Raw genomic sequence first — 72,089 nt, forward strand, 5'->3', positions numbered from 1 at the left:
TGCACGTCCGCATGTATCCCGTGCCACCCAACGTGCTCTAGAAGGTGTAAGTCAACTACCCTGGCCAGCAAGATCTCCGGATCTGTCCCCCATTAAGCATGTTTGGGACTGGATGAAGCGTCGTCTCACGCGGTCTGCACGTCCAGCACGAACACTGGTACATCTGAGGCGCCAGGTGGAAATGGCATGGCAAGCCGTTCCACAGGACTACATCCAGCATCTGTACGATCGTCTCCATGGGAGAATAGCAGCCTGCATTGCTGCGAAAGGTGGATATACACTGTACTAGTGCCGACATTGTGCATGCTCTGTTGCCTGTGTCTATGTGCCTGTGGTTCTGTCAGTGTGATCATGTGATGTATCTGACCGCAGGAATGTGTCAATAAAGTTTCCCCTTCCTGGGACAATGAATTCACGGTGTTCTTATTTCAATTTCCAGGAGTGTAATTAACTACTCACCCGAAATTGATGAAACTGGCGTTACTTCTCGACGTAATCGCCCTGCAGACGTACACATTTTTCACAACGCTGACGCCATGATTCCATGGCAGCGGCGAAGGCTTCTTTAGGAGTCTGTTTTGACCACTGGAAAATCGCTGAGGCAATAGCAGCACGGCTGGTGAATGTGCAGCCACGGAGAGTGTCTTTCATTGTTGGAGAAAGCCAAAAGTCACTAGGAGCCAGGTCAGGTGAGTAGGGAGCATGAGGAATCACTTCAAAGTTGTTATCACGAAGAAACTGTTGCGTAACGTTAGCTCGATGTGCGGGTGCGTTGTCTTGGTGAAACAGCACACGCGCAGCCCTTTCCGGACGTTTTTGTTGCAGTGCAGGAAGGAATTTGTTCTTCCAAACATTTTCGTAGGATGCACCTGTTACCGTAGTGCCCTTTGGAACGCAATGGGTAAGGATTACGCCCTCGCTGTCCCAGAACATGGACACCATCATTTTTTCAGCACTGGCGGTTACCCAAAATTTTTTTGGTGGCGGTGAATCTGTGTGCTTCCATTGATCTGATTGGCGCTTTCTTTCTGGATTGAAAAATGGCATCCACGTCTCATCCATTGTCACAACCGACGAAAAGAAAGTCCCATTCATGCTGTCGTTGCGCGTCAACATTGCTTGGCAACATGCCACACGGGCAGCCATTTGGTCGTCCGTCAGAATTCATGGCACCCACGTGGATGACACTTTTCGCATTTTGAGGTCGTCATGCAGGATTGCGTGCACAGAACCCACAGAAATGCCAACTCTGGAGGCGATCTGTTCAACAGTCATTCGGCGATCCCCCAAAACAATTCTCTCCACTTTCTCGATCATATCGTCAGACTGGCTTGTGCGAGCCCGAGGTTGTTTCGGTTTGTTGTCACACGATGGTCTGCCTTCATTAAACTGTCGCACCTACGAACGCACTTTCGACACATCCATAACTCCATCACCACATGTCTCCTTCAACTGTCGATGAATTTAAATTGGTTTCACACCACGCAAATTGAGAAAACGAATGATTGCACGCTGTTCAAGTAAGGAAAACGTCGCCATTTTAGTATTTAAAACAGTTCTCATTCTCGCCGCTGGCGGTAAAATTCCATCTGCCGTACAGTGCTGCCATCTTTGGGACGTATTGACAATGAATGCGGCCTCATTTTAAAACAATGCGCATGTTTCTATCTCTTTCCAGTCCGGAGAAAAAAAATCGGAGGCCTTATAACTTGAATGCACCTCGTATATATTATGACTTTTGAACACTATTAAGGTAAATACATTGTTTGCTCTCTATCAAAATCTTTCATTTGCTTACTATGCCTATCAGTAGTTAGTGCCTTCAGTAGTTTGAATCTTTTATTTAGCTGGAAGTAGTGGCGCTCGCTGTATTGCAGTAGTTCGAGTAACGAAGATTTTTGGTGAGGTAAGTGATTTGTGAAAGGGATAGGTTAATGTTAGTCAGGGCCATTCTTTTGTAGGGATTTTTGAAAGTCAGATTGCGTTGCGCTAAAAATATTGTGTCAGTTTAGTGTTGATCGGAATAGGTAAAGAGCGAAATGTCTGAGTGCGTTCAGTTCAGCTCAGCTGTTTGAAAATCAAATAAAGTAAGGGATTTACCAGCACAGTAATTCAATAATTTTTCTAAGGGGACGTTTCAACTTAACATCAAAACTGAGTGCTATATAAAGGTTGTAGAGGGACTAAGTTCCCAGACTATTTCGAGAAATGAAATGCAACTTATGGCAAGAAAAAAGGAATAAAAGTGAGATAGTGTTAATACTTTCATCCTCCTTTACCTCGTCTGCATTACTGCAGATAATGTGTCACTGAGCACATTTGTACTGTGCATGCAGTACACGTGAGGTGCCTAGTTGTTTCCACTGCCCTGTGTGGAATACATAAGTTCTTGTACACTTCACTAACCTGCTGTCTTTATGATGATGATGCCCCCAGCGCAGAAAACAGCACGCAGGTCGTGGATTCTTTTTCTTGAGGCTGAAATTAACTTCGCAAGGAACTGCTGCTACGAATAAACTATAACTCATTTGGGATGCCACTCGCGTTTTTATTGATATAGACACGAGAAACTATTCTTGATCACAACGTATTGAACATATCTTTCCACAGTCATTATATCTGGCTAAAATAACATGAAATACATCCTGCCACAGACAATGTGTCTGTCTACTGGAACCGTCAGAACTGGAGAATAAAATTACATGAATGAAATACTACTATTACAGACAACATGTCCGTACCTAGCGACGGTCGGAAATGTAGTAAATAAGATTTCATGAAAGAAATACTGCTATAACAGACAACTTGTCTGTCTACTGGAACGATCAGAACTGGAGAGCCAAGCCAGCAAGGCGTGACCCGAACGCCACCGAAGTGCATCGGCAGTAATATCGTCAGTCTTTTGTTTTAGTAATACTTTGATTTTAATAATTTTGAAATGACTGATTGATAGCTGGCTGTTGAGAGATGTTTATTTAAAAAATGAAGTAATTTGGATGACAGGTTTAATTAATAATAGCAACTAAATTTTAACGTTTTGGCGCCCTACCTCCGAACACAGCAGCCAATCACAGAGCAGCAGCGTCATGCAGGCGGTCCTTCTCACGGGAATGGTACCGAATCTGACATCTGTCACCGGTACCTCATCCCACATTGCGTCATCTCTATGCTTCTTGCATCTCCACTGCCCTGGGAATAGCTTCCTGGATCCTAATATGATGGCTGAATAAGCCAGCAATGTTACAAACTACACAGTCCAGTCACATTAACGTGACTACCGTCTTTATTCGACGTCAACATGCAGTATCCATTCACATTCGTCTAATGGTAGCACTAGCAATGGAGGCTTTATAAGCGTGTTGGGCGACACGGAAAACAGTGCAGTCGGCGTAATGCGGAATCGGAGCGATTTGTCATACGTCCAAAGGGCATGATCATTGGATTTCGGGCCAGTGGGGGAAGCAGTTCCGAAATGGCAAGTTTTTAAACAGTTCTCAAGGATGAACGACGGTGCAACAGTTGAGCAACTGTCGCCGTAAATGAACTAAAGGACTACCTATCTTCTCAACGAGCGTTCGGCGAGCGATGCTGCGTATGGGCTTCCACATCAGGCGCCTGGTTCGTGCGCCCATGCTAACTGCTATTCATCGCCGACGAAAGCTGTAATTTGCACACCAGAGCCGCCCCTGCGCGTTCAGTGGGTGGCGACAGGCGGCCTTTTCAGATGAATCACGTTTTATGCTCCATCGGATAGATGGCTGTTGCCGTGTACGGCGTGAAACGTCTGAAAGCAAGTACCACGCGAGAAGGGAGGGAGAGTTATGTTCTGGGGAATATTTCGTGACAATCCCTGTGTGATCTGAGCATTCTGGAAGACACAATGGATCAACACAAGTATACACCTATTGTTGGGGACCATGTACACCCCTACATGCAGCTTCTTTGTTCCTTGGCACGATGGAATCTACCAGCACGACAATGCAACTTGTCACACTGCTGTCAGAGTACGTGTGTCGTTCGGAGAGCACCAGGCTGAGTTTACCGTACTTCTCTGGCCACCAAGCTCCTCGGATTCAAACCCAGTCTAGAATCTGTGGGACCACCTTGATTGGGTTTTTGTGCCCTCGATCCTCAGCTCAGAAACCTAGTGTAGCTCGTCACGACACTGGAGTCGTCATGGTTCCAAAACGCTATTAGTACTTTTTAGAATCTCATCCAGTCACTCACTGATCAGTCTGGCCTGGCAACGGAAGAAAGCAAAACGAAAGCTGAAATTTTAAATTTAGCATTTGAGAAATCTTTCACGCAGGAGGATCGAGCAAACATACCGCCGTTTGAGTCTCGTACAGATTCCCGTATGGAGGACATAGTGATAGACATCCCTGGGGTTGTGAAGCAGCTGAATTGATTGAAAATAAATATATCGCCAGGCCCTGATGGGATTACAATTCGGTTTTACAGAGAGTACTCTACTGCATTGGCTCCTTACTTAGGTTGCGTTTATCGCGAATCTCTTGCCCAACGCAAAGTCTCGAGCGACTGGAAAAAAGCGCAGGTGGCGCCTGTATATAAGAATGGTAGAAGGACGGATCCTCAAAATTACAGACCAATATCCTTAACATCTGTTTGTTGCAGGATTCTCGAACATATTCTCAGTTCGAATATAATGCATTTCCTTGAGACAGAGAAGTTGGTGTCCATGCATCAGCACGGCTTTAGAAAGCATCGCTCCTGCGAAACGCAACTCGGCCTTTTTTCACATGATATCTTGCGCACCATGGATGAAGGGTATCAGACGGATGCCATATTCCTTGACTTCCGGAAAGCGTTTGACTCGGTGTCCCACTGCAGACTCCTAACAAAGGTACGAGCATATGGGATTGGTTCCCAAGTATGTGAGTGGCTCGAAGACTTTTTAAGTAATAGAACCCAGTATGTTGTCCTCGATGGTGAGTGTTCATCTGCGGTGAGGGTGTCATATGGAGTGCCCCAGGGAAGTGTGGTACGTCCGCTGTTGTTTTCTATCTACATAAATGATCTTTTGGATAGGGTGGATAGCAATGTGCGGCTGTTTGCTGATGATGCTGTACGGGAAGGTGTCGTCGTTGAGTGACTATAGGAGGATACAAGATGACTTGGACAGGATTTGTGACTGGTGTACAGAATGGCAGCTAACTCTAAATATAGATAAATGTAAATTAATGCAGATGAATAGGAAAAAAAATCCGTAATGTTTGAATACTCCATTAGTAGTGTAGCGCTTGACACAGTCACATCGATTAAATATTTGGGCGTAACACTGTAGAGCGATATGAAGTGGGATAACCATGTAATGGCAGTTGTGGGGAAGGCGGATAGTCGTCTTCGGTTCATTGGTAGAATTTTGGTAAGATGCGGTTCATCTGTAAAGGAGACCGCTTGTAAAACACTAATACGACCCATTCTTCAGTACTGCTCGAGCGTTTGGGATCCCTATCAGGTCGGATTGAGGGAGGACATAGAAGCAATTCAGAGGCGGGCTGCTAGATTTGTTACTGGTAGGTTTGATCATCAGGCGAGTGTTACGGAAATGCTTCAGGGACTCGGGTGGGAGTCTCTAGAGGAAAGGAGGGTTTCTTTTCGTGAATCGCTACTGAGGAAATTTGGACAATCAGCATTTGAGGTTGACTGCAGTACAATATTACTGCCGCCAACTTACATTTTGCGGAAAGACCACAAAGATAAAATAAGAGTGATTAGGGCTTGTACAGAGGCATATAGGCAGTCATTTTTCCCTCGTTCTATTTGGGAGTGGAACGGGAAGAGAAGATGCTAGTTGTGGTACGAGGTACCCTCCACCACGCACCGTATGGTGGATTGCGGAGAATGTATGTAGAAGTAGATGTAGACACTGCGCCGCAAAAGCTGGTTATTCAGGCTTTTGACAAATGGTCACATTAATGTGACTGGACAGTGTAGCTCTACGATAGTTAATATTCGTTTTGTAAATAAAAACGACCTTTTCCTTGTTGGAATGTATTTTATTTATTCCAAATGCGTTTCTCCTTTCGCCTTTTTACTTTAAGACATTTTCGGTGGAATCTAGTAAGATACAGTTTTATTTTGATATGCGATATAAAACAGTTCATATCTTATTTTTTACGGAAATATTTGGTTACTTACAGTTCTTCCCGGTTTTGGCTGACATCTGCGTTTCGTCTCATCTGGTCACATGCTGGAGGTCACTTATAAGACATAAGTACATTTTCAAGCTAAGAACTTTTTTCTTCACGTTATTCATATTCTTTGCCTTAAATTCATAACCTGAATATGTGGTTAGGTTCCGTAAGTGAAATTCTAGTGCGACCTCCAGCATGGCCAGGTGAGAGGAAACGTAGATGCCAGACAAAAACTCGAATAACTAATCACGTATTTACATAAAACATAAGACTTGAACCGTTTTATAATCTGCAAATATCGTATGTCAAAACAAAACTGTCTCATTTTAGATTCCACTGATGGTGCTTTAAAATAAATGGTTAAACGCGTCTGGAATAAATAAAATACATTGCAGCAAGAACAAGGAGATTTTCATTTACAAAACGAATATTTCTGTGCTTGCTTCGGACGATGGCCACGCCAACAAACTTGTTGTTCGCTACGAATACATCTGCAGAAGATTTATGTAATACAGCGTTAACTCTGCTTGGAAATACGTACACTTTCGACAATGCGTTTATTGTACAGTCTAGAAAACAAGGTTATTGTTGGAATATCCACACACGTCGTCCTTCTCGATATCGATAAACGTTGTAACACGCAGCTGCGAAAGCAAATCAAGTAAGTTCAATGACTCGTATGTTGCCGAACATGGGTTCAGAGAGAGGAGCAGCGTGACCAATTTATCTAAAATGAGTGGCTCAGGTAAGAGTTAAAAACTGTTGGGACATTTCACCACAGAAACATTAACGTTGATATAAAGCCAGTGAGCTATGTACATCGTGAATATTCTCTGAAAGTACGACTCCATGTAGAGGTGGACGTTAGTACTGCAATCAGATGATGTAATGCATCCAGTGCAAAGGTCAAGTTTGCCTCTAGTAACTGTTTTTTTTTTCTCCTCCTTTGGCATTCAGCATTTCGCTGTCCTTCGTGTGAAATCATTTATTATTCCAAGAACAGCGGATTGGAACTGGGAAACCCCGGGGCGTTGTGAGTGTTGAGTCCTAAGTGTATCCCTTCGTTGTAAGTGACTGTGGCGATTGCGTGTGGGGTTTAGTGTCATGACTGTATTGCTGATGGGGATGAAAGAGAAAGATAAAGTAGAGAATGAAACCCAGTGCAGACACATGGCCTAGTCTCTTAACGCCCCCACGTGACGCGACCGGTGGATGACGACCAGCAGTGTCACATCATCTCATTCCATTGAGGCATTGCAGAAGAGGAATTTTGAATTTAACCCAGGGCTGCAGCACAAATTTCGGTGATCAGGAACTGTACGCCACCAACTCTGCGCCCCTTGCAGGCGAATCAGCATGGGTTTAGAAAAAGACGATCGTGTGAAACCCAGCTCGCGCTATTCGTCCACGAGACTGAGAGGGCCGTAGACACGGGTAGATGCCGTGTTTCTTGACTTCCGCAAGGCGTTCGATACAGTTCCCCACAGTCGTTTAATGAACAAAGTAAGAGCATATGAACTATCAGACCAATTGTATGATTGGATTGAAGAGTTCCTAGATAACAAAACGCAACATGTCATTCTCAATGGAGATAAGTCTTCCGAAGTAAGAGTGATTTCAGGTGTGCCGCAGGGGAGTGTCGTAGGACCGTTGCTATTCACAATATACATAAATGACCTTGTGGATGACATCGGAAGTTCACTGAGGATTTTTGCGGATGATGCTGTGGTATATCGAGAGGTTGTAACAATGGAAAATTGTACTGAAATGCAGGAGGATCTGCAGCGAAGTGACGCATGGTGCAGGGACTGGCAATTGAATCTCAATGTAGCCAAGTGTAATGTGTTGCAAATCCATAGAAAGAAAGATCCCATATCATTTCGCTACAATATATGAGGTCAGCAACTGGAAGCAGTTAATTCCATAAATTATCTGGGAGTACGCATCAGGAGTGATTTAAAATGGAATGATCATATAAAGTTGATGCAGTAAAGCAGATGCCAGACAGATTCATTGGAAGAATCCTAAGGAAATGCAATCCGAAAACAAAGGAAGTAGGTTACAGTACGCTTGTTCGCCCACTGCTTGAATACTGCTCAGCAGTGTGGGATCCGTAGCAGATAGGGTTGATAGAAGAGATAGAGAAGATCCAACGGAGAGCAGCGCGCTTCGTTACAGGATCATTTAGTAATCGCGAAAGCGTTACGGAGATGATAGATAAACCCCAGTGGAAGACTGCAGGAGTGAGGCTCAGTAGCTCGGTACGGGCTTCTGTTGAAGTTTCGGGAACATACCTTCACCGAGGAGTCAAGCAGTATATTGTTCCCTCCTACGTATATATCGCGAAGAGACCATGAGGATAAAATCAGAGAGATTAGAGCCCACACAGAGGCATACCGACAATCCTTCTTTCCACGAACACTACGAGACTGCAATAGAAGGGAGAACCGATACAGGTGCTCAAGGTACCCTCCGCCACACATCATCAGGTGGCTTGCGGAGTATGGATTAGATGTAGAAATTATGGTGATGAAGCTATTTTCCATCGCCAGATGCGGACTGGCTACTTCTGAGTTGAACGCCACTGCACGAGCGTAAGTTAACGACCGTGGTGGGTCTATTAGTAACATGGAATCCACTAAAGCTCGATATCAAAACTTTAACGTCAGCTTCGGCTGCCGTCTCTAAGACGTGAGGTTACATTTGGCTTGGTCTACTTCATTCGAGCGATTCAGTGCATTCACAACAGAAAAAATATTTAGATAGAAGTGAGTTTTTAGAAGAGTAGGAAGTGTTGGTCACAGCAGAAACAACGATGAAGTAGACCAAGCGAAATGTAAAAATTCTGAAACATTTTTGCCCAAAGAACGACGACCGACCAAGCAGCAACTTCATTACAAATTATTTTTGAAATGAAATGTACGTATAGCTCAAAACAGAGAATAGAGAAAGTGAGATGGGAAAAGAGGTGAAATGGTGGTGGTGTGGGCACAGGAGGAAGGAGATAAATATTTTCCGCTTTTACGTGTACTCCATTACTGTAAAAATAATATAAAATTATAACATTTAACTGCAGTTTAATACCTTTTCAAGTCTAGTCTGTGGCACGTGTCGTTTATAACTACTAGCCCCAACAGTAATTCACCTCTTTCCATTGTTATATAAGATGGTCGTAACCGAGCTCAGTGGATGATTCCTTTCATCAGAGTAAGAGCAAACCTGCCATTAGTATTAGCACGTAAACACTGTGAGAAACAGTCAGAAGATAATGTTTGTGAGGCAGCACTATTCACCGGGTCCTGACGTTAAGTGTACTGTAGTGTATTTAAGTTTAAAGATACCGTGGAAAGACACGGCCGCCACTGCCTTCTACAACGATCTGTTTGACGCGGATTATTTTTATACGCAGATGTTTTGGCTGCGATTCAAGACGTCCCGTGAAATTCTGCCAAGCAGTCTGATTTACGTTCTGCTGGCAGAAGTTCTATTTTTGTGCGTCCTTTATGATCTTTCGTGGAAATGCTGTTGCGCCCCGTGATGGACGGCGAGATATTGAGGAGTACTGCGGAACCTGACCTACTTTATTTCCACTCCATATCGACCCGCTCAACTTAGCTGAATACGCCCCTCCTCAGCGCCAAGAAATGTTGGCGGATTGCTAACAACCCTGCGGGCCCGTACTTTTCCAAAGAACAAGATTGGCTCTGACGTAGATCGCATCTTGATGCTAATAATTTGTATCTCATTATCTGATAACTTGTGAGTCTGCAGGCTTAATATAGATGCTTCTAACCGACGCATTTACATTAGCAAAAATTTCGGCAGCACACCTGTGAGACATTTTCAGAAAAACTCACAACTGTTTTCATTAAATTAGCTTCCGGCCTCTCGTGTACCCTCAAAATGAGATTTAATGAAGTTTTTAAATCGAAACTTTCAGACGTCGCATTTTGTGTTTCGCTTCTTCATGAGAAAATATAAATGCAAAAGACAGGATTTTGAAGGATGAGAGATCAGAACGTAATAGCCTGAAGGTGTCGAGTTAACTACTGTTGACAGAAAATGAAACATGTTTATTGTTAGAACCATTATGTTCAAATGGGTGTGAGTGAATGTAAATTTGTGGAAATTTGGTGACAAAAGTGATGACACTGATCATTATTTAATCTGCAGTGAAATTGGGATTGTGAGGCCGAAAGTGCAGGAGGTCAGGTCCATATGTAGGAGGATAAGAGTGGAGAAACTTCAGGATAAGGAAATCAGGCACAAGTACATAACAGCGATCTCAGAAAGGTACCAGTTAGTTGAATGTAGTCAATTACAGTCATTGGAAAAGGAATGGACAAGGTACAGGGACACAGTACTAGAAGTGGCTAAAGAATGTCTTGGAACAGTAGTGTGTAAAAGTAAGATGAAGCAAACAGCTTGGTGGAATGATACAGTCAAGGCAGCCTGTAAAAGGAAAAAGAAGGCGTATCAAAAATGGCTACATACCAGAACCCAGGTAGACAGAGAAAGTTATGTTGAAGAAAGAAACAAAGCCAAACAGATAATTGCAGCATCCAAGAAGAAATCGTGGGAAGACTTTGGAAACAGGTTGGAGACTATGGGTCAAGCTGCTGGAAAACCATTCTGGAGTGTAAATAGCAGTCTTCGAAAGGGAGGTAAGAAGGAAATGACAAGTATTTTGGACAGGTCAGGAAAACTGCTGGTGAATCCTGTGGATGCCTTGGGCAGATGGAGGGAATATTTTGAAGAGTTGCTCAATATAGGTGAAAATGCGATCAGTAATGTTTCAGATTTCGAGGTAGAATGGGATAGGAATGATGATGGAAATAGGATCACATTTGAGGAAGTGGAAAAAATGGTCAATAGATTGCAGTGCAATAAAGCGGCTGGGGTGGATGAAATTAAGTCGGAACTCATCAAATACAGTGGAATGTCAGGACTTAAATGGCTACACAGGATAATTAAAATGGCCTGGGAGTCGGGACAGGTTCCATCAGACTGGACAAAAGCAGTAATCACACCAATCTTTAAACATGGAAACAGAAAAGATTGTAACAACTACAGAGGTATCTCTTTAATCAGCGTTGTGGGTAAAATCTTCTCAGGTATTGCTGAAAGGAAAGTGCGAGTATTAGTTGAGGACCAATTGGATGAAAATCAGTGTGGGTTTAGGCCTCTTAGAGGTTGTCAGGACCAGATATTTAGCTTACGGCAAATAATGGAGAAGTGTTATGAGTGGAACAGGGAATTGTATCTATGCTTTATAGATCTAGAAAAGGCATATGACCGGGTTCCTAGGAGGAAGTTATTGTCTGTTCTACAAGATTATGGAATAGGAGGCAAACTTTTGCAAGCAATTAAAGGTCTTTACATGGATAGTCAGGCAGCAGTTAGAGTTGACGGTAAATTGAGTTCATGGTTCAGAGTAGCTTCAGGGGTAAGACAAGGCTGCAACCTGTCTCCACTGTTGTTCATATTATTTATGGATCATATGTTGAAAACAATAGACTGGGTGGGTGAGATTAAGATATGTGAACACAAAATAAGCAGTCTTGCATATGCGGATGACTTAGTTGTGATGGCAGATTCGATTAAAAGTTTGCAAAGTAATATTTCAGAGCTAGATCAGAAATGTAAGGACTATGGTATGAAGATTAGCATCTCCAAAACGAAAGTAATGTCAGTGGGAAAGAAATATAAACGGATTGAGTGCCAAATAGGATGAACAAAGTTAGAACAGGTGGACGGTTTCAAGTACTTAGGATGCATATTCTCACAGGATGGCAACATAGTGAAAGAACTGGAAGCAAGGTGCAGCAAAGCTAATGCAGTGAGCGCTCAGCTACGATCTACTCTCTTCTGCAAGAAGGAAGTCAGTACCAAGACTAAGTTATCTGTGCACCGTTCAATCTTTCGACCAACTTTGTTGTATGGGAGCGACAGCTGGGTGGATTCAGGTTACCTTATCAACAAGGTTGAGGTTACGGATATGAAAGTAGCTAGGATGATTGCAGGTACTAGTAGATGGGAACAATGGCAGGAGGGTGTCCACAATGAGGAAATCAAAGAAAAACTGGGAATGAACTCTATAGATGTAGCAGTCAGGGCGAACAGGCTTAGATGGTGGGGTCATGTTACACGCATGGGAGATGCAAGGTTACCCAAGAGACTCATGGATTCAGCAGTAGAGGGTAGGAGGAGTCGGGGCAGACCGAGGAGAAGGTACCTGGATTCGGTTAAGAATGATTTTGAAGTAATAGGTTTAACATCAGAAGAGGCACCAATGTTAGCACTGAATAGGGGATCATGGAGGAACTGTATAAGGGGGGCTATGCTCCAGACTGAACGCTGAAAGGCATAATCAGTCTTAAATGATGATGATGATGATGAAGTGGAACGATGCATACTGAGTGAGTTCATCACTGAGATCACGAGAAGGACAGAGAGCACTTACAGCTTCCACCAATGCTACCATGTAGCTAAACGTATAACGTACACTATTGACAGTAAAGTTGAAAGGGAGCTGTCCTATTTGACATGACGATTTTCGGGAGTAAGTCAGAGAGTAGTAGCACTCTTGTTGGACAGTCTGGCAATGTACGTAGTTGGAATCTGGCCTGCTGTGTAGTGGAGGCCGCATTATTTAAAACAGGATTTGGCCGCCTTGGATTAGCCAAGCGGTCTGAGGCGCTGCAGTGCTGGACTGTGCGGCTGGTCTCGGCGGAGGTTCGAGTCCTCCCTTGGGCATGGGTGTGTGTGTTTGTCCTTAGGATAATTTAGGTTAAGTTGTGTGTAAGCTTAGGGACTGATGACCTTAGCAGTTAAGTCGCATAAGATTTCACACACACACACAAAAAGGATTTTGTAATAATATGTTTTGAGGAAAGATAGTGAGCAAATAAGGTTATATTCATGGAGAATGACGACAGCCAACTTACCGTAATTCAGTTTTTTATGTTTATAGCTGTATAGCTTGTTATTGTTAGAACATTGCGTATGGATGAAGTTGCTGTACAAATTTTATAAGACGGCGTACGGTCTTGTCTTATAGTTGAAACAAGTGTCAAGGAAGGCAATTGTGTATGGGAGAGTTATTAAGAAATATTTTGGTAACTTGTGTAGATATGAGAACTTTATTATGAAAAGGCGAATTGTTATCATTAGTTAAACTTACAATCTTTGTTCTCATTTAAGCTTAGTTTCCTATTTTCAATTTACATTCATGACTCTGTTTGCACACTCGCACTGCACGTAGCGGTTTGAGTACTGAGAAGCATTTTACGAAAATTAGTAAGATACGTCTTGTATTGCATATCGTATGTACAGCAAATGATATTTGATTTTTGACAGTCACACCATTATTCCTAATAACGTCAGGTTGCGTAGCAGACGAGCGTTACGTGTGGACATAGGTCAACAAATTTAATTACCATCAAAGTTAATGTCCAATGTAAGGTACAGTGATGGCCAGAGTGTATTTATGAAAATAATATTATACCAGTTCAGAGATTTAATACCTGTAGAAGATTTCAGTAAAGTGCTCAGCTCAGAGACTTAACACTAGTAGAAGATTTCGGTAAAGTGCTATCTTGTGAATTTTCTAGCAGTTTTATCAGGAGTCAGGATCGTTAATTTTTATGTTCATTTGCTGTGTAATTACAATGAGACTTTTGGTACAGTGATTGTTTGCTAGACTAAGGGTAAAGATTACCAATATTCAGTATCAACATTTTAATCTGAGTCATTTTGTTTAGCAGTCAAATGGCATATGTAAATTTCATTGAAAACGGATTACATTCTCGCAGACAATTTGTTTGATGCACCGGCTAGTATAGATTTCCCGTCATAAGTTTTCTGGTAATTCTGTTGCACTACACTGAGATTTACATATTTAGATATCAAATAAAGTTTCACACATTTCTCAGTTACCAACTTGACACTTACAAACACGAGTTTAAAAATATATGGACATATAAGAAACTTTCAAAGAATAAAGATTTTACTTGTTATTATTTTCCAGTTTTGGAGAGTACTCTGGAATCATAAACTGTTACATGTTGTACACATTCCTGTATTTTGACTAAAACTACACCTACCCCATAGCCACTGGCGTCAGTGAGAAGTTCTGTCTTGACATTCTCATCATACAATTCTAGGACTGGCATAGGTGTTAGCAGTTTCTTAAGAACAAGGAAAGATCTTTCTTGCACCTCGTAGCCAGAAAAATTTGCGCCTCTGTGCTGTATTTCTTGGAAGGGACGTGTCTAGCTATATTTTTGTTGTTCTTGTTGTGGTCTTCAGTCCAGAGACTGGTTTGATGCAGCTCTCCATGCTACTCTATCCTGTACAAGCTTCTTCATCTCCGAGTAACTACTACAACCTACACCCTTCTGAATCTACTTTATGTATTCATCTCTTGGTCTCCCTCCACGATTTTTACCCTCCACGCTTCCCTCCAGTGTTAAATTGGTGATCCCTTGATGCTTCAGAACGTGTCATATCAACAAATCCCTTCTTCTAGTCAAGTCGTGCCACAAATTCCTCTTCTCCCAAACTCTGTTCAGTACCTCCTCATTAGTTACATGATATACCCATCTAATTTTGAGCATTCTCCTGTAGCACCACATTTCGAAAGCTTCTATTCTCTTCTTGTATACACTATTCATGTTAAACTTCCATGCATGGCTACACTCCATACAAATACTTTCAGAAAGGTCTTCCTGACACGTAAATCTATACTCGATGTTAACAAATTTCTCTTCTTCAGAAACACTTTCCTTGCCATAGTCAGTCTACATTTTATATCCTCTCTATTTCCACCATCATCAGTTATTTTGCTCCCCAAATAGCAAAACTCATTTACTACTTTAAGCGTCTCATTTCCTAATCTAATTCCCTCAGCATCACCTGATTTAATTCGACTACATTCCATTATCCTGGTTTTACTTGATGTTCATCTCATATCCTCCGTTCAAGACACTGTCCATTCTGTTTAACTGCTCTTCTAAGTCCTTTACTGTCTCTGACAGAGTTACAATGTCATCGGCAAACCTCAAAGTTTTTATTTCTTCTCCATAGATTTTAATTCCTATTCCGAATTTTTCTTTTGTTTCCTTTATTGCTTGCTCAATATACAGATTGAATAACATTGGGAATAGGCTGCAACCCTGTCTCACTCCCTACTCAACCACCGCTTCCCTTCATGCACTTCAACTCGTACAACTGCCATCTGGTTTCTGTACAAATTGGAAATAGCCTTACGCTCCCTGTATTTACCCGTGCCACCTTCAAAATTTGAAAGAGAGTATTACAGTCGATGTTGTCAAAAGTTTTCTCTAGGTCTATAACTGCTAGAAACGTAGCTTTGCTTTTCCTTAATCTATCTTCTAAGGTAGGTGGTAGGGTCAGTATAGCCTCATGGGTTCCTACATTTACAGGGAATCCAAACTGCTCTTCCCCGAGATCGGCTTCTACCAGTTTTTCCATTCGTCTGTGAAGAATTCGTGTTAGTATTTTGCAGCCTTGGCTTATTAAACTGATAGTTCGGTAATTTTCACTTCTGCCAACACCTGCTTCCTTTAGTATTGGAATTATTATATTCTTCTTGAGGTATGAGGGTATTTAACTTGTTTCATATATCTTGCTCACCAGATGGTACAGTTTAGTCATGACTGGCTCTCCCAAGGCTATCAGTAGTTCTAATGGAATGTTGTCAACTCTCGGGGACTTGTTTCGACTTACGTCTTTCAGTGTTCTGTCAAATTCTTCACGCAGCATCATATCCCCCATTTCGTCTCCTTGTAGGTCCTCTTCAATTTCTATAATATTGGCCTCAAGTACAATGATCGTCTATACACTCTTTCCACGTTCCTGCTTTCCCTTTTTTGCTTAGGACTGGTTTCCCATCTGAGCTCTTGATATTTGTACAGGTGGTTCTCTGTTCTCCAAAGGTCTCTTAAATTTGCTGTAGGCAGTATCTATCTTACCCTTAGCGATATGTGCCTCTACATACTTGCATTTGTCCTCTAGCCCTCCTTGCTTACCGATTTTGCACCTCCAGTCGATTTCGTTTTTGAGACGTTTGTATTCCTTTTTGCCTGCTCCATTTACTGCATTTTTATATTTTCTCCTTTCATCAATTAAATTCAACATCTCTTCTGTTACCCAAGGATTTCTACAAGCCGTCGCCTTTTTACCTACTTGATCCTTTGCTGCCTTCACAGTTTCATCTCTCAAAGATACCCACTCTACTATTTTCCTTTCCCCTGTTCTTGTCAATCATTCCTTGCTGGTTCTTTCAGTTTATTCAGGTCCCACCTTCTTAAATTACTACTATTTTTGCAGTTACTTCAGTTTTAATCTACAGTTCATAACCAATAAATTGTGGTCGGAGTCTAAATCTGCTCCTGGAAATGTCTTACAAATTAGAACCTGGTTCCTAAATCTTTGTTTTACCATTATATAATCTACCCGAAATCTTCCAGTGTCTCCACGCCTCTTTCACATATACAAATTTCTTTCATGGCTCTTAAACCAAGTGTTACCTATGATTAGGTTATGCACTGTGCAAAATTCTACCAATCAGCTTCCTCTTTCGTTCCTTACCCCCAGTCCATATTCACCTACTACTTTTCCTTCTCTTCCTTTTCCTACTATAGAATTCCTGTCCCCCATGACTATTAAATTTTCGCATCTCTTAGCTATCTGAATAATTTCTTTCTTCATCATATGTTTCTTCAGTCTCTTCATTTATAATACTGTGGTAGGCGTGGGCTTCGTGTCTATCTTGGCTACAGTAATTCATTCACTATGCTGTTCGTAGTAGTTTATCCGCGTTCCTGTTTTTTATTCATAATTAAACCAACTCTTGCATTACTCCTTTTTGTTTTTGCATTTATAAATCTGCGGGGGCATAGAAATCCTTTATGACTGTGTAGAGGATTGAGAATATACACTCCTGGAAATTGAAATAAGAACACCGTGAATTCATCGTCCCAGGAAGGGGAAACTTTATTGACACATTCCTGGGGTCAGATACATCACATGATCACACTGACAGAACCACAGGCACATAGACACAGGCAACAGAGCATGCACAATGGCGGCACTAGTACAGTGTATATCCACCTTTCGCAGCAATGCAGGCTGCTATTCTCCCATGGAGACGATCGTAGAGATGCTGGATGTAGTCTTGTGGAACGGCTTGCCATGCCATTTCCACCTGGCGCCTCAGTTGGACCAGCGTTCGAGCTGGACGTGCAGACCGCGTGAGACGACGCTTCATCCAGTCCCAAACATGCTCAATGGGGGACAGATCCGGAGATCTTGCTGGCCAGGGTAGTTGACTTACACCTTCTAGAGCACGTTGGGTGGCACGGGATACATGCGGACGTGCATTGTCCTGTTGGAACAGCAAGTTCCCTTGCCGGTCTAGGAATGGTAGAACGATGGGTTCGATGACGGTTTGGATGTACCGTGCACTATTCAGTGTCCCCTCGACGATCACCGGTGGTGTACGGCCAGTGTAGGAGATCGCTCCCCACACCATGATGCCGGGTGTTGGCCCTGTGTGCCTCAGTCGTATGCAGTCCTGATTGTGGCGCTCACCTGCACGGCGCCAAACACGCATACGACCATCATTGGCACCAAGGCAGAAGCGACTCTCATCGCTGAAGACGACACGTCTCCATTCGTCCCTCCATTCACGCCTGTCGCGACACCACTGGAGGCGGGCTGCACGATGTTGGGGCGTGAGCGGAAGACGGCCTAACGGTGTGCGGGACCGTAGCCCAGCTTCATGGAGACGGTTGCGAATGCTCCTCGCCGATACCCCAGGAGCAACAGTGTCCCTAATTTGCTGGGAAGTGGCGGTGCGGTCCCCTACAGCACTGCGTAGGATCCTACGGTCTTGGCGTGCATCCGTGCGTCGCTGCGGTCCGGTCCCAGGTCAACGGGCACGTGCACCTTCCGCCGACCACTGGCGACAACATCGATGTACTGTGGAGACCTCACGCCCCACGTGTTGAGCAATTCGGCGGTACGTCCGCCCGGCCTCCCGCATGCCCACTATACGCCCTCGCTCAAAGTCCGTCAACTGCACATACGGTTCACGTCCACGCTGTCGCGGCATGCTACCAGTGTTAAAGACTGCGATGGAGCTCCGTATGCCACGGCAAACTGGCTGACACTGACGGCGGCGGTGCACAAATGCTGCGCAGCTAGCGCCATTCGACGGCCAACACCGCGGTTCCTGGTGTGTCCGCTGTGCCGTGCGTGTGATCATTGCTTGTACAGCCCTCTCGCAGTGTCCGGAGCAAGTATGGTGGGTCTGACACACCGGTGTCAATGTGTTCTTTTTTCCATTTCCAGGAGTGTATGTCACTGCTCTTATTGTCTCTGGATTGGTGCATTAACTGGATTGGGACATTGCCTGGATTGGGATATTAACTAGGTGTCCAAGATTTTTGTTTCTTGGCCAATAAAAAGGCTTTTTTCGGGTTAGGTGGAGGTTTGCAGTCTGAATGCACTTCAACACGATTCTCAAGTAGGTTAGATGTTCTTCAAACGCCTCTTAAAGTGTCATCCATATAGCAAAGACATGTCATCCATTTAAGATCTCGAAGCAGGTTGTCCACCATATGTTCCAAGGCAATTGGAGCGTTATGTAGTCCAAACAACATAACTTTGAATTCATAGACGCCTCCAAGAGTTATGACTACAGTCTTTTTCCAATCAGCATTGTCAATCTTGATTTGATAGTAGCCTGTCTGCACGCTCATACCTGAGAAATACGTTATTCCTTTGAAGCAGTTTAAGACATCTTTAATGAGCAACACTGGGTAGACATTTTCGTGATTTCGTTCAATCGTCGGTAGTCGACTCTGAGACTCTTTGTGCCATTCATCTTCTTCAAAAGCACTACAGGAAGTGGCGACCGACATCTTGCCAGCCACCTACGCTAAACACTGCGCCACATTAAATGCACAGTAGCTAGTCGCAATGTATTAATAAACATTAGCTTTATTCCTTTACCTGACTTATATTCACAATGATGTAATCAAAGTAATTACGACTGACTGCAGTGCCTACTGCAGCACATTATTATGTAAATGTTAACACTAGTGGAAAGTTATACGCCTTGAAACACCATTCCGATTGTAAGACGTCGTGGTCTCCTGACCTTCATTTCTTACATATTCCGCCCTCACAATCATATTCCGCACATCAAGACGCTTCATTCGAACTGAAACTCGATAAGATGAAGTTAATGTTGTATGAATTCATATAAACAATATGCAAATAACAAGAAAGTGTACCGGGGTTGAAATACTCGAGGCTGGCGTACACACATACATTCCAGACACGACGGTCACAGGAGCTTTTAATTCGGGAGAGAAACCGCACAACGGGACGCCGGTCCCATCAGAAGACGACTTAGCATATATATGTCTGTGACCGCCTGTATAGAAGACAGGGATGACCCCTTGTTTGGCTTAAAAGCAAATTCCGCTACATTGTGTGGGAGCGGCAGGTTACGCATTCTTTACACACAGGGAGACAGCAAACGCCAAACGCCAATGCTACGGATTTCCAGATTGGTCGCCTTAAACGAAACGTCATTCTCCCGTTTTAGAAGAGCAATGGTGATTGGCAGACGATATTTCTGACGCCTTGAGCTGAAGGAGCAACGGAAGAGATTGAAAGATATACCCCTTCACGTCTGGCGTGGAAAGGGGCCGTTCCGTTGTCGCTCTTGGAGTGAGAACACGTAACGAGAGCGTGTGCGCTCGTATGTGTACTCAAAGAGCGAGGAACAAGTCTCTCCTCAGTACTTCACTGGGAGAGCACCTCTGTTGAGAGCGAATCGAAGTGCGACTCTATATTGAGTCCTTGCGATTAAGCGTTGTTCACTGTTTGACCGACACACTTATTGTGCGGTGTGAACAGACAGAGTTATAGTTAAATGCCTGCAAGCGAATTTTTCAGTGGCATCGCGGTGGACTGGTTATCTGACTGGTGTACCATGCCAATAGTTAGACTAGGGGCGAATAGGAGTCCTTGACTTCATCAAGGTGTAGGGAGAGTTTGATTGGCGAAGGTCAATCCAGATAGAACGAGAGTTATCTTATTTGTCAACAGCGAGCGGTGCAGACAGCAGTCATCACAGCTTACGGTATTGTGTGCTACAGCTATTGTGAGCCCCATATTTCCTTCACAACAGTACCCTTCACTGCATTTTACATGTGACAGCCTCGACCGTACCTAGCAACATTCTAATGGATAATTATTCAAGTTGAGTGGGTGCGGCTCTCAGCCATTCTGCCAAGTCAATAACAATCGTAAACTTTGCATAGAAATTTCATTAGCGAATCCTATCCTTGAGAGGTAACTTCACATTCCGAAAAGAACCAGGATATAACTTGTTCAAATCATAACTAAAAGTTCCATTGTGATTTCTCAGAATTTTTGCAAAATAAATAGTAATTTTCGTTAGTTTCATGTTTTTCTTACACTAAATAGCACTACTCCAGTACCCAAGTATCCCACTAGTTACATAAGGAATTTGTGAATTTTTGTGTCATTTCCTTACAGCGGACAACTCCAGAAGATATTTATTGCTGAAAGTTGTTCAGACATTACTCTTTAGAACGTTAGGAGCGTCTGTCTGACTTCTGTAGTAGTGTGGAGGTGGAAATTGCATCTTGCAGGAGCCACAGGGTAAAGGGTACATCTCAGATTAATCCGTTGCGCAGAATGACAGAATAGCAACCCCACACGCTCACAGAAAATGGCGACCCTGCCAGGATAGGTAAAACAGGTAAGCTACCAGGATATGTAAGTGTCAGGATAGTTAGGTACGGCAGGTCGCAGCAGTAGCACATTGAAGAACTTTCTTTCATGTATTAAATATCTATTTGCGATGATTGGGATCAGAATAGACACAAGTAGTGAAGAAAACAGAATTGTAGGGAAAAAGGGCGTGTCTTATCGTGTTGGAAAATTTTGCATTTTTTTACGATTTTTGTGTAGCTGTTAGGGCATAGGATTTTCAGGTGATAGGCACAGACACAAAGAGTGACGCAGAGACGCAGTGTGGCGCAGTATCATATTATAAGTTAGAATTAAGAAATAACATTTTTCTCCCTTTGCAAGCGCACAGGTGGAGATTGGAGACTGTAGCAGAGCAGACAGAACATTAGCTGAGAAATCGCGACGTTGTTGTTGTTGTTGGTTCAACCAACTGGTAAGTGGTCGTACAGTTTTTTAGATGGGGTTGTGATGTGTTGAAAGAATTTCCATGTTAACGAGAGCACAAGCCAAAAGGTTACGTGGGAGACAGCAAGTAGACAAGATGGGGGAGAATCAACCAGATAGACAGCAAATAAACAAGCTTATTGAGAATAGGACAGAAGGTGAACCTGAGAATAGGACAGACGATGAATCAGAGAATAGGACAGTCGGAGAGCTGCAGAATCAGCAGGCTCGATTAGACTGGGATGAAATTGAGACAGATCAAACACATGATAATCGAAGGGACGAGAACATCGAATTTCCGGAATATGAAATTACAGGTAGGGCACATTCTGAGCCAGAAATAGACAGCCCACGTAGGAAATGGCAAAGATTAGAAGCGAAATGAGCTCAGGAAACGCGTTTGTTTACCGCATATTCAGGGTTAGAATATGCGTCAAAACAGTCAGTGAACCGGCAGTTAGCTAACGTTCAAAGATAAGTAGACAGTGAGGAAGAGGGGTAACATTTAGAATACGTCAAACCTATTGTACACATTCTAAATATGCCCCAACAGCAGACACAGAATTTTGCGGAGTTACGAGCGCCACGAAAAGGTTCCGTAACAAACGCAACTGTACCTGCAAGCACAAGACATACACAACAGAGAGGGCAGAATGCGGAGTTGTTTGCACCACGTAATGGTTCAATGACAAACGCAACTAGTCCTCAACACAGACAGCACGGGTTATTGCAGTTATCAAACTTAGAAACGCCACAGCATAGCCCAGTAAACGACGTAACTGACCGAGTGGAAAACAGTAGATAAGAGTACATAGTTCAGCAGAAGGTAGAAGGACGCGATCATGGAGATGTTACAAAAAATGAACGCTAGTATGACGAAACAGAATCAGGATATTAATACACAGATAACGAAACAGAATACACAGATGACAAAACAGTATCAGGAATTGAAACAGAATAATCAGAACTTGAGACAAGAGATTAAGACACAGATCCAACAGGTTAAAATCCAGATGGAAGAAGGGATCGCCAGAATTGATAGTCAGATCACTCAGATAAACAAAGACGCGAAAGAATCTAGAGAAAGAATTCAGGTACTGACACAAGGTCAGCACCAATTACGCACTGACGTGGACAAGGTCCAATTGGACATCGTAAACGTTGACAGAAAGGTGGAACGTTTTACGAAAAAAGCCACTCGAACAGCAATACAAATTTCGGAAGAACAAGCAATTCAAAGCAAGGTCGCAAAGGTTGCACTGAAAAAATATGATCAGCGGATCAATAAAATAGAACTTAAAAACAAAGATCAGTTTGAAAAGCTTCGAAAAGAGTTGATACAAACTATCGAAGACAAGATCGAGACCGGTTACACCTGTAGCGAAACACGTCAAGCATTAATTCAGTACACGAACACGCGCCGTCTAAGAAAGTTCAAGTAGAACCAAGGCTAGCCGTAACACTCGCGCAGAAATTTAAACAAAAAACCCCGATTAAAGTAATACACGACATGCCACAGGACCAGGCACAGTATCTAGAAAAACGGTACACATACATTCAGCCGATACCAATCGAAAGAGAGGCAACTGAACCAGTAAATCCAGTGACACAACATAATAGCAGCACAGGTACTATACCGCGAACGACGAGAGTAGAAACACACGAACAACACTTTAGTTCACCAATGATACGATATGACGCGGATATGAGTCGGGAAATTGAGAATAGGCAGACAGGCAGTAGATTACCAGAGAATAAACACGACGACACAAGCAGTGACAGATTATTTAGACTAATGAATCAGCCACAAACCGGATTTATGAGTAGATATGATACAGACCACTTCCTTACAGTTAGAAAATTTCAGCATTTCAAGGAAAAAGGCGGTAGCTTGCATGCACGCACATTCATCGATCAGTTTCAAGTAGGCTTACCAAACCACTGGAGCGTAGCTCAAAAACTTGACTTCATTTGTGCACACATGTCAGGGACAGTAGCACAGGTGATGCAAAAGATCGTGGCTACCTGTACGTCTTACCTACAGTTCAGAACAGCATTTCTCGAAAGATATTGGTCTAAGGAAGCGCAAAATAAAATTAAATACAAGTTACTTCAGATGACACCATATGAAAACTCAGGAGAGAAAAGCGTGGTAAAATTCTTTGACACAATGGACAAAAAGAATCAATGCCTAGACAAACCATACAGTAACGGAGATCTGATACGTCTGTGTAGAATGAAATTACCGGTAAAGTATCAACAGGCAACACTAGGAAAAAATGAAAATACCGAAGAATTCAAAGAGGTTTTAAGGGAACTAGAATTTGTGTTTAAAGAAGACGAGGCGAAAGAAAAAAGAAAGGAAAGGGAACAGCAAAAGGAGAGGACTAGGAACGAATATTCCAATAATAATAATAACAATAATAATAACAATAATAATAATAATCGTGTGTGTGTGTGTTGGGGCTTATGGGCGCTCAACATCGAGGTCATCAGCGCCCTAATAATCGTAATCCTAACACCAATAATTTCAGGCAATGTAACAGACAAGGACAGTGGCACAACGGAGACAATTGGCATAGAAGCGTTAACCAGAATAATTGGTACCGAAATAGGAACGGTAATGGACACTCATACAGTGGCGGATATGGGTTTAGGAATCAAAATGCCAACGGTCAAGGGTACTTTGAAAGAGGTCACGACGTTAGAAACAGCAACTGGCGAGACCAGGGCGCGAATAACTACAGAGGAAATTACGGTCCACAGAGACAAGAACAACACAGCAAAGAGAAACCAGATGTAGAAGTTAGGCCACCGAACACTGCAAAACGTAAAGACTGAATTGAAAAATGCGGAAGAGTTAGACAAACTAACGTCCATCCCATCTTAAACTAACCACTAAATAAAAGTTAAATTAATAGATCAACAAAAAACACATTAATTAAAAGTAAAAGAGAGACAATACACACTAACAATCACTTGCAGTATCAAATACACTACAACATGCACACAAACAATAAATGATACACAACAATTAAAAGAATGAAGAAGTGGTAGGACATAATTAGAATAATGAAAAGAAATCATATATATACAATAATTTTTGCCACTATCAGAAAAAAATTTTGCATTATATAAAGTCAGAGTTTTTTTTGTAAACATCAAATATATGTGAAATAAAAATTGTAAATATTTTTACTCGTCAGAGGGAAATCGCCACCAACACCAATCACCAGCTCCCTTAACACCAGATGCTCCGAGACAGCGACGGAGAGGGTACAGACATGTTGAGAAAGCACTTAGGGCAATAAGAACAACATGAAGACCAACGCCACACTGGAAATGCAGGTTGCAACCGGGCTGGACTTCAGAAGGACAACGTGCAGCACGAACATTTTATATGTCACGACACTGCTGCACAACGGAAGAGTGTGGGAAGAATCATAATACGACGAGACGACAATGAAGGTACAAAAAATTACTAAGATCTACAAACTCAACAAGTAACATTTGGAAAGGCAGTCAGATCCTACAAATTCTATATCACTCCTGTACTAAAATTCACTTATTCCTAGCCCAAGAAGAACCGAAGAATGCCAGAAAGAAGAGAAGAACAGAAGATGCAAGATGAAGAAGGGCAGAAGACAGCAAGATACCTTTCTCTGCCATCCTACAAAGCAAATTGCTACAAACGTCTTTCCATGAACTTTGAGGCATAGCAACTAGCACAACCACCTATCCAAAAAATAAACCTTGAATCGTCAAACAAATACAAGCAAACGGCAAACGGAATATTAAGTGGTACCAACTAATATTATCTAGAAATAGATTCTGCAAAATAAACAATATTCTCCCTACCACATCATCAAATTGCCATATCGAACCAGGTGTGAAGTACCAAGACGTCACAGTGAAACGTCCCCTTAGAAAAATTATACAAGACTGTGCTTAAACTGACACACAATATTTTTAGCGCAACGCAATCTGACTTTCAGAAATCCATACAAAAGAATGGCCCTGACTAACATTAACCTATACCTTTCACAAATCACTTACCTCACAAAAATCTTCATTACTCGAACTACTGCAATACAGCGAGCGCCACTACTGCCAGCTAAACCGCCATTTCTCTCCCCACATCCACCACTGCTGGCGGCTCACCTCCAACTGCCAACGCTACGCGCTGTTCACATCCAGCTGCCGCTGCCCAACACTACAATGGCAGACAACAATGCAAACTAGCCACAGACTGCACACAGCACAACCAGTTATTTTCATATAGAGCGCTACGTAACGTTGCCAATAAGAAAACATAAACAGCCTACTTACATAAGAAAACATAAACAGCCTACTTACATAAAGAAAACATAAACAGCCTACTTACATAGCACCCATGCTCCCCACAAAAAATTTTACAAATTGTTTTGGGCAGTGGCCAATAATGATTTGAAAAAATTTTTCCTAATTACAATAACAAAGATATCAAATGCACACACTTATTTATACAATGTTGGTCAAAAGTTAAAATTTTCTCACAGTCCATAAAGATAGTCCTGATCATTCATCATAATAGGAATTACAGTTTTTTTTCACAAAGTCTCATTAGTAAAAGAAATTGCACACAGAAGTAGTGGATTTCCATGCAGTCTTGAAGAAGTAGTGTTGTCCTTCCAACGGAAAGACAGTGCTGACTCTTGACATGCAGAGAGGTAATGGGCCACAACAGAGCAAACCCACAGCAGAGTCATTCGACGTTTTGAAGAAGATTGGTAGGTAGGTCATCACAGAGTAGACCCACTGTAGTCCTGGTAGAGATTATGGTATTTGTGGGCCACCAGAGGTGCAGACTCACTGTAGTCCTGGTAGAGATTGTGGTACTGGTGAGTCAGCAAAGGTGTAGACCCACTGTAGTCCTTGTAGAAATAATGGTAGTCCTTGTAGAGATGGCCAGCAGCCATGTGCGGGTGCACAATCACCATTGAAGAGTCTTGCAGTTAATATAGCAAGTCCATAACCACCACTTGTGCACTCACAAAGTTTTTGGAATTGTCCTTAGAACCAGCAATGCTGTTATCCAGTCCCTTGCTGAATTATCAACACACGTGCAAACACTAACAATCCCTACTTCTCACATATTGTCCATATACTTTGACCAACAGAAAGGTGTGCAGTGAAATGTAACTAACAAGTTAATAATATGATGAACTGGTGTCAATTACAATTTTATAACATAAGAATACAATTACAAGGTACAAAATACATCATTAAAAACATAACAATACAGATAACATTTGTAGTACAAACTTTACAAAAGAATCGAAATAACATATACATCAGTGTTACAGGAATTATGACATGAGTACATACATAAAAGATCAGAATAACTTTTGAAACATCAACTTCACACATGAGCATTAAAACAAAACAGAATAAATAATGTCTAAACATATTTACAAAGAAAATAACATATTATCAGAAAAATTCTACAACATAGCTCTCATCAGCTAAACACATAAAGACAGGAAAAAGACAAATAAACAAGGGTACATAAACACATAGTGGGATAACACAAGGAAAGGACAGGTTTTGTTTTATTGCAGTATTTTGCAAACAAAACTTTCTTTGCTTCTTGGAGATCTCCCTTCATTCATCATTATTCCCAAAAAGTCCTACCTATACCTCCTTCCTGTATTCTATTCCTATTTCCTTCAAAATAATTATTTCTGATTGTACAATACTCATTTTGGCCCAAATCTTTTTCATATAACTTCGCAATGCATTCTTTACCTATTCTCCATAGTCAGTTTCTTATATAGTCTACCCCTCTTAAGCTAACTTAAATCTACTGAGCTCAGATGCTAAACTAAGGGACGAGGCAATGCAGCAGCACAAAACAATTAACACAAACAGCAAAGACAAATAAATTCAAATTGGCAAAGTAGGCAACAATATTACAACTAATATACAATGAGCAGCAAACAAGAAAAATAAATCAGTAATAAACTGGCTTAGCAGAGTAACACAAAGTCAAATTCAGTATCACTATGCCTGGCAAACAGCAGCAGCAAATATAAAAAATATAAAAAACATAAAACTTGTATCTATACATGACAAAGCTCAAGCAGAAAAAATATTACAGTAAAAATGGCCATGTTTAATACCTATGTCACATCTTAATACTACAGTGATGCATCACAATTTATTCTACAAAAGAAATTACCAAGTACTTGAAAAGAAAATTCTGTACGCAATTCCTGTGAAGGGAAATGTGTTTTTGTGCTCCTTCGTTTTTTTGAAGTACATCAAAGTTATTCTTTACTGGGTCTGTAGGCATAAAATATTTATATTATTACATCTATAAAATTTTATTTTAACCAATGCTGCAGGGCAGCTAGAAACTAGATATTAAACAAAATGAGTAAATAAATACATAAAGTAAGCCATATGGCATTTCTCTCAACTAGAAAGACAGTAGTCATAATCAGGTGTATAGACATAAAAATATTTCTCGTCATTTCATTAGGCATTGCAGTAAATATCATAAATTAAGAGCTCCATAGTGTTATCATGTTTTCAAGTATGAGGGTGTCGTATTTACGATGCTTTCTACAAAGGAATGTCAATAGCGAGGATAATGGCCTCCATTTTTTTTTTTACCTGTGCCTCTGAGAGGCACTAATGGCTTTTTTCCAGGCGACGCTCAGCTGGCCGCTCAAGACGCATTACGTCAAGGTCACTTGGCTTTCTTACCGAAATATTTACGACACCAGTTTGCAATACAGTGACAGTCTCATATAAAAATATTTCACAGGTCAAGAATTTGCGTTACAAAGCTGTAGAAACAAAATCCTATTGATATAACAGTGTCCAAAAAATTTTCTCCGGCATTGTGATACATTCACGCATTTACACACATTTCATAACTCTTAAAGTACGATTCTTGGTTTCCAACAACCTTTTTCAGAAATCAGCGTCCCTAACCACTACTCATTATTCCTTACCTTATTACACATATATATATTCGTCGACACTTCTTCAATATTTCATCATAACAGATACGTAGCATAATCAAATAACTCATATAGCATCAGCTTATTAATCATAAACATACCTCAGCAGCATAATACACATCGTCGTCGTAATAGTAACATCATAACACCTCAGTCAAACCTCAAAAACGTCGTAGCTTTCTGCAATAATTTCAAAACCTAAAGAAAATTCTCTGCTCATTTCAATAGTGTCATCTGCCTCAAACGTACTTTAAAAATCATGATCTCATACCAAATACATCATTCAAAGCTCTCATAGTATCACAATGGTTCCAAAAAATTATGAAGAGTTCACACAGTACAGACAAAATACAATTTCGTAAGTGTGAAGTTATCCAACGGTGTAATTGCGTAAACATGTGTCACTGATGTAATAAAAAAGTTTGTCTCTCTCAGTTAAATGATCAGATAGCTGTGTAATTTGTGTTAGAGAAATATGGTACCGATGTGTAAAGTTGTATAAGCAAATACCATATTAGCTAGGGCTCCTTGTGCTTGCCAAACACATGGTACACAAAGTAGGCGTGTAACCCCCTGAGGATTAATGTAATTATACCCTCAGGTGTTACAGATTACAGCAATGGAACCTTTGTATCATTGTTCTTCAAATATCTTTAAAAATAAATGATTTAAGTACAAAATTAATCACGCAAATACGTGTCCTGTAGCGCTAAATGTGCGTCTTGCTGTAAGATAATCTCTGTGGAAGTGTCGTAGTTATCGTCCTCCGAAAGCTAAGTTATGCAGAAGTCAATGTACTTACCTCATGATAAACAAAAGTGAAATGCTTTGCGTATAGATATCTTAGTTATTACGCTTATTGTTGTGATGAAGAACGTACTGTGCTGTAACGTATTGTTCTGCTATGAAAGAGGCTGTCTCATTGTAGCTATACCACAAAAGTTACTACTAAAACATGTTTTACTTTCCAGAACAATACAGAAAATCTGTGAAGATATGAAACAGAAACACCACAGGCAGATTCTAAGTCTGACAAAGCCTACTAGTAATGTAAAGTGAAAAGTTATATGGCAAAGACAAAGTTAAAAGGCAGATTATCTTTCAATAAACGGTTTTACATGTGAAATGTGGTGTAAACCTTTACTCTTCCTAGTACGCAGAGTTTCAACTTCAACGCAATTATCATGTGGTATACGTCGGATTCTGTAAGGTCCATTGTAAACTAGAAAGAATTTGTGACTCAAGTATTTCTTCTTATATGACAATGAATGAGCTTTAATGAGAATTTTCTGACCAATATACAATTTCTTTGCATTTGCTTTACCGTGTAGTTTTCTCCTTTTGTCTGCTGCAGATTTTATATTTTTAAGAGCCAAATCAATTATGTCTTTGTGTCGAAGCTCTCTGATTCTGTTCAGTGGTTCTTCATTCTTTAGTACACGAGTAGGTGGTAAAGCAGTGGAATCATGAGGCATTTCATTCAGCACATTTTGAAATAAGTGTAAATATCTGTCCCAATGCTAAAGCTTTCTGTGACAATAAAGTCTGCAAAGCTTATTGATTTCTTTCATAATCCGTTAAGACGGGTTAGAATGTGGTGAGTACAATGAAATAAAAACAGGTTTGATTTTATGATTCCGAAGCATGCGTGACCAAACAGCAGATCTGAATTGCGGTCCGTTATCTGAAATGACTTTAGCAACATGGCCAATTTCACGTAAGAAATTTTTAACAAAGGCGTTGGATACAGACCGTCCAGTGGCTTTATGTAACGGAGTGAAAGAAACAAATTTTGAAGTAAGTTCAACAGCGACTAGAACGTACGCAAATCCATTAGATGTTCTGACAAGCGGTCCCAAGAGATCAACAGCAGCAAATTCTTTTAATTTAGAAGGAATGATAGGAAACAGCGGAGCACGATGGGAGATGGTTTCGCCTTTTGACAAAGTTTACAAATAGACAAGACTCTTCGAATTCTCTTTTCCATATTGTTAAAATAACAAGTCGTTCGAAGAATATGATAACATTTTCGTGGGCCAAAATGTGCGTAGCTGAAATGAATGTACCAAATGAGCTTATTAACAAAATCGTCAGGAATGCAAAGTACCCATAACTTGTCTTCAACACTGCAGCGTTTGAACAGTATGTTGTTTCTAACCAGATAATAATGCCGAATCTGTGTGTGTGTCTTTTCATGCCATTTGCTCTTGATGTCTTTCCAAATCGGATCTTTATCTTGTTCATGAGCAATGTCCTTTAAAGATGTGTTGATGAAGTTTTCAAAGGCGACTTTCTGAATGTAAAGAATACTGAAATTTTTCTCAAGGTTGCCTTCTGTGTTACTTTTCTCAAGCCCAGCCGGTGCGCGTGACAGCGCATCCGCAACAATGTTCTCCTTGCCGGGAATGTAGACTATTGTGAAGCGGAATTCTTGCAGAAACAATGCCCAACGTTTTAACCTATCATGATTTAATTTTGAAGATATAAGAAATTGTAATGCACGATGATCACTGTGTACTTTTACATGCTTACCAGAAAGAAAGAAACGGAATTTGTTAAATGCCCAAACGATAGCTAAAGCTTCTAATTCAGTAACGGAATAATTTTTTTCAGATTTTGTTAGCACTCGGCTAGCAAAAGCAATGGTTTTCTGAATGGTAGTGTCATTTTCTATGGCTACTTGAAATAAATGGGCACCAAGACCGACTTTAGAAGAATCCGTGCTAAGGCAGAAATCTTGTGACAGATCTGGATGAGCTAGTATTGGCGCGTTAAGTAGCGATTCTTTCAAAGAATTGAATTCCAACTGTGCTTGTTCGTCCCAGTTCCAAATAGTACTTTTTCCAGTGAGAGAACAAAGTTTTGGTGTAACAAGAATTTGCATATTCAGAAAACGACGGTAAAATTTTACGAGACCTAGAAAACTGTGGACTTGTTTTTTTGTGGATGGAACTGGAATGGCTCTGATTGCTTCTAACTTTTCAGGATCCGGCTAAATGCCTTCAGAAGAAATAATATGTCCCAAAAACCTCACCTTTGACCTACCGAATTCAGACTTTTCCAAGTTAACTGTAATTCCAGATTCTGCAAAAATACGTAACAAACTGTTGAGGATGTGATTATGTTGTTCCCATGATGCTTCTGCTATTAGAATATCGTCCACATATAAGGTGATGTGACGTTTTAAGAACTCAGGTAATATGGAATTTAGCCCGCGAATGAATGCTGCTGAAGAAATGTTCAAACCAAAAGGAAGTTTCCGAAACTGATAACAAACGCCGAAACAAAGGAAAGCTGTGTATTTTCTACATTCTGGATGAAGTTCGATTTGATAGAAGCTGGATCTGAGATCAATGGAAGACAACACTTTTACACCATTAAAATTTTGAAGAAGTTCTTCCAACGTTTGCGGCCTGTCTGTTTCAGGAATGATGATAGTATTGATTTGTCTCGAATCTAAGACAAGCCTGATCGATCCATTTTTCTTCTCAACAACATGTAATGGATTGTTGTATGAGTTTACTGCAGGCTCAATAATGCCCTCGTCAAGCATAGATTGTATTTCTGTTCTAACACGGTCCCTATAATGTGCTGGAATTACGTATGGTCTAACACAAAATTTAGTATGCTCACGAACGAAATTGGTATTGAAATCCCTTGATTGTTCCTGTTTTGTGAGTAAAAACTGTGGAATGTGCTTGTAAAATCTCAAAAAGGTCCTGCCTATCAGTGTCATTACAGTTCTCAATGGTTTGAATTTTATTCTGAATTAGCTCATTAGTTTCAAATATGCCGTCGATATCATCTCTGTCAGTACTTGCAGAGTGATTGTTAGTGTCAAGTTCCGTCGAAAATTCCGAACTGTTGTCTAACAGGAGGTAAAGCCGATTAATGTCTTTGTCATGGTTTCAGAGCCAATCGTCAAATTTCAAAGCTACTGACTTACCTTCTTTCTCTAAACTTATTTCAGCATCGTGAAAGCTTAAGACTGCTTTGTATTCATTCAAAAAGTCTACTCCCAGTATAATTTCCGTCGACAATAATGGAACAATAAGAAAGTTCATAGAGAAGCTGTGGCTTTGACAAAAGAATTCTCAGTTGGTTTGTTGGCATACATCTACACTTTTTCCAATGTGGGGCAACCATTCGACTTGATGCATTTGCTAAAAGCTGTTTCACTAATTACTGAAATGGGACTGCTGGAGTCAAGTACTGCCATAAATTTTACGTCATTTACAGTAATGTGAATCACGGGATATGCAATGTTGTTAAGTTTTACGTCGTGTTGCTGGAGTAAGATGTCCCTAATGTCTTCCATTTTTACGTAATTACTAGCTACGGCAGCTGCGTCGTCAGTTTCATAAGTACGTTTTGTGGCTGCCAGCGGTGTGAGTCATTGCCTATTGTCTCTTTGTTGGCGCGCGTCGTTATTGGGATTTGGAGACCTAACTTCTACAAATTCACCATGACGAGAGGGCCCTGCCCTGTTTAAATCCCGCCAGTTCTGATGCAATTCAGGTCTGTCGTTACGATCACATCGTCTGTCGTCATGTCGGTAGTTACTGTAGTTTCTTTCTTGTCGGTTAAGTGGTGGAGAATTTCTCCCTGAGTCGTAACTGCGCGCTGGACCGTTGTGTCTAAAGTTATTCTGTCTCCCTTGATAATAATTATTTTGGTTCCCATATTGTCTGTTTCTCTGATTGTCTCTGTGATAGTCATTACTGCGGAGAGGTGATCTTTGCCTGTAATTATTACTACTCTGCCAACGGTTGTCATACGGGTGGTGTCTGTTTTGGTCACGATCTACGTTATAAGAATAGCCTTGTCGTGTATTATTTCTGTCATCGCAGAATTGTGACAGATGTGACCTGTAATTGTTGTGCTCCTCTTTTCGCGTTACGCGATTGTCAGTGTCAATTTCCAGTTCTTGTAACAGTCCCTGAAAAGCTTCAATGTCGTCTTTGCAACGTCCTTTTACAATAATATGTCGTAAATGTTCAGGCAGTTTGATTAACCAAATACGGATGAGTTCTGAGGGGCTGTATGGGTTTGAAAGATACTGATTCTTATGCAACATGTCTTCAAAATATTTCATAAGACTGGAAAATTCAGATTGTTCGAAATGTTTCATCATTATGATGCTATGTTTTACTCGGTCTTGTGTAGCATGAGACCAATACGCTGAGAGGAAGGCATGATAAAATTCTCCTTCACTGTGACAATCGTGAATGACCAATCACATTCTTACAGCTGGTTCATTCTCCAAGTAGGCACACATAAATTCTAACCTGTGCTCCAATAACCAGTTGGGAGGAAAACAATGAGAAAATTGATGAAGCCATGCTTGTGGATGAATGTCGTTGCCAGAATTCTTAAATGTTTTGAATTTACGTGTAGTAATGAACAGCTTATAGTCGAAATCATCGTGTCGGCGAGTCACACATCGCTCATTGTTACTTCGTTTCGGCGGTTCCATCTCAAAATCCAATGTGCCTTGCCAATTTCTTTCATAATTTCCGAAGTGTCCTGTGTTATTATTTTGTGGTTGTTCCGTATTTCTATGTCCCTCTTCCCGTACTGGAGCGCGAGTGTCCTCTGAAATGTGTAATTCTTGTATTACCTGTGTCAACTGATCTTGTACTTCCCGGATTTCTCTTTTGTACTGTGTATTGATTTGATTTTGATTTTGTTTGAATTTTCTAATTTGTTCATACTCTTCTGTGTCAGTGAAGGCTACAGGTCTTGTGTCATTCAGATCATCATCTACCTTTGTAGATAAGTTAGTGACCTGATCCGAAAGTTCGGCTACTTTCTCCGATAGTGAACACATTTCCTCGGTGTGTTTTTCTGAACCAAGTTTCAGAGTGTCCATTTGTGTTGAAATCGAATCTACTGTGTCCTTTAAGTTTTCCTGAGTTTTTGCAAGTTGCATAACCGAATCGGTAGATGCAACTGAGTCAATTTTAGCCCACAAGGTCTCATGATTTTCATGAACAATGGTTTGCAGTTCTTTTATGGCTGCTTCGTGATTCTGTAATGCATTTTCATTCCGCGAAAAAATAGGTTGAAAATGCTCACAAATTTGTGTTTTTACGTCATTACAGACTTTTTGACATTTCGATTCAATGTTATGTAACTCAGTAGTTAGATCTTCACGTAAGTGTGGTGTCTAACTTTTGAAGATTTTGTTCCATTGTGTCTAACTTTTTAAGATTTTGTTCCATTGTGTTTAACTGTTGCTGTGTTTGTCTCTGGTGTTGTCCCATTGTGTCTAACTTTTGAAGATTTTGTCCCATTTGTCTCTGATTTTGTTCCATTTGTTGCATTAATGGCAATAATAATGTATTAGTGTCTGGAATCTGTTTCTCTATGCTTTTTGGCAGTGCATTTTCACCGGCAACATTCACATTTTGACAAGCAGAAAATGTGTCTTGAGAAAACGGTGAGGACCCAAAACCTAAGTCTACAGTATTTGCAGTATTGTGTTCTGTCATTTCGGATTCCTGAGGCGAGCTGTTGCCGTCCGATCGATCGATAATGCTTCCCTGTTCACTACCTATTTCACTGTCTACACCATTATTTGCCGCCCGCTCCATTTCCCTATGCACAATTACCAAATTACTACTTCGAATGTCTTTTAATCCACTACACAGTGGTGCTGATAAGCTACGCTCTTCGTCACTATTATTTATCAATTTACTTTGGAGCTTAGTGTTACGTTTTTCACACGCCATTATTGTCAGAATATTTCACACGACAACACAGAAAAGCACAATTTGAAGAGCAAAAATAAGAGAACACATTAACATAGCACTGAAAATAATATCTAGTTAATTGCAAGCGCAGCTGCGAAATACTTGGTGCAAATCTAAATGCATGCCACAACTGTGTACAACAATTAAAAACTACAACTACAAAGGAAATTCTGTCTATAATTACGCCCTAGCAATAAACAAAAGCTACACTAATTACACAAACTACAAGAAAAAATCAGATGTTTCCAGTGAGATATCCTTGGCTAAGGGTCGACATATGAAACGTCCCCTTTGAAAAATGATACAAGACTGTGCTTAAACTGACACACAATGTTTTTAGCGCAACGCAATCTGACTTTCAGAAATCCATACAAAAGAATGGCCCTGACTAACATTAACCTATACCTTTCACAAATCACTTACCTCACAATAATCTTCATTTCTCGAACTACTGCAATACAGCGAGCGCCACTACTGCCAGCTAAATAAAAGATTCAAACTACGGAAGGCACTAACTACTAGTAGGCATAGTTAGCAAATGAAAGATTTTAATAGAGAACAAACAATGTATTTACCTTAATAATCATAATACACTCCTGGAAATGGAAAAAAGAACACATTGACACCGGTGTGTCAGACCCACCATACTTGCTCCGGACACTGCGAGACGGCTGTACAAGCAATGATCACACGCACGGCACAGCGGACACACCAGGAACCGCGGTGTTGGCCGTCGAATGGCACTAGCTGCGCAACATTTGTGCACCGCCGCCGTCAGTGTCAGCCAGTTTGCCGTGGCATACGGAGCTCCATCGCAGTTTTTAACACTGGTAGCATGCCGCGACAGCGTGGATGTGAACCGTATGTGCAGTTGACGGACTTTGAGCGAGGGCGTATAGTGGGCATGCGGGAGGCCGGGTGGACGTACCGCCGAATTGCTCAACACGTGGGGCGTGAGGTCTCCACAGTACATCGATGTTGTCGCCAGTGGTCGGCGGAAGGTGCACGTGCCCGTCGACCTGGGACCGGACCGCAGCGACGCACGGATGCACGCCAAGACCGTAGGATCCTACGCAGTGCCATAGGGGACCGCACCGCCACTTCCCAGCAAATTAGGGACACTGTTGCTCCTGGGGTATCGGCGAGGACCATTCGCAACCGTCTCCATGAAGCTGGGCTACGGTCCCGCACACCGTTAGGCCGTCTTCCGCTCACGCCCCAACATCGTGCAGCCCGCCTCCAGTGGTGTCGCGACAGGCGTGAATGGAGGGACGAATGGAGACGTGTCGTCTTCAGCGATGATAGTCGCTTCTGCCTCGGTGCCAATGATGGTCGTATGCGTGTTTGGCGCCGTGCAGGTGAGCGCCACAATCAGGACTGCATACGACCGAGGCACACAGGACCAACACCCGGCATCATGGTGTGGGGAGCGATCTCCTACACTGGCCGTACAGCACTGGTGATTGTCGAGGGGACACTGAATAGTGCACGGTACATCCAAACCGTCATCGAACCCATCGTTCTACCATTCCTAGACCGACAAGGGAACTTGCTGTTCCAACAGGACAATGCACGTCCGCATGTATCCCGTGCCACCCAACGTGCTCTAGAAGGTGTAAGTCAACTACCCTGGCCAGCAAGATCTCCGGATCTGTCCCCCATTGAGCATGTTTGGGACTGGATGAAGCGTCGTGTCACGCGGTCTGCACGTCCAGCACGAACGCTGGTCCAACTGAGGCGCCAGGTGGTAATGGCATGGCAAGCCGTTCCACAGGACTACATCCAGCACCTCTACGATCGTCTCCATGGGAGAATAGCAGCCTGCATTGCTGCGAAAGGTGGATATACACTGTACTAGTGCCGACATTGTGCATGCTCTGCTGCCTGAGTCTATGTGCCTGTGGTTCTGTCAGTGTGATCATGTGATGAATCTGACGCCAGGAATGTGTCAATAAAGTTTCCCCTTCCTGGGACAATGAATTCACGGTGTTCTTATTTCAATTTCCAGGAGTGTATATATAGCAGTTCATGACATCCAGTCTAACAAATTTCAAAACTCCGCCATCTTTCTCCCCACATCCACCACTGCTGGCGGCTCACCTCCAACTGCGAACGCTACGCGCTGTTCACATCCAGCTGCCACTGCCCAACACTACAATGGCAGACAACAATGCAGACTAGCCACAGACTGCACACAGCACAGTCAGTGATTTTCATATAGAGCGCTACGTAACGTTGCCAATAAGAAAACATAAACAGCCTACTTACATAAAGAAAACATAAACAGCCTACTTACAACAGCACAACATTGGGTGACGATCATCAGTAGTCAACTACAATCATCGAATTGCCATACCGTCCCAGGTGTGACAGCAAACGAGTAACAAGACATCACTGTTTAGGTAGTAAACCACAGTCATCATTATCTGTTAAAAGTACTACTCCATGATGACAATGTCAACAAGTAAGACCCAGCATCGCATGCTAGAGTGCTTCTCTCTTGATTTGTGACACCCATACAAATGAGTCAACGCCTTCAGTGGGGATCGTCCAGCACAGAAACTGACGCAGCACAAAACAAAAAAATTGATAAAATACTAATGTAGAGTTAAGAAAATGATATATTTGTAAAAATATTTTATTCCTTTTTTGTAAAAGTAATTATTTTTATTATGTATGTAATGTCCATAATTTATGGATACCTTAAACCTTTTGTAAAGAAACCTAGTTATATAATCTCACAAACACATGGAAAGTCTATTTATTTCTCTTATATGTCAAATTAGAAAAGGATTTATGCAGGATTTTTCTTCTTCAAGTAACATTCAGAAACACCTTTTTGGGGGTAATAATATTGATACCGAGGATAAAATTAACAGGAAACACTTCTTCTCTCTTAAAACAGTGATACAGATAATGCCTAAATAAATAAAACAAAGTAACACAACAGAGTTTTTGCCAACATTTATGCAGAGCCTAACTGAAGAAAAGATATAACCACACTAATACATGATACACTGTACACTAACGAGTTTAGAAAAATTAATATTGTAAAAACAATTTTTGGAAATTAAAAAGAAAAACAGAGACATGTACTGGCAACAACAAAGAATAACAACCTTTGTAAAGTCTATATTTGCCTAACAACAAAACATAAATTGTAGAATTAAAAAGTAGAAACAGTAGCTATAAAGAAACCATTAGAAAAAATTGTTAAGAGTGGCTGAGAAAAGGTTATTGGAAAATCTGAAAGAACAATTTTTGCCTGACTTTCTCAATGTTTTCCTCGGCATTGACAAAGCGCAGACAAAAATTTTGTCAGAAGGAGGGAGGTTTTAAGACGTTATGGTCTCCTGACCCTCATTGCTTACATATTCCGCCCTCACAATCATATTCTGCACATCAAGAAGCTTCATTCGAACCGAAATTCGATAAGATAAAGTCAATGTTGTATGGATTCATGTAAACGATATGCAAATAACAAGTAAGTGTACCGGGTTTGAAATACTCGAGGCTGGCATACACACATACATTCCAGACATGACGGTCACAGGCGCTTTTAGTTCGGGAGAGAAACCGCACAACGGGACGCCAGTCCCTTCAGAGGGCGACTCAGCATATATATGTCGGTGACTGCCTGTAGAGAAGACAGCGTTGGCCCCAGTGAAAAGGGGCCGTTCCGTTGCCGCTCTTGGAGTGAGAACACGTAACGAGAGCGTGTGCCCTCATAATTGTACTCAAAGAGCAAGGAACAAGTCTCTCCTCAGTACTTCACTGGGAGAGCACCTCTGTCGAGAACGAATCAAAGGGCGACTCTATATTGAGTTTTTGCGATTAAGCGTTGTTCACTGTGTTGGCCGACACACTTATTGTGTGGTGTGAATGGACAGAGCTATAGTTAAACGCCCGAAAGCGAATTTTTCAGTGGCATCGAGGTGGACTGGTTATCTGACTGGTGTACCATGCCAATAGTTAGACTAGGCGCCAATAGGAGTCCTTCATTTCATCAAGGTGTAGGGAGAGTTTGATTGGCGAAGGTCAATGCAGATAGATCAAGAGTTATCTTATTTGTCAGCAGCGAGCGGCGCAGACAGCAGTCATCGCAGCTTACAGTATTGTGCGCTACAGTTATTGCGAGCCCCATATTTCCTCCACAACAGTACCCTTCACTACATTTCACACGCGACAGCCTCAACCGCCCTAGCAACATTCTAATGGATAATTATTCAAGGTGAGTAGGCGTGGCTCTCAGCCATTCTGCCAAGTCAATAACAATCTTAAACTTTGTATAGAAATTTCATTAGCGAATCCTATCCTTGAGAGGTAACTTCTGTCTGACTTCTGTAGTAGTGTGGGGGTGGAAATTACATCTTGCAGGAGCCACAGGATAAAGGGTACATCTCAGATTAATCCGTTGTGCAGAATGACAGAATAGCAACCCCACACGCTCACATGATACTTATGAATCATTGCACAGATTATTTGTTCAAACTCTCATGCAACACAGAACCGATGCCCATCATCATCATAATTATGTGATACATCCCTTTTGACAACTGATATACGAATTCGTCGTGGCATAGAAGCAGAAGCCTCTGAATGCTAGTAATTTCTTGCCACGCCTAAAACTGCTGTGAAAGTGCATGAAGATTTGCTGCAGGAGGCTGGTATGAAAATACATCTTTCCATCGTATCTCAACCACACACAATAAGGCGACCAGACAGGTAAGTCGAGCATCTGTACATTTGTCAGGGTGTTTGTGGTGTGAGTTCCATTATATGCTGCTGCATGATCCCACTGGAATATACTACTTGGTTCCTTAGTCTTGAAAGGTATGACAACAGGGTTTACCAATATTGCTTTGCACTGTAAAGCCTTCAGCAATGAAGTAGATATCAGTCCTGTTGACATAGCCAATAGATACCCACACCATGACTCCAGGAGTTAGGGAGAATCGCTGCTTCCTTTGACATTTCACTACGTCGCCAACAGACACGCTGACTTCGACCTAATCGCTGCAAACAGAAGCGAGATTAATCGGTGAACACTACACACAAAGTCACAGCTGTGACAAGACCATGCAGGTGTCTGTCGTCTCAGCTATGATGTCAGTGACAAACTATGCACGGTAACTCGAGATCCCTACCCACTTTCAAGTAATTTGCTCCCGTCAGTTCGTGGTGACACTCTGCCTGTAACCTTGTAACCTCCCCCTCACTTATCGACCTTAATGACAGTGAAAAATTAAACCGCGTGTACCTAATGGAAATTTGGGAAAAGCAATCTTCACCGAAGTTAATCTGTCGGTAAAGAGGGAGGAATGGGTTACATCTAAATGAAAGGAAAAATGCAAATGAAACTAGGGGAAAATAATTTTGAAAAGGGGTAATGTTAATAAAGAAAGTAAATGTGCGGCCGTTACGTTAACAATTAACTAGCGGTAATTAGATATTTGAGATTTGGGGGAAATTACGGTCGCCAGTCCTATGGACAATTACTATAGTAACTGAAAAAGAAAGTTTATTACACATATAATTAGCACTAGAAGCGTGGCAACTGAAGGTTGACACGTTTAGTGTGAAAACTGAAAGTTTGTCAGAAGTAATAAATTTCGCTACACTCTGACTTAATTTAGCAAAAGAATTAATAAAACCAGAAAATTGAAAGTTAATTTAGTGACTGAAATTAATAGTGAGCTTTGTTTCTGAATCACATCGAAATTCAGTAAAATACGGTTAGTCTTCATTTCAAAAGCTACTTGAATCTACGCAATTTAGAAATAAGAGATTTAACTTTGAACTTGAATTAAATGATTCTGAACAATTAACAATAGTAAAATTTAGTACATACCAAGCTGAGCTGCAGTCACAGGTAAGCTAAAATACAGTAACAAAACTCGCATTCTTAATTTGTGCTTGTGTAATCTAAATATTGTAGCCAGGTATGAATACCTTAACTGAACATTGAAATTAGAGCAGTGAAATCGAATGATATTACTTTAATGCTGGGGTTTGAATTTCAACGACACTCGGGCTCATTCCGGAAAAGGAAGGGTCCCTGCTTGGTAACGATTCAAAATGGCTCTGAGCACTATGGGACTCAACATCTGAGGTCATAAGTCCCCTAGACTTAGAACTACTTAAACCTAAGGATTCAAACCTGCGACCGTAGCAGCAGCGTGGTCCCGGACTGGAGCGCCTAGAACCGCAAGGCCACCGCGGCCGGCGCTTGGTAACGCAATTGGGAGAATGAGCAACAAAGGTTCATGCTACGTTGCTGTAATTTAATGAGAAGAATTTAACAGGCTGAAAAGCTGAGGTCTGCCATACAGTTCTAAAACTTTATGTGCTACCAGTCTTCCTTGTTGGTTGATTCAAGGTTTGAAGTCGTCGATCTAGGTGGTGGCGACAGTCACTCATTGTCGGCCGTCGCTGTTGCAGAAGCTGGATGTTGGCGCGCCTTCTTCTCGACACGGTCTCCAGCCGAAACGGGCTCTTGATGTGCGCCAGCTAATGCTTCCCGTCCGCGACACCGTGTCAGAACCTAACATAGCAAGTCGAGCGCTATTACATGCTGCCAAACCCCGAAAGCGCGGCAACTCGCGGGAGCGTCACACAACACACATGCTCAACCGCTCTACTCCAGCCAGACTCACCCTCTGCCCGCGCTCGACGCGGCAGAGTTAACACTACCAAAGATCCTAAACACTTTGGTTCTCCACACGACCTATCGATGTATTCGTTCGATAGCATATTTTTCCCTAGGCCAGACCCAGCGTATAAATACAAATAATATTCACAAAAGAAACCAACATAAATGCATGAATATATATATATATACAAACAGTAAAACAATTACAATATATAAAGAGACACAAATGTCATATCTTCAGGTGACAAAATAAGGTAAAATCTATAGTACAATAGATGGAAATAGAAGGATGTGCATTTCTGGCGTTACAACCTCTTCCCGGATTTTAGCTGCTATCATCCGTCTATTCGTGAGAGACAATCGAACAGTCTTACAATCTTTTCGCGATGTTGTCATTCTGGAAGAATCTGTACCTACATTTCTGATCACACCGTTGTCCTGACTCCATCTCGTCTTAAATCCTTTGCAGTCATTGCTCTACAGTCAACTGTCTGTCTGATATGTCGGTATGATGTGTCCATTTTCTTCATGACAACGATCTACCTTTCTCAAAGTCATAAATACGTCGATAAATCATATGTGCAGGTGTTCGGAACATGCTGTACAATGGAAAGTTCTAGGAACGCTAGGCACACCTAGTAGCCAGCCATATTCTCGCAGTTAACACCGATCTTCAACTGTAAGTATGAGTTTTCTTGACTAAAAATTAATTCTCATAATGATGAAATGTTAATCAACACATCCCACTGCATCGAAGCTCTGGAGTATTGTATAAACTTTCCTTTTCCCTCGGTCTAGCAGCACTGCTTTAGCTATCGTTTCACTGAAGCAGTGGTGTAGTCGATGAGGCCCCAGTGTTAACACTGCACGTACTGATAGGCACCGCGCAAAACTTACAATCGCTTTGGACTGGCTAACAGTTCGGACTGTAAAATTGGATGTAGGGTGGCGTGAGCACAGTAATTCTTGTGAGGATGAGTGCAACTCGTTTTATCCTGCCATTAAAGAAATATTTTCGACAACTAGGGAAGTAGAGACCAGGTTCCCCACGTGAAATGCACTCATGCTGCTTTCTATATACGTGTGCTGACGTTGCAATGTATCTGTATACAGCATGGTGGAAAGGGGGGGCGGGGGGGGCGGGGGATACAAAAAATATAAGAATACCGCGACGAATGCCTGCGTGAACATACATTCAGGTGACAAACGTCGTGGGATACCTCCCAGTACTGAGTCGGGCCTCCTTTCGTCCACCGTAGCGCAGCAAATCGCCGTGACGTGGACTGAACAAGACGATGGAAGTCCCCTGCAGAAATACTAAGCTATGCTGCCTCTACAGCTGTGCATACTTGCGCAAGTGTCGCCGTGGAGGATTTTGTGCACTAACTGATCTCTCGATCATGTCCCATAAATGTTCAACTGGATTCATGTAGAGTGGGTGATCTGGATGGCCAAATCATTCGTTCGAATTGTCCAGAATGTTCTTCAAACCAGTCGCGTACAACTGTGGCCCAGCCATTACATTCTTGTTTCGGAACGTGAAGTCCATGAATGGCTGCAAACTACTCCAAGTAGTTGAACTTAACCATTTCAAATCAATGATGGGTTCTGTTGGACCAGAGGACCCAGTCCATTCCATGTAAATACATCTCGCACCATTAAGAAGACATCACCAGCTTGCATAGTGCCTTGCTGACAGCTTTGTTCCGTGGCTTCGTCAGGTCTGCGCCACACTCGTACCTTACCATCAGCTTTTACCAAATGAAATCGGGAGTCATCTGACCAGGCCACGGTTTTCCAGTTGTCTGGTGACCAACTGATACGAACAAGAGCCCAGCATAGGCGCTGCACGTGATGCGCTGTTAGGAGAGGCACTCGCGTCGGACGTCTGCTGCCATAGCCATTAACCCCAAATTTCGCCGCACTGTCCCAACGGTTACATTCATATTACGTTCCACATTGATTTCTGCGGTTATTTTACACAGTGTTACTTGTCTGTTAGCACTGAGAGCTCCATGCAAACGCTGCTGCTCTTGGTTGTTAAGTAAACACCGTCGACTTCTGCGCCGTCCGTGGTGAAGGTAAATGGCTGAAGTGCCTGAAATCTGGTATTCTTGGAACACTTTTGACATTGTGGATCTCGGAATAGTGAATTCCCTACCGATTTCTGAAATGGAATGGCCCAAGCGTCTAGCTCCAACTACCATTCCACGATAAAAATTTAATTCCCTTTGTGCGGCCATAACCACGTCGGAAATATCTGCACATGAATCACCTGAGTACAAATGACAGCTTCGCAAAAGCACGGTACTTTTATACCCGTGCATCACGAACGTGATACCTCTGTCGTCTGTATATGTGCGTATCACTATTGCATGACTTCCGTCAGCTCAGTATAAATCCAGATGTTAACCAAATCAGCGAGTTTCTCTGTTGGTTTTGACCACTGATGGTGTCTGTGCTATGTCCTCGGTACGTTGGAAGTGTCAGTCTTGATCAGAACACTGTTCTGGGTATGTTATGTTATGTTAACTGGGGACCTAGAAACGACGGAGAGACTCCGTCCCCGCCGCAGCCGCAGTAGTCCACAGCCCCACGACGACTACCGCAGTCCACTTCACCCCTCCGACGCCCTACACCGAACCCAGGGTTATTGTGGGGTTCGGCCCCTGGTGGACCCCTAGGGAACGTCTCACAGCAGACGAGTGTAACCCCTATGTTTGCGTGGTAGAGTAATGGTGGTGTACGCGTACGTGGAGAACTTAATTGCGCAGCAATCGCCGACATAGTGTAACTGAGGCGGAATACGGGGAACCAGACCACATTCGCCGAGGCAGATGGAAAACCGCCTAAAAACCATCCACAGACTGGCTGGTTCAGCGAACCTCGACACAAATCTATCGGGTGGATTCGTGCCGGGGACCAGGCGCTCCTACCCACCCGGAAAGCCGTGCGTTAGACCGCACGGCCAACCGGGCGGGCCTGTTCTGGCTACTTGTGTGTGCGTTATGTCGGAACTAAATAAAAGTGAATAAGAACATGGGCAAATTATTGGTGCATGTATGGGATGCTTCCGTAACGAAGGTAGCCTAAATGATTGATGATTCAGGACACACCGTTTCGAAAATTTATACTGCATACAGAGAAAGTGGAAAAATATCATCTACTAAGTCACAACGTGGACGGGAGTGTGTGTTGAGTAATCTCGAAGGACGGTCATTGAAGATTGTGATGAAAAGTAAGGGTATGAAAGCTGCGAATGTCACTGCAGAACAGAATATCACACGCACGAACACTTTCAGCACCAAAAGAATACGAAGGGCGTTCTGTGAGGGAATAGCAGGGAGGGCTGAAATTCCAGAAGGAGACATCAATGATGAAAATGGCTGTAACAGGAAAATGTGATGACCAAGACATAAAACGTAGAAAAATGTGTTCAAATGTGTGTGAATCACTAAGCGACCAACCTGCTTTTGTCATCGGTCCCTAGACTTACACACTACTTAACCTAACTTATACTAAGAACAACACACACACCCATGCCCGAGGGAGGACTCGAACGTCCGGCGGGAGGGGCCGCGCAATCCGTGACATGGCGCCTCAACCCATGCTGCCGTAAAATGTAGACTATGAAGCAATGGAAGAATGCCATTTTATCGGATGAGTCTTGTTTCACACTGTTCCCAATTTCTGGCAGGGTTTATATCCCAAGGCTGAAATATGGCGGGGGCTCCTGACGAATTGGGCAGCAATACAGCAGTATTCCATGGGCCCCATGGTAAAGCTGCCCCATGGTAAAGCTGCCACGGATTATGTGACCATTTTGGCTGATCAAGTCCATCCCATGGTACAATATTTGTTCCCCAATTGTGATGCTGTGTTCCTAGACGACAGGGACCCTGTTCCTGTTCATACAGTTCTAAATGTCATGGATTGGTTTTGTGAGCACGAGTGTGAATTGTCACATCTCCTCTGTGCACGACAGTCAACAGATCACAACACTATTGATCCTTTGTGGTCTACTTCGGAGAGCAGGGTGCGGGGCTGCTATCCACTTCTGTCATCGTTTCTTGAACGCACCACTATTTTGTGAAAAGAATGGTTGGTTGGTTGTTTGGGGTTTAAGGGACCAAACAACAAGGTCATCAGTCCCTTGTTTCAAATGTGGTCCATTCCGATAGTGTGACATCTCAGAAAAGTCAGAACAATAAAAGGGAAAAGGCTAAAAAATGTAAAAGGGCAGTCATGTTGTCAATAGTAAAAAGAACATGAGGTAAGTCAGCAAGAGAGCGAACCCAACGCTATGCTGAAGCAGCAGAGGCAAGCCCACCTGCAACCGCTAGAATGTAGAAGTATGTATGGGAAAAAGACTAACCAATCCAAACCAAAAAATGATAAAAACAGAGTAAAAGGGGAAGAAAAGAGGATCTTGGTCAGGGAGGGGAGTCAGGAATCTCCAAACACGGCATACTGTGGGAGATACCCCAAAACACCAGACAGAGATTAAAAACCTTAAAACTGAGAATAAAAACCACTTTCAGGGAGGAAACCAAGAACCAGGGAGACCATCTGGGAATCGTCAGCCAACATCATAGGTAAAGTGTGAGGGAGTCTGTACTTAGCACGCAAAGCCAAAAGAAGGGGGCATTCAACCAAAATATGGGCTACTGACTGGAAGGCTCCACAACCACAAAGTGGGGGTGGCTCATCATGCAAAATAAAACCATGGGTCAGCCTGGTATGGCCAATGTGGAGACGACACAGTGTGGTCGAGTCCTTTCGGGAGAGGCGAAAGGAAGAACGCCACGGGCCTGGTGTCAACCGTAATCGCACAAAGTTTATTAGACAGGGTAGTAGCCTCCCAAGAGTTGGCCCATGATTGTGCGAAGTGGGATTTGATGTGAAGCCGTAAATACACTGCAGGAGGGGTTACAGAAAACGGGGGTAAGTGACTGCTCCCCCAGCCAAACGATCAGCGAGCTCATTATCCGGGATACCCACATGGCCAGGGACCCAAGGAAGTCAATGGAACAAGCAGCACGGTCAATATCCACGAGATGGTCACGGATGGCAGAGACCAAGCGATGGCGCGAAAAACACCGGTCAGTAGCCAGAAGGCCACTCACTGAGTCGTACATAACAAAACGCGGTTGTGTTGGGACTGTTTAATAAAGGTAAGGGCCTGGGAAATTGCCATCAATTCCGCAGTAAACACCCCACATGTAGGTGGCAGCAGATGATTCTCCGTTCCAACAGAAGACGTGAAGGCATACCCCATATGATCAGCAGATTTAGAGCCATCAGTGTAGAAAATAACAGCATACCGAAACTCCCATAAAATTCGGCGGAAAAAGGGACGGAGCACCATCAGGGGGATGGAATCTTTCGGACCTCGGCAGAGATCAGTCCGAATTCGAGGCCGAGGAACAAACCAAGGGGGGGTGGGGTGGAGGGGAGGGAGCGAGGAAGACAGGACAAAGAAGGAAGCTGAAAATCACGGCAAAGAGACGCAAGGCGGAGCCAAACCGGTAAACCCGCTCGAGGGCGGGAACCGGGTGGGCGACGTCCATGGTCTTGGAACATGATAGAATAGGAAGGATGAGTGAGAGAGGAACGGACAGCGAGTGCATAAAGCAGTAGAAGCTGGGACCACCGAACAGAAAGGGGGGATCCCAGCTTCAACCAGGAGACTATCAACAGGGCTAGTAGGGAAGGCACCAGTGGTCAAACGGATACCACGATGGTGGACTAGATCCAGTACGTGCAGTGTGGAAGGAGCAGCTGAACCGTAAACTTGACAACCATAGTCCAAGCGAGACAGAACTCGAGCACGATAAAGACGGGAACAGGAACTGGCGGATAAAAATCGGGAGTGGGCCCCGAAGACCCCACTGATGAAATGTAAGTAAGATGTGATGGCGCCAGGCCGTGTCATAGGCCTTGCATAGGTCAAAAAATACTGCAACCAAATGGTGGCACTGGGAAAAAGCCTGCCAAACTGCGGATTCCAAGTAAAGTAAATGATCGATTTGAGACCGTCCCTCTCGGAAGCCACACTGGTAAAAGGACAATAGATCCTAAGATTCGAGGATCCAATTGAGCCGACGGGCTACCATCCATTCAAGTAACTTACAAACAGCATTACTCAGACTAATTGGCTGATAGCTGTCAAAAAATAGGGGGTTCTTACCAGGCTTAAGGACAGGAACCGCAATGCTATACCTCCACTGAGAAGGGGAGTCACCCTGGAGCCAGATACGGTTAAACACCCGGAGAAGATGTTGCCATTGTGGAACACTGAGATGTTGAAGCAGTTGGTTATGAATGGAGTCTGGGACAGGGGCCGTATCATGAGATGAAGAAAGTGCGGAAAGAAATTCCCATTCAATAGAAGGTTCGTTGTAAGATACTGCCTGACAAGGGGTAAAACATAAGGTGGAAGCTTTGGCCCGCTGTTTTTGGTGAAGGAAAGCAGCCAGATAGGGGACTGATGCTGATGCCATTGCAAAATGGGTCGCAAGATATTCCGCGAGAATCAACGGGTCCGTACAAAGGCCATCTGGGAGGTGAAGGCCAGGGAGGGTGGACTGCCGATGGTAAACTTGGAGAGAGTGAAGTGTAGCCCATACCCGTGACATAGGGACAGTAGAACCGATGGAAGAATCAAATCGTTCCCAACACATCCGTTTGCTCTGTTTGATTAAATAACGGGCTTTAGCTCGAAGGTAATAAGGCTGCCAACGGATGGGTGCCTCTTAAGGTGTTGAAAAGCTCGACGGCGATCACGGATGGCAATGGCAATGGCCGTACTCCACCACAGGACTTGACGGCGACGAAATGGTCCAGATGAGCGCGGTACAGCAAGGCTAGCAGTGCGAACAATCGTGTCAGACACATCACGTAGGACGTCATCAATACAGCCTGACAAAGAGGGAGAAAAGACGACCTGTGCAGTGTATAGAGGCCAATCGGCGCGTTGGAAAGACCAACGAGGTAACGTGTCCATCGGGGAGCGGGAAGGGAGAGAGAGAATCAACGGGAAATGGTCACTATCACAAAGGTCGTCGTGTGGCGACCAGTGTAATGAAGGGAGGAGAGAGGGAGAAGAAAGAGAAAGATCAATGGCAGAAAAGGTACCATGACCGGCACTGAAATGAGTAGGGGAGCCATCATTAAGAAGGCACAAGTCGTGGTCTGTAATAAACTGATCTAAGAGAAGACCTCGTCTAGATGGAAATGCACTGCCCCACAAGGAATGATGATCATTAAAATCCCCGAGAAGGAGGAAGGGAGGAGGAAGTTGCTGAAGAAGGGCAGTTAAGGCAACAGGTGTAAGAGTCCTGTCAGGAGGGAGATAAAGATTACAAACTGAGACCTCAGAGTCCAGGTGGTCCCTAACAGCAAGCGCTTCCAATGTTGTTTGAAGAGGAATCCACATGCTAGCAATATCTGTACGGACCAACGTACAAACGCCACCAGAAGCCCGCAGAGATCCGACCTGATTGAGACAGAAAACACAGAACCCACAGACAGTCGGAAAGTGATGTCAGTAAAATGAGATTCCTGTAGAACCACACAAGCTGCAGAGTAAGACGAAATAAGGGATTTCAATTTCGAAAGGTGACGGTAATATCCTTTACAATTCCATTGAATAACCACAGAACGATGATTTAAATGGGGGCTGAACAGGCTGAAGCCAGTCATACTGCCGGGTCACCACCTGTCACCGACAAGGAGGGGGCGACATCCATGAAAGATAGGTCAGAATCTGGTCATGAAGCCGGGGATGGGACCTCTGGTGACACCAGAGGCTCTTTGTCCTGGGACTTACGTTTCTTCTTCTTTTCTGGTTGAGATCGAGGAGGGCTGTGTGGCATAAAAGAGCAAGCTGCAGCAAGATCGTGAACAGAAAGATCAGGTGACCTGGGGGCCGACAGACAACGGTTCTCGTGGTCGTCGCATGGCAGCAGACCTTTGGCCTGGAAGGTGCCGGGAAGGGGCATGCCGGGAGGGGCGCCCTTGACCGGCAGACGACGAAGGAGTGGGACACTTCCCCAGCTGGGGAGGGGGAGCACCGCCCAGAGGAGAAGGTGTGGGAGCCACATGGGAGGGGGGTAGGAGAGGGGTCCAGGGTTGGGGTAAGGAAGGGGGAGGAAGTGGTGAAGATGTAACTAAAGCATAACTAGACGTCATGGACACAAGGTGAAGACGTGTATACTTCTTACGAGCCTCTGTGTAGGTTAAACGATCAAGGGACTTATACTCCTGTATCTTCTTTTCCTTTTTATATACTGGGCAATCTGGTGAACATGGAGAATGATGGCCATAACAACTAACACACACAGGAGGGGGAACACATGGACTCCCCTCATGGAGTGGACGTCCACAGTCACCACAGAGAGGTGCCTGCGAACAGCAGGAAGACATGTGCCCAAAATGCAAGCACTTAAAACACCTCATAGGAGGTGGGATGTACGGCTTCACATCACATCGATAAACCATAATCTTTACTTTCTCAGGGAGGGTATACCTTTCTAAGGCCAGGATAAAGGCTCCAGTATCAATGCGATTGTCCTTAGAACCCTTCTGAACACACCTTGAACCATATTTAGAGACTGGTGGAGGGTAATGGACACAGGAATTGCGCGAAGATGGGCACAGGCACGAAGGGCCGCAGACTGGGCAGCTGAAGCAGTTTTGATCGGCAACGAACCTGACCACATCTTGCTCAGGGAGTCCACTTCGCCAAACTTGTCTTCAATGTGTTCCACAAAGAATAAAGGTTTGGTATTGGTGAAAGTATTCCCACCAGTACTGGTGCAAACTGGATAGCGGGGAAAAGGTTTTGCCCCTAGCCGACGGGCCTGACCCTCTTCCCAGGGGGTAGCCATGGAAGGGAAGGCCGAAGGGGCAGAAGAAGCAGCACTAGAAGAATCAGTTCCACGCAGAGAGACGGCCGCAGAAGAACGGCCAGATTTCTGGACCCGTATGCGTTTCATTTGCATAGCATCCGCCCTCATATCACCCACTCTGATCAGGTGCTCTCCTCATGGGCGCCACCCAGCCACAGCAAGGGCCGTCTAGCAAGGCGGCCATTGCTGGGAGTTCCGATGCTCCAGGATGACGAGCAACCACTCCAAGGCTTGCATGAGGTCACAGCTCAGGTATCAGAAGTGTGATCCCTGTGTGTTCAGGGGGCTCAACCAAAAGAGTACATAGCGACCCCACCACATGGGCTGGCTACCGTGCTGGCTATGCACCCTAGCATCAGACAACGACGTGAAAGAAAAGGTAGAATGTACTAGGAGGGCACACGTCAGAGACACTAGGTAAGGTGCTCTTCCCCAAATGGCTCACACTACGGAAGAGAAATTTAGTAATGGAGGTCAAACCCCAGACGGGGACCAGGGAGTGCCAAAAGAAGAAGGTGATTACGCAACAAAGCTAAAGTGCAAAACCAACAGAACCAGGAGGATAGCAGGGACCAACATAAGCAAGGACACCAAGAGAGGGAGAGGAGAGGGCGATGGGGAAGGAGCAAGGAGGGGAAAGGAGGGGAAGGGGAAGGAAAAGCAGCCCTGGAAAGAACGAAGGCTGCAATAGCTCGGGGCCCCGTGCTAGCCACGTACGTATCCACAAAAGGGTTGTGAACCCCCTGGGCCTGGGAACACCGGGTGCTGTTTGCTCTATCTCATTTTAGCCAGCCAGTGTGGCCGAGCGGTTCTAGGCGCTACAGTCTGGAACCGTGCAACCACTACGGTCGCAGGTTCGAATCATGCCTCGGGCATGGATGTGTTTGATGTCCTTAGGTTAGTTAGGTTTACGTAGTTCTAAGTTCTAGGGGACTGATGACCTCAGAAGTTAAGTCCCATAGTGCTCAGAGCCATTTGAACCATTTTTGAACTCCCTGGGGGGCGGGAAGAATGGTATAACATTCCTTTGAAAATCATACAGAATCTGTATTTATCCATTCCGAGACGACTGGAAGCTGTTTTGAATGCAAACGTATTTGCTACAGTGTATTTTGGATGGCAATGCGTTATGGTTTTCTTGAATACCTATTTTTGTCCAAGCACTGTTATACTACCCTCTTGAACAGTCATGCCAGCTTAATTAGAAATTAATTATAAAACATTCTAGATCGCAAAGGCACATTTATTACAAGGTGACTGGTATCAATCATCACGTGATCATCTTCAGACCTTTTAAATCATATGGGACAATGGCTGTACACGGAGCAGGAACCGCTGAATGGCTATAATCAAGTGGAGCAGTTTATTATCGTCATTCAGGGGTTCCTGCTCTATAACCATTGTCCATCAATATGGGTTTGAACGTCTGAAGATGATCATGTGATGAACGAAACTTATCATATTTTAATAGACGTATCTTTGCGATCCAGACTGTTCTGAAATTAATTTCAAATATTCTAGTTTGATCGCTGACTGTCTTCAGCGATGTTTTCAAAAATAATCAGTTTAATTAGGTCTAGGAGCGAGTGTTCCTCGGGTGGGAAATAGCTGCCAGTAACACGGGCATTCAGCACCCTGTGCGAGACATTAAAATGCAGGCTCGCCAGCCGGCTGTCAGTCCGGGCGTCATTTGTGGGCGGCGGGTGACAGCCGCGGTCGGCACTCAACGCCCGCGACCGCTGGCCGCCTACGGTCGCCAAGCTGCTTCCCAGGTGGGCGGACCAAGTAAAAATTCAAGGGGTGGGCCGCATCTGCCGACATGAGACCGCAATACCGGCTGCCCAGTTTCCAGATGACACTCCGTGTCCGCTACGATCCATTATCTCCCCCTACAGTCGCGCTTTTTTTTTTCATTCAAATGCCGCCCACCGCATCGCAGTACATAGGCGGGACGACTAATTCATGCGGTGATAGAGGATGGCAAAACCGAGCTGGTTCAGCAGACAGATGGAAACATACATTGACGGAGATGGGAGGGGTACGTCATGAAAACTTTTTCTGTAACGCTTCCAAACTGATATTAAGGTTCTTCCATATTTGTAAGGTATGATGTGGCCTGTAATTGAAAAAAAAGTGTCATGTTGATCTCACCATTGGCAAAAGATGAAGGAATAGTCTCCCATTCCGATCTCCGGGAGGGGACTGCCAAGGTGGAGGTGACCAGGAGAAAAAGATTGAATAATCAACGAAAGGATAACGTTCTACCAGTCGGAGTTTGTAATGTCAGAAGCTTGAACGTGGTAGGGAAACTAGAAAATCTGAAAAGGGAAATGCAAAAGCTCGTTATAGATACAGTAGAGGACAGTCAGGTGAAATGGAAAGAAGACAAAGATTGCTGGCCGGAGTGACCGAGCGGTTCTAGGTGCTACAGTCTGGAACCACGTGACCGCTACGGTCGCAGGTTCGAATCCTGCCTCAGGCATGGATATTTGTGATGTCCTTAGGTTAGTTAGGTTTAAGTAGTTCTAAGGTTAGAGGACTGACGACCTCAGCAGTTAAGTCCTATAGTGCTCAGAGCCATTTGAAGACAAAGATTTCTGATCAGATGAGTATAGGGTAACATCGACAGCAGAAGAAAATGGTGTAACGGGAGTAGGATTCGTTTTGAATAGGAAGGTAGGGCAGAGAGTGTGTTACTGTGAACAGTTCAGTGATAGGGTTGTTCTTATCAGGATCAACAGCAAACCAACACCGACAACGATAGTTCAGGTATACATGCCGACGTCGCAAGTTGAACATGAAGAGGTAGAAAAAGTATATGAGGGTATTGAAAGGGTAATACAGTACTTAAACGGATATGAAAATTTGATAGTCATGGGGGACTGGAATGCAGTTGTAGGGGAAGGAGTAGAAGAAAAGGTTACAGGAGAATATGGGATTGGGGCAAGGAATAAGAGAGGAGAAAGACTAATTGAGTTCTGTAATACATTTCAGCTAGTAATAGCGAATACTCTGTTCAAGAATCACAAGAGGAGTAGGTATACTTGGAAAATTTCGGGTAATAGGGGAAGATCTCATTTAGATTACATCTTGTTCAGACAGAGATTTGGAAATCAGATACTGAACTGTAAGGCACACCCAGGAGCAGATATAGGCTCAGATCACAATACAGTAGTAGTGAAGGGTAGGCTGAAGTTTAATACTCAATGAAGTGGGTTACGGAAGTACTAAGGAATGGCGAGATACGCTTGAAGCTCTCTAAGGATGTAGTTACAGCAATAAGGAATAACTCAGCAGGCAGTACAGTTGAAGAGGAATGGATATATCTAAAAAGGGCAATCACAGAAGTTCGAAAGAAAAATATAGGTACAAAGAAGGTAACTGCGAAGAAACCATGGTTAAGAGAAGAAATACTTCAGTTGATCGATGAAAGGAGAAAGTACAAAAATGTTCCAAGAAACTCAGGAATACAGAAATACAAGTCGCCTAGGAATGAAATAAATAGGAACTGCAGGGAAGCTAAGACGAAAAGGCTGCATGAAGAATGTGAAGAAATAGAAAACATATGATCAAAACAACCTTCGGTGACATTAAAAACAAAGGTGGTAACATTAAGAGTGCTACGGCACTTTCACTGTTAAATGCAAAGGAGAGAGAGGATAGGTGGAAAGAATACATTGAAAGCCTCTATGAGAGAAAGATTTGTCTGATGTGATATATGAAGAAGCAAGAGTCGATTTGGAAGAGACGGGGATCCAGTATTAGAATCAGAATTCAAAAGAGCTTTTGAGGACTTAAGATCAAATAAGGCAGAAAGGATAGATGACATTTCATCAGAGTTTCTAAAATCGTTGGGGGAAGTGACAACAAAACGACTGTTCACGTTGGTGTGTAGAATGTATGAATCTGGCGACATACCATCTGACATTCGGAAAAATATCATCAACACAATTCCGAAGACTGTAAGAGTTGACAGGTGCGGGAATTATCGCAGAATCAGCTTAACAGCGCATGCATCCAAATTGCTGACAAGAATAATATACAGAAGAGTGGAAAAGAAAGTTGAGGATGTGCTAGATCAAGATCAGTTTGGCTTTAGAAAAGTTAAGCACGAGAGAGGCAATTCTGACGTTGCGGTTGATAATGGAAGCAAGAGCAAAGAAAAATCAAGACACGTTCATAGGATTTGTCGACCTGGAAAAAGAGTTCGACAATGTAAAATGGTGCAAGATGTTCGAAATTCTGAGAAAAATAGGGGTAAGATATAAGGAGAGACGGGTAATATATAATATGTACAAGAGCCAAGAGGGAATGATAAGACTGGACGACCAGGAACGAAGTGCTCGGATTAAAAATGCTGTAAGACAGAGATGTAGTCTTTCACCCCTACTGTTCAATCTGTACATCGAAGCAGCAATGATGGAAATAAAAGAAAGGTTCAGGAATGGAATTAAAATTCAAGGTGTAAGGACATCACTAATATGATTCGCTGATGAAATTGCTATCCTGAGAGGCAGTGAAGAAGAATTACATGGTCCACTCAGTGGAATGAACAATCTAATGAGTACAGAATATGGATTGAGAGTAAATCGAAGAAAGACGACAGTAACGAGAAATAGCAGAAATGAGAACAACGAGAAACTTAATATCATGATTGATGGTCACGAAGTAGATGAAGTTTCGGAAGTCTGCTACCTAGGCAGTAAAATAACCAATGATGGACGGAGCAAGGAGGACATCAACAGCAGACTAACAATAGCAAAAAGGGCACTCCTGGCCAAGAGAAGCCTACTAGTATCAAACATAGGCCTTAATTTGAGGAAGAAATTTCTAAGAATGTACGTCTGGAGTACAGAATTGTATGGTAGTGAAACACGGACTGTGGGGAAACCGGAACAGAAGAGAATCGAAGCATTTGAGATATGGTGCTACAGACGAATATTGAAAATTAGATGGACTGATACTCTAAGGGATGAGGAGGTTTTGCATAGAATCGGAGAGGGAACGAATATACGGGAAGGACTGACAAGAAGAAGGGAAAGGACGACAGAACATCTGTTAAGACATCAAGGAATACCTTCCGTGGAGCTGTGGAGGGTAAAAACCGTAGAGGAAGACAGAGTGTGGAATACATCCGGCAAATAACTGAGGACGAAGGTTGCAAGTATTACATTGAGGTTGCATGCGGGCTTAATTAAAAGGGAAAGAGTAATATTAATGAATAAATGCAATAATTTTACTAGCTGTGTGACCAGGTACGACGTCTCGTAACCGATTGGCCCTGACTATTACTAGCACGCAATCTGACTGCATAAAATAAAAATAAAGAATGACAGAAATTTCCATTAACACAATTGATTAATTAAGTCCCCTGCAACTATAAAAGCTACGAAACAACAAAGCACAAGTGTAACTGTTCGGTGTATGGTAGTGTGACTCGACGTACATGTATCTGGCTCGGTTCTTTCTCAATACGACAAATATTTTAAACACCATGTACAATGAATTAATTGAAAAACCAGAAATACTATAATTGCACATAGAAACCAGAATAACAAGTCTAATAAATGAACACGAGCCAGATGCCTTGTTGACTGTGCCTGTGAGTAAGAGGCATTGCCATTAAAGAAAACTGTAACACCTTTTTACCTCATTATATATTGACGAAAATTTCCCATTACACCAGCATCATAAATCAAAAGCCCATCTCCTCAAATAGACTCTGACAATTGCAACTTCTTCCATCTATACATTACACCAACCGAACAGCATCTACTCTCTCGCCCAACGGAACAACAACTGCCCTCGACATCCTATGAACTACTACTGCCAGTGGAGGCGGCGGAATAATAATCTTTGGCGCAATCTCTGGTGCTGTGACTTAGTGTAGCCACCTTTCATATGCCCCTCCTCCACAGGGTAGATTTTGGTGGTATTGTTGCCAGCATTGGTGGTGAAAACACAGACAAAAATAAAAGATGATATAATAAGTAATTATCACATAACTAAATAAATTTTGGCTTTGCACTGACCCTTCAATAACATAATGTATAAAAAAACAGTAAAGAATATAAATGCTTGCATACATGTGATTTTACATAATAGTTTACGCAAGTATCTTTTCTCAGAGTAGTTAAACAGTTCAATCAATGACACCAACAATTACGAATAGGTGGAGATAAGAGTCTCATAACATTTCATACACAGTAAATACACAATAAATCAGTTTACACAAATATTTACATAAAATCTTTTCAATAGTTCAATATACAAGTAGCACTCCTCAGCGTAGTTGACAGTTCCAACAGTAGCACCCAGCAATGGTCAACAGGCGCAAATAGCAGTCCCATAACATTTCATAAGCAGTATTTGAACAGCTCCAACAGTGGCATCCAGCAATGGTGAGCGGTTGCAGACTGCAACAAGTGACATCTCATCAGTGGTTGAGCAGTTCCAACAGTGGCACCCAGAAATGTTGAACAGGTGCAGACAGCAACAAGTGACGTCATTTCAGTAGCAGCAGTTCCAACAGTGGCACACAGTAATGGCGAGCAGATGCAGGCAGGAATGAGTGTCATCACATCAATAGTAGCAGTTCCAATAGTGGCACCCAGCAATGGCGAGCAGGTGCAAACCCCAGTCCCATAAAATTCACCAATAGTAATTAAACAGTTCCAACAGTGGCACCCATCAATGTTGAACAGGTGCAGACAGCAACAAGTGACATCATCTCAGTAGCAGCAGGTCCAACAGTGGCACCCAGCAATGTTGAACAGGTGCAGGTAACAGTCCATAATATTCACCAGCAATAATTAAACAGTTCATCAGAGTTCTTCAGCAGGAATTAAATGTTTGCAAGTGGTATCCATCAATGATAATAGGTGTAAGCACAAACAACAGTTTGAATGCACACACAACTGCTTTTACAAAATTGTTATCAATGCTCTTACACTAAACATACAAATTATAATAAATACACAAATGATATCAGATAATGGTCATATTAACTATTACAAACACACAAATATCAGTAAACCTATAATATTTATGGGTGTCAGTGCAAACCACAACAAATAAGTAAAATAATATTTAGGAGGTAGGTTGGTACCAATTATTTGGGAGTAGGAAAACACACTCACTCACCTTTCACCCACATACTAAGTACTATTGTGTAATTGGATTGTGTTAACTGTGTAAATGCAATTCTGTCAAAATTTGATGTTCAACATGTGTATCAAATAGTAGTGGCAGCAGTGTATAATAGTCAATAATAGTCAGTCAACGTCATAGTCATCATGTCAAGACCAATGTTTGCCAAGCCACATCAAATGTACGATTGCTGAACAAGTGTCAGTTTGCCAAAAAAAAAAAGTATATACTGCTTATTGATTTAACGATGTGTGTGTGTGTAGACAATCTTCCTTCTACTGGAGTGTTCTAGTCTGCCATCTTCATCCTTCTTGTTCTATATAAACCAATAAAAAAAAAAATGCTCCTCACTTACCTTACCTCTTATCCCCCAAAACTCCAATAATCATCAGCATCACATAATCTCAATACTTCAATAATACCTCTTCAATACATCGACACATATAAACCTTATCACCAATATTATTTCACTTCCATAACAACTCTTTCCTCTAGTCAGTCTCCTCGAACAAGTACAGATAAAATCCTAGTGCAAACTTCAATTCATCATCCCATACAATCCTAACACACCGTGTCCACACAAAACCCCTGTGCAATCCACCTGAGCCAAATCTTCTACTCATTATGAATTATAAAATACATTGTGGTTACCATGCCCATCATAAAATAAAAGAAATGCATACATGACCTCTAACAGCCTTCAGTTTGAATAACTTTCAGTAAGTAGGTGCGAGTACACAGTATTAATGATCACATAAGAATTTGAATGAATAAATCGTAATATTTCACAGTGTGTACACCACTTCAAGAAACATGGCAAAACAGAAGCAAACTTGTGGAGTATTTCACTTGCTATTTCAATTGCTCACGAAGAAAGCAGTGTAATAACTGTCAATGGTCTAAAGCTAGTGTTGGTATTTCATGTCGTCAGCTTCCTTTCTATTATAATGAATTTATACAGCTTCCATAAAACCTCCAGTTCATGTGACTTCAATGAAGTTTCTTGTACCCATGTAGTTCGTAGAATTAAAGCAGTTCATTTTCTTATCTTAAAATGTAAAGCACTGAGCGTAAGCAACACATGCAGTAGCGAGTAAATATACCAGTAGAGAACAGAATGTCAACAAGTGGATGCAGCACAATCGCTGCACCGAGGTTCTGCCAAGTGAACAATCTATAATTAATACCATAGTGTGACCTAAACTATATGTTCGTACACAGTATATAAGTATTTCTCTGTACTAAATTAAAGAGTAGTTATGACAACAAAACAGAAATGTGTAAATATGAAATCCATACGCAAAGCAGGAAGTATATACCTTACATAATAAATAGGTAATTAGCATCATATCAGCATAAGCAAATAAATGTTCATATGTGATCTCAATAAGTAAACATGAAGGCGCAAGCAGATAAATCACAAAGTATAACTTACATACATAGCCATATCAGCACAACTAATCAGGTAACAATTATAATTTAAATAAATAGGCACAGCAGTCACATAACAAAAAATATGACATCAGTGAAAAAACATAGCAGCCAAGCGATGCATAATATACACAAGTAACAACCCTGTTCATTAATAAAACATTGTCAAAATCAGCAAATGTACGCAAGCATGTCGCTTCACAAGTAAATTCATAGAGCATAAAATTTATTACAAAGTATAAATCACGTAACAGCGAGCAGCAAATTACGTATAAAGTACATACCTAAGTAGAAATATGTTACCTGAAAAATAAACTCAATTAATAGTTACATTTTTAGTTTATTACTTTCTTCCTCGAAATTACATTCTTCCTGAAATTGTCTTGATAGCAAGTCTTCTTAATGTCGTACACGCAGAGAATTTACCTGAAGTTCTTAAATATTTAATACAACTCTATCCTGGAAAAACTGAACGTTAATAACATAAGTTATCAAGTCACTATAGCTTTATACTGAATTTAATCAGAGAAATTAGACTGTGTTTTTGTCTACGGCTGTCAGTGCATTCGCACTGAGCGCTCGATCAGCTGTAGGTAAGCGTGACGTAGGAAGTAATTGTTTGCGGTCAACGGCTACCTCGTGCGGCGCGCGGACTGACTGTCGCTTTGTGTATGTGCTGCCGCTAGAACACGGCGCGGTATCCCTGTATTCTCTGCGTATTTGCGTGTAACTGTTAATTTCTCAAAAGTATGTCATTCCACAAAAATTTTAACGTTCGATGTATGATGTATTCCCTTAGAGCGCCGTGATTTAAGAGTTTCTACTTCAACAGTGTTATCATGAATAATTTTGCGAACTCTATATGGACCGTTATAAAGTAGAAAAAATTTGCGACACAAACCTTTTCCTTTGTGAGACAAACGATGAGACTTAATTAACACCTTTTGACCAACTGACAAAGTGTCTAAACGAGCAGGACGTTTAGCTGATTTCTTTCTTCTAACAGCCGCAGCTCTCAACATTTTGAAGAACCATGTTGACAACTTCAGAATGCCGCAGTTTCCGTGTAGGCGGAAAAGGGACGATTTCAGAAATGCGATTTGTCGGTGCTTTATTTTTTAATATCAATATAGGCGGTAAAGAAGTTGAATCATTAGGGGGTTCATTCAGAATGTTTTAAAAATATGAAGATACTGATCCCACGTTCTGTGATTATGATGACAATAAAGACGACACAATTTATTGATTTCCTTCATCCATCTCTCTGACGCGTTAGATTGAGGGTGAAAAAGTGAAGTGAAAATTGATTTAATCGTACGACGCTGTAGAGTACGAAGCCAAATTTTAGAGCGAAACTGTGATCCATTATCTGATATAACTTTAAGAACATGACCCACTTCTTTAAGAAAATGTTTGATGAAAGCATTAGATGCTGAACGAGCTGTTGCTTTGTGTAAAGGTGTAAAACACACGTATTTTGATGTCAATTCCACTACCACCAAAATGTACGCAAAACAATTAGTAGAACGAACCACGGGACCGAACAAATCGACTACAGCCATCTCCTTTAATTTCGCTGGAATGATACGAAACAACGGTGCTCTGTGAGAAATAGTTGGCGGCTTAGCCTTTTGACATAATTTGCATTTGGCAAGAGCAAATCGAATACGTTTTTCCATATTACTGAAGTAGCAATTTTCTCTTAATTTATGAAAGCATTTTATGGGACCAAAGTGTGCATAACTGAAATGTGTATACCAAATCAATTTATTAACCCACTCATCAGGAATGCAAACTAACCAAACAGAGTTGTCAATCGATTTTCGTTTAAAAAGAATATCATTGCAAACTAAATAATACTGTCTAATCGCTACGCTTTCCTTTCTCCTCCACTTCTCCTTAATGTCCTTCCAGATTGGATCCTTGTTTTGCTCCTTAGCGATGTCCTGGAGCGAAGACGAAATAAAATTTTCAAACGCAACACCTTGAATATACATCAAACAATAATTGTTTTCTTTGCAGTCCTCCTCAGCACTTTGTTTCAAACCCACAGGTGCACGTGATAAAGCATCAGCAATAATATTAGAAGAACCCTGGATGTAGACAATACTAAAACCAAATTCCTGTAGATACAGTGCCCATCTTGTTAACTTTGTTGACATAAGAAATTCCAGAGCTCGATGATCGGTGTAAACCTTAGTATGTCTGCCATACAAGAAGATGTGAAATGTTGTGAAAGCCCAAACAACAGCCAAAGCTTCAAGTTCCGTAATCGAATAATTCTTTTCTGATTTAGAGAGAACACGACTTCCAAATTCAATAGTTTTCTGTACTACAACGCCGTTTTCTTCTATCTCTTGAAATAAGTGTGCACCTAGGCCTTTGTATGATGAGTCCGTCGACAGACAAAAATCTGTTGATAAATCCAGATGTGAAAGAAGTGGAGCAGCAACTAGAGCATCACGAAGTTGTTCAAATTATAATTGAGCTTCCTCATCCCAACACCAATTAGAATTCTTTCCAGAAAGTTCACATAACCGAGGTGTGGCCAAATTGTCCAATCTAACAAAGCGTCTAAGAAAATTACAGACACCAAGGAAACTAAGAACATCACGTCTAGTAGTAGGAGCAGCATAATTACGAATAGCGTCTAGTTTCTCTGGATCAGGAAGAATACCTTCTGTAGAAATAATATGACCAAGAAATTTCACCTGAGAACGACCAAATTCAGATTTTTCCAAGTTCACTGTAATGCCAACTCTTGCAAAGATACGTAATAATGAATCTAAAATTCTGTTATGCTCACTCCAAGAACGTTTAGCAATAAGAGTATCCTCAACATATGAAGTAATATTGTTACGAAGATAAACAGGTAAAATTTCATTTAAACCACGAATGAATGCTGCTGAAGATACAGTGAGTCGAAACGGTAATTTCCAAAATTGATAACAGTTACCAAAGGCTAAAAAGGCAGTGTATTTTCTACAATCAGGGTGGAGTTCAATTTGCCAAAAACTTGCGTGCAAATTAATTGTGGATAAAACTTTAATTACATGGAAATGTTGAAGAGATTCATATAAATTTTGGGGACGGTCAGTTTCAGGAATGATGATATTATTTATCTGTCTGGAACCAGAACCAAACGAATTGACTCATCCTTTTTAAGAACGACATGTAATGGGCTTGTATAAGGACTGACTGCTGGCTCAATAATGCCTTGATCTAACATGTATTGAAGTTCACTCTTAACCTTGTCTCTATAAGCCAAAGGAATAGCGTACATTTTTCCCCGAAACAGTGTGTGTTCTTTTACTTTAAATAAATATTGTAGGCCTTGTATAGTTCCTGTGTGATGACTAAATACTGTAGCATGTGAAGTCAAAATTTGGTGCAATTCTTCTCTTGCAACGTCATCTGTCACTTTGTTAACCCTTTCATTAATTAATTCTTCACTATTAATCATATCATCCATCGCGTCTCTGTATCTGTTGTCGTTGTCATGAATGAACACATTGTCGTCATAATACTCAGAGAAAGCATCAGAAGTAAGAAACCTTAAACAATTTGTGTCTGATTCAGATTTCGTTACACACTCGAAAAATTTCAAACATCTCGGCATTCAGGCAACAATCAAGTTCACACTTCCTTCCTTAAAGTTCAAAATTGCCTTATATGTGTTAAGAAACTCCATACCTAATATAATTTGTGTACTGAGTAATGGAACAATAATAAAATTAGCAGATAATTCATATCCTTGACAAATGAAATTTCAGTTGGTCTGTTGTTTGACTTCCACACTTTTTCTAGAAATAGCTCCTCGAATTGTAGTTTTAGAAACAGGTAACACAGGACAAGCAATAGTTCTTACACATATACGAAAAACTGATTCACTAATAACATTCAATGGGCTCCCAGAATCTAAAATCGCAGTGAACTTGTTCTTACTCACGCATACTTCATTAACAGGATGTAAAAATGCGTCTACATTATTTTCCTTTTCGTCTAGCAAAATATCTCTCATGTCTTCCAAGCGTACGTAGTGTAAAGTCATAGTGTCATTACTTTCTGAACCGTCTATATTGCTGCCAGAAGCCGAAGCTACAAGTCATTGTCGATTGTTTGCGTCACGTCTTTGATTATTCGCGTCATTTCGCGGATCAATTTCTACGATTTGCACTTGTCTCTCTGAATTTATGTCACGTGCAGGATGCCAATGAGGTCCCTCCTGTCTGTTAGATGTAAATTCTTGGTTGCGTCTTATTAAAATTTCTATTTTCCTGGCTATCTGCATGACTACTTCTTGTGTAATTGCGACTGTCACTTCTAAAATTGTTGTTAGGTCTACTACCCTGGTTATTTCTGTAGTAAGAATTTCTATTATGGTATGAATAATTTCTGTCTTGAACGTCTGTTATTGTCATAAGGCTGGTATCTATTGTCCTGTCTGTTTCGTCTGTCATTTTCAAAACTACCGCTATAACGTCCATTCCGATCATTATCCCTTTTCTCTGAAAATCTATTGCGATTACCGTTACTGAAAAAATTACTAGAAGTTCCGTCGTCGTTGTCATACTCAAGTTCTTGTAGCAAAGTCTTAAAAGTTTCAATGTCGTCTTTACATCTTCCAGCTAAAGCAATGTGTCTTATCGATTGTGGCAGCTTAATTAAACAAATACGAATTAATTCAGTCGGGCTATAAGGATTGGAAAGGAATTGATTCTTTCGAATTATGTCTTCAAAGTATTCTGCCGGCGTGTGGAACTCAGACTGTTTAAAATTACGCTGCATAATAAGACTATGTCTGACTCTGTCTTGCGTGTTTTCGGACCAATATGCCGATAGAAATGCATGATAAAAATCATTTAAATTATTACAATCTCTAATAAGTGCGCGCATGCGCGTCGCCGGTTCGTTTTCTAAATATCCACACACAAATTCCAGTTTGTGACTTAGTGGCCAATTTGGCGGAAGTGCGTACATAAATTGATCTAACCATGAACATGGATGTATGTCATTATTAGAATTGCGAAAGATCTTAAATTTCCGAACAGTTAAAAAGTGTTTATAGTCAAAGATTTCGCCTCGTGGCGACAAAGACCTACCGCGTCTGTCCCAGTCCGAATGTCGATTATTGCCAAGTTCGCGCGCCTGGCGCTCTCTTGTTGGATCTCGTAAATGAAATAAATTATTTTCTTCAAAACCCCCCGCTATCTGTGATTCTAAATTTCTTCTACTGTCTTTTCCTACGATTTCGCTTTCAATTTCTTTAACTTGCTTTCATAAAGGCTCAAATTCCCTTTTAACGCGTTCATTAAATTTTCCCTGATTTTCAACATGTTTATTTATATTCTGGTACTCTTCTGTTTCTGCAAATGGCAATGGAGCTGCATCATCTGAATCTCTGTCCCCATTTAAACTAAGTCTTGTCAATTTATCTGAAGTCTCCTCAACTCTTTCCGATAAGTCACCTATTTGTTCTTTCTGTTTATTTACGTCTTCCGTAAGTGTCGCGACTCGGGTTTCAGTATTGACACATTTAGTAGTTAACTGTTCATATTGTTGTGTTAGGTAATATATTCTGTCATTTTGTACGGATTCCTCGATTCTTTCAAATATTTCTTCCTTATCGTGTGCACGTTGTAAATTTAACTCTGAAAATTTTTGTACTATCACGCGATCTCTTTCTTCCTGTTCTCTATCCTGTTCCTTTTGTCTAATTTCTATTGAAGTTAATCTATCATTGTGAGCATTCAAACTCGGTTGTACTTCTTCTCTAATTCCTTTCTTTAATTCATCTTTCATGTTTTCAAAACATGTCCCTATTCGTGAGTCTAACGGTGTTTCCGTTGTTCCCATATCAGTTGTCATTGTTCCTATTTGCGATCCCAAATTTAACATTGCGCTCATCAAGTGCTCCATATTAACTGGTTCGAAATTTCGCCCCTAACATTTCCCGTAAAACTAACTTCCTTCGTCATAACTAACGTCCTTCGTCATAGCCGTAAAGCTATCTGTGTTCGATACTATTCCAGAATCTTCTATCGTTAATCCCGTATTCTGAAAATTTTCCGATTGTGAAAAAATTTGAACTGGTTCCGGACTACTTTCCCGGCTAATTAAATTGTTTTCTACTCCATTATTCACCATACTGTTCTCCTGTGTTGGCGAGTTCGCCATGTTAACAATTTCGTTATTCTGACTATCCGTCATTCTTGCCTTTTTCATCGATCCCGTAATCATGTACAAAACATACAAAGCTCGTCACTATACGAAAATTGCACTCAATATAACACTTTATCACCAATAATAACATTCACTCGAAATGCTGCCCGACAAACACGATTAACGAACAATCAGAACCTTCACAATTGTACAAAATTGTCAAACCCGTATACGACACATCAAAAATTAAATTCTGCAAAAATACCATTAGAAGAATGACAAAACAACTACAAATGTTCAATTACAAAATCTACACATGCAGTATAGACTACAATTACTAAACTGCAAATAACTACAACAATACTACTGTCTGCTATTTTTAGTATCAAAAGAATTCCAAGGGACGATTCTGGCAGGGTCGCCACGTCATGGGGACTTAATTAAAAATATTAATGAATAAATGCAATAATTTTACGAGCTGTATGACCAGTTAACGAAGTCTCGTAACCGGTTGGCCCTGACTATTATTAGCACGCAATCTGGCGGCATAAAATAAAAATAAAGAATGACAAGGAATTTCCATTAACACAATTGATTAATTAAGTCCCCTGAAACTATAAAAGCTACGAAACAACAAAGCACAAGTGTAACTGTTCTGTGTGTGGTAGTGTGACTCAACGTACATGTATCTGGCTCAGTTCTTTCTCAATACGACAAATATTTTAAACACCATTTACAATGAATTAATTGAAAACCAGAAATACTATAAGTGCACATAGAAACCAAAATTACAAGTCTAATAAATGAACGCGAGCCAGATGCCTTGTTGACTGTACCTGTGAGCAAGAGGCATTGTCATTAAAGAAAACTGTAATACTTTTTTACCTCATTATATATTGACGAAAATTTCCCATTACACCAGCATCATAAATCAAAAGCCCATCTCCTCAAATACACTCTGACAATTGCAACTTCTTCCATCTACACATTACACCAACCGAACAGCATGTACTCTCTCGCCCAACAGAACAACAACTGCCCTCGACATCCTCTGAATCACTACTCCTAGTGGAGGCGGCGGAATAATAATCTTTGGCGCAATCTCTGGCGCTGTGACTCAGTGTAGCCACCTTTCAAGATGAAGAAGTTGGCACAGGAGAGGAATTTGTGGTGGGCCGCATCGAACATCAAACCAATCAGAAGGCTGAACCCCCCCCCCCAAAAAATAAAAACAATAATAGATGATTAAAAGTTGATTCTTAGTCGACCCTATTTACTCTACAGAGAAAAAACCATTCTTACGGAGGAAGAATGGTGTTTCACATTCCAGAAACTTTTGAGGTGAAGTTTGTAACACAGAATCGAGGTCGTACATGTAACTGTGCAAGCAGGGACCTCCATTTATTGCACACATACTAATAACAACTTTTTTAAACATTTTATTCAGCTATCTACGAAATACTTGTCACATGTACTACATTTTATCAAACTTTAATTAGACCCTGCCTAACTTAGACCCATTATTCAGGCTTTCCTGTTCAATCTGCTTATTTGATTAGTGTAATTAACTTAACTGAAAAGTAATTTCACTACAGCACGAGATAGGGAGCTATGACTGAACTAATCAGACCAGTTACGTGTGTTGACATTGCTCATTAGAATGACCGACATCCAGGTTTTATAGTAACATACTTCGATTTCCCAGAAACTAATTAACTTTAAAGATAATTGTTATCAGAATTAGAATGCGCTCCAAATTACTTTTGTCATTTGCAACCTTATGCCTTACAGATTCCATTTGTTACCATTACACTTTTGTTGCTATATTTTCCGAATCAGATGAAACCTTCCATAAATTGATTAAGTCATTAATTAAGAATTTGCAAAAATTTGCATCGATGGTTCTGAAACTAAAAATGGTGCTTTCATCGTAAACAGATTATTTCTAACGCAAATGTATAAAATGGTTTTGCGATATTTTGCATTCTTTCTGAAATACTACATGCATTTTGAATGTAGTAACATATAGCTCTTGTGAAGTAGCAAAATCTAATCCAGCAGTTTTTTGAAACATTATGTGGTTTCCGAAATCACAGTATGCTATAACACCAGTCTTTATCAGACAAACCCGCTGCAAAATAGTCAGTCTGAACTTGGATATCGTGATGTCAACAGTTATGTGAAACTTTCTCACGAAATAGCATACATGCAACACTTACTTATCGAATTCGGAAGCTAATGATCAAAGTGTTAACAATTATGTAATCTAGTCTGTTGTATCTTTGTAAATTTCTTTGAAAATAAATCGGTTCGTGGTCATCCTTCGTTCGTACAACACTGCAAGAGTACTAGTTGCTTGTACCGAATTTATTGCTCAGCGTCGACTACATACTTGTGAGTTATTGTTAAGCATCATCAAATTTACTGTGCCCACTATGTTGTGTAGAACCTGAGTCAAGTGTGACATTGAATGGCATCTGCGGTATCCAGTGATGAGTCTCGCTCTTATTTGTTGTGGTCAGATCTATGCCAACCTGTCTATAAACAGCTGATGAATGGTCACAGGATGCAGTGATTCTCGAGGACGGGCTCATGCTATGGGGAACTAATGGATACGAAAACAGGACTGACTAGGTACTTAATTGTTGAATGACGCTCAATGCTCGTCAGTATCTGGCACGAATGGTATAACCTGTTGTCAAACTCAGGAAGACCAGCGTATCAAATTGACAGCTGACACCATACATCAGACGACAGACACCTGCCTGGTATAGTCACAACCGAGATTTTTGCTGGCATTCTGTGGTATTCAGCATCGCTTCTGTTGTGGCGGTCAAGTCAACACCAACGTGCCCTTAGCGAACGTGAGGAAAGGTCGCAGGAAGTAGTGATTCTCGAACCCATCCCTGCCTTGCTCCTGAAATCAAGATGTAGGGAGCTACTGGCTAAGCCAACAGGACTGATTTGGTACTTGTTTGCTGAAGGGAGCTGAAGGTTTTCCATTGAGTAGCAAGAATGGTAAGCCCTATTTTTATACGGTACATGACTAGCGTACGAAACAGCATATTCGTATTGATAATCCAAGACCCCAAATTTCAGTTCACAGCACGAAACCTTGAGTAATGTAAAGAACCTTGAGGGGCCTACACTGTCCCTGACATTATCATTCACAGACATTTTCTAGAATGCAGTGAGGGGACGCATACTTTTGTACCAGGCATCAGCCAATAATCTTCATGAACTGACACAGGATGTGTGTCAGGCATGGCCAGAAATTCCTAACATGCAGAGGCTGTTTGCTTCCAATGCCACAACGGATTCATAAGTGGGAGATGTGCACCTCACACTGATGTTAATGACTGACATTATGGAATGAAAGTTTGAACAATTAGTAGCCTTTATGTGATGAATTAGTAGCCTTTATGTGATAAACATCTCCACAAGACTGGAGTTTCACGGTGTAACACTTTCCATTTTAGTCAGTGCATGTATAGAACATGACTGTTACAGCTACATTTAAGTAAATACTAAGCAATTCACATTAAATGCTCGGTGCAGGGTTCGTAGATTCACCTTCAGACTATTACTCGACCGTTCCGTTCTCGAATACCACGTAGGTAAAAATATCTTTCCGTAAGAGCTCTGATTTCTGTTATTTTATTGCGATGATAATTTTTCGCTCTAAGTGGGAGAAAATTTTTGCATTCGGAGGAGAAAGATGGTAACTGAAATTCCGGGAAAAAATCTCGCGCCATTAATGATTTAATGATTGCCACCCCAAGTCGCACGGCATGTAAGCAGCACTCTCTCCACTATTTCGCACAAAACGAGCTGCTGTTCTTTGAACTTCCTCGATGTCCTCGGTCAGTCCAGTCTGGTAACGATCCCATAACGCGAAGCAGCACTTCAGAAGAGGACGGACGAGCTTAACCACAGGCAGCCTCTGTAGACTCATAGAGTTACTATCATGACTGTAAGCCACTTAAAGGCCGCAGTCGCCTTTATTTGGCTCGCAGACCACACAATTTCCCTACGAAAAATGGTTCAAATGGCTCTGAGCACTATGGGACTTAAACATCTGAGGTCATCAGCCCCCTAGACCTTAGAACTACTTAAACCTAACTAGCCTAAGGACATCACACGCATCCATGCCCGAGGCAGGATTCAAACCTGCGACCGTAGACTGAAGCGCCTAGAACCGCTCGGCCACATCGGCCGGCTCCCTACGAAAATTGACGCGTGTAAAACAGCTGTATTAACTCTGTTAGTGACTGTCGACGAAGAGCAGAGAAAATCGCGAAGCAAATTCTGGGCTCGTCGGCGGCTAGAATAGAGATTTGGTGGTAGAGGAACACTGTATAAAGCTGTACAACGATCTGAGATACATACTAGTAGAAGTTATTACTGGTATTTCTGTCCTGAGTTTACTGCAATTTAATGAAAGAGAACTTTACACAAGACGCATTTCGCTTTTAATTATAAAGCATCTTCCGCTGTTATTCTGCAAACTGGATACATATATTTGTATATTTTTGGTCGTTTTAGATTAAAAACAGTGTTTTGTTTATAGAGTTGGAGTGCAAATTACTTACAGTGTTTCTTTACATATTCTCCGAACCACTGCTCCTTCCCTAATTAAGCAGCAGTTAATGACGAAAGATTTCGTTACACATATAAACTAGGAAGTTTTTACCATTCTGTAGTATTTCTTACACTGTATATCGGTTATTTACACTTTACCTCGCTTTTGTAAATCGAACTGAAGTTATGCGTGCTTCTCACTCTGCACAGTATTACGGTGTTTATGTCCGTCCGTTTGTTTTCGTGTGGGTTGGCAGCTTTGCCAACCTTGAAACTACATTTTTTTTTTTTTTACGCGCGCTCGCTAGAGGCGGATGGGAAGTGAGGACAGGAGTGAGAGAGAGAGGGGGGGGGGGCTTAGAAGGTGTGGAAGGGCAGAGGATGAATGTGAGAATGTGTGTGAGTTAGTGTAAATCACTGACATTGTCTTGTATGTTTGGCAGAGATGTCAGATGGGATTGTGGAGAGGGGGGGGAGGGCATGATTGCTGGTTGTGGTTCGATCTTTTTTTGAGGGAGGGGGTCGGATGGTGACTAAAATTTCACAGTACACTCCCACACGAATACTCAAAGGAACAGTCAGGCTGCTAGAGCTAATAACAGAACAGAACTATTCCTAGTTCAATAATGAATTCTATTTACAAAGTGAAGGATTACCAATGTGATCTTCAGTGTCTGGAACCATAGCAAACATATTTATGAACCATGTGGGACAGACTACATGTAACAAAATAGTACCAAATAACTACAGCATCCTATATGGGATTAGACATGTGGATGACATCCTGTGCCTGATAGATGAAAAAAGCAATAAAATTGACCACTTACACACAGACATAAATTCTACTTATAATAAGATACCAGCTATAGAAGTATGAAACCGGAAATTGGTTGCAGTAACTACACGTCTGTTGTTTGAAACTAATAAACAATATTTCATTCAAAATAATCTCCATTGCTATTTATACATTTCTCCCACCTCTCCGGCAGGCTATGAACGCGACGCAAATAGAAAAAGAAAAGAAAAAACAACAGTTCTTCTTGTGAAGCGAACCAGTCAGCGAGCTACATTTCCATACGAATTGAAGCGTTGTTCAGCTAGAGCGTGTCCCAGTGTCCCAATGATGTAAATAGATGATTTTTCATCACCTGTTACTATTCGATGGAGAAATGACTTGTTTTGTATCTCACGAGCAGCATTTCACAAGTGATCCTTGGATTTGCTTGCCGACTTTCATTCAAGTCATGCGGAACCAATTTTCCCACTTTCTGCACCTTTTCCATAGCTTTCAACCGAAGAGAAACGGCTTTCTTCGTCACATTCAATTGATCCGCGAGTTCCAGTTGAGATTGAGTATCGTCTTCAACCAATAAGGCGTGCAATTGGTTGTCTTCGAACTTTTTCGGTGGTTTCCCGCGCTCGTCGTTTCTCACGTCTAAAATAATCACTTTTGAATTTTTTGAACCATACGAAATACTATGTTTTCCCAAGAACACGTTCGCCGAAAGCTTCGACAAGAATTCGATGCGATTCTGCAACACTTTTCTGCAAATGATTAAAGAAAACCAATGCTGTCCGCAAATCGTAGTTCGTAGGCACAAAACTCGACATATTTAGTGGTTTAAAACAGATACCAGTGTATGGAATTTCGGTAACTGTGTGCTGACATTCGTCGTCAGCCGTTACAGAAAGCAGATGGCGCTGCAGCCTCTACACTGACGGCTAGCACCATCTATAGGGAAATTCCGGTTGCATACTTCTACACCTGGTATATTGTACAATAAAGGAAGGGCAAAATTGGCAGTTAAATTTCTTGGACTTCACCATGGAGATTCAATTTAACCAACAATCGTTTGACATATACCGAAAAGCGGAAACAACAGACACATTAATACATGAGACATCACAATGCCCCAGTTCTCAAAAGCAGGCAGCACTTAGATAACATGTTTCACAGACTAATCACAGTACTGTTATGTACGGACAATTACCAAAAGAAATGAAAACCATAATAC

Source organism: Schistocerca cancellata, chromosome 1 (genome assembly GCF_023864275.1).
Source record: "Schistocerca cancellata isolate TAMUIC-IGC-003103 chromosome 1, iqSchCanc2.1, whole genome shotgun sequence".
In the NCBI taxonomy this organism is placed as follows: Eukaryota; Metazoa; Arthropoda; class Insecta; order Orthoptera; family Acrididae; genus Schistocerca; species Schistocerca cancellata.